Here is a 67,696-nt window from a genome sequence, read left to right on the forward strand (position 1 = left end):
CGGTAGGAGGAGGGCAAGCAACAGAGTGGATGGTCGGACAAGGACCACCTTAGACCGAACAGCGCAGGGCGATGGACGGGCAGGCGGTCACTGGTCAAGCAGAGAGAGAGAGAGAGAGCCGGGGGGGTGGGGGGTGGCGGGCTAGGGAGTAGGGCCTAGGGTCGTTGGTCAAGTAAAGGCCAGAGAGAGAGAGAGAGGCTAGGTCACTGGTCGGGTGGGACAAGCAGAGAGAGAGAGAGGCATAGAGCTAGGGTCACTGGTAGGGCGGGCAATTTTTTTTTCAAACAAAAGGGAAAGGGTAAAGTGATTTATGGTTTTTTTTTTAAACTTTTTATACCGTCTAACCGAGTCGATCCGAGTTCAGGCTATATATCGAACCGAGTCGAGTCCAGCTTGAACTCGGCTTGAACTCATATTCGATCTCTAAAAATTAGCTCGACTCGAATTGAACTCAGCTTCGAACTGAGTCGAATCGAGTTTTTCGAGCCGAGTCGAGTAGTTGACCGATCTAGCTCAATTCATGTATACCCCTACTTATATGTACTTCGATGAAGTTTGGAAAATTTTAACATACTTTGATAGATTTTAATGCACTTTGACAAACTCAGATGAACTTCGGTATACTTTGACAGACTTCACAGCACTTCGACAAACTTTGACAGACTTTAACGCACTTCGAGGGACCTCAACCTCCTTTAATAAACTTTGATAGACCTTAACATCCATTGACATATTTTAACGGACTTCGATGATGTAACGCCCTGAAAATTAGCACCCGAGTACAAATACCCCAATCTCGAGTTCCCGGATGTTAACCTAATGAGAATGCACATGTGACCTCATTCAAATTCACATTCATTCCGCACACGGATAATTAGAATAACGCAATTCACTTAGTGGATCCAAAGCAAGGTAGAGTTTATAAAAGATTTAAAAATATAGGGCTAAGTGTTCACAACCCCAAGTGTAGGGTTACAATATAGTAATAACTCGTGAGAACGAGGTCGAATCCACAGGGACTAAACTTGTACGTATTCTGAAAAGAACTAAAAATAGAACTAAAAGAAGATTTAAATCTGAATTTTGGAATAAAAGAGAGTAATTATGAATAATGTTTAAACTATCAATTAAATGTGAGAACTAGGGTGCCAAGGATCCACTTGTAGCTATTAAGATGCTACCTTACTTGATTCAATAAACACAATTGGAATTGGAGTCATATTCTATCTAATTGGAAGATAAAGTAATTTAAATCAAATCCGAACTTTTCATTGACCTAATTCTCAATTGAGGTGAATTGTGAAGATTGGAAGGGATTTCATCACCCTACCGTTCCCAGGAGACGATGGTGAACAATAGGATTTACCAATCTCACTATCTTAAAATAGGAAAAGAATATGTCCAAAGCTATCACAACATCTTTTGTAATTTGAGTCACAATAAATCATAGAAAATTAAAAATATTTCTTTAATATCAAACTAGAAATTAATGAAGTTCAATAAGTACAAGAATCAAAGTAAAATAAATATCCCAACACACTACAAGCTTCATCTCTTAGCCGTAGCTAAGAAGTTTAGCCAACCATAGACATGATTGAAACCAAATCTCTTAAATGAAACATGAAAAATAAACTAGGGAAAAAGAAAAACTCTTTAACAGCCGCTCCACCCTTGTGTTATGATCCTTGAGACAATTTCAAACCCTAAAAGATGCTTTGGAGCATCCTAGGGAGTCCTATTTATAGTTATAGAACTCCAACTTTTGCACCTAGTTAAAAAAATCTAGAAACCGCCTTAAATTTACGCACTCTCCGCAGTTTGCTAAATTAAACTTTACTCTGCGCAGTTTTTCAAAATATACTTTACTCTGCACGGTTAAAATAGACTCCGAGTTTCAAAATATGCTTTTTTAGGATAATTTCGGGAATATGTTTGTTTTGAGGACAATTTCAGGATTCCTTTTCTTCACTTCAAATCTTTGATTCTCTTCATTCCTCACTTGGTTTTCTTGGATCTTTGGCATGTGAATTCTTCATTAATGACTTCCAAATCTTCAAATCTTCATTTAGTAATCTTTTAAGTATAAATCTTTCTTTTAGCATCAATTTTACCTTAAGCTCTCAAAATCACCTCGCATATGAAAACATACATTGCATAATTAAATTGATTAAACACTATCATGTTTATAAAACCAAGGTATAAATAAGGAGAAATATGCAATATTTTACACTCAACACTAAGAGTCAAAAATATAATTTCAATAGTGATGATCGCCCAAAATGGGATTATACCAGCCACAATCCACATTATACATACTCAAAGACGGTTAAAGTGTAAAGCTTTCAGTTTACACCTAATTCTCCAAAACATAACGGCATTAGCACAACCCGATATAAACCTACCTGTCTGAGGTCTCACTAGTACCAGCATCAATGATACGCCTAGTTGGTATTTTAAAACATCGTCCCATGTGGAAGTGAGTAGCTAACTCAGTGGTTCTATTAGTTGTAAGTTACACATGTTATCAACCCAATCAGCGCAGGTAATGATAAAACAAGAAATTAAATATTTTCTAAATACTCTTGTTAAATACACATATGAAAATATGACATGAAACATGCTCTCACCATTCGACACTCCCTCAACACGCGACTCCAACCACCTGCTTCGCAAATGACAACATTTCTTCAGCATGCGACTTCAACGCCTGTTTCACCACATTCTAAATTAACGCGATGTAATCAATGATAATATTAGCCGAGTAATTATTAAGTTCAATTCATCCAGCATATTGGCGAAGCTACGATACCGACGTTATATCACGAGTCCTTATCCGGATCACGTAGCTCGTTGCCGCACGTAGTGACTCCTTACCAGTGTCCTTTGATCCAAATTTATGTGTCATCCGTTTATCTCACAAATCAATAATTTTAAAGGTACAGTATGACACCTAAATGTATGAGGATCAACCCGGTATGGGTTATACCCAAATCGAGTATGATCACTCAATACTGCTGACCAGCATGCTACCCCGACCGACTGAAATGCTATTTTTGAAGGAGGTACAGATTAAACGACTCACCCTAACCCACTCTCGGACCACGGCCTGGATAAACAGTGGCTGGGGCATTACAGAGGTGTTGGCTTATCACATAAAACCAAATCACCACAAGAAAATGGCTCGTTACCCAATTCCATTCACGCCCAAGTCATTCGAATGGTACTCCATCACGCAACCATCGATGAGATAATTTGATGGGGGACGTTCGAATAATGATTTCTCATCTTCATCAGTGTTCACTGGTCACTATAGGGAGGCTCGTCACCCCAGCATAGGCCAACAGCTCAGACACGGTGTCACATACCATCATGCCCAGCTCATGAGTCTTAATTGCTCACTGGTTACTACGAGGAGGCTCGTCACCCCAACATAGACCAATAACTCAGACACGGTATCTTATACCACCGTGTCCGGCTCATGAGTCTTAGTGGGATAGTATTGCACTAACGGTTATGAATGGACTCATCCATTGGGAATGGGATATCCTAGATTCGATTTAGTCTTATTATACATTATAAACATACATGATTAGTCAGCTAGTGGACCAATTTGATTGACATGGGAGAACCCCAGTGCGACCGGCATTGGGTGCAAGCATCCTGTGTAGTCTAACTACTGTTGATCATCCGTATTCAACTCGGGTCGATCGAACAAGCCTAGGGTGACCACCTTAACTTGGGCCACTCCTTTAGTTCGGAAGGTTAACTAAGTGACCCAACATTATAGAAATCCTAAGTATCACTATAGACTAAGCATTACATTACACAATTATAGCATGGGTTCTATTAGATAACCACTCAAGCATTTCATCGAACATGTGAGCATCCACATGGTACGGCATCCACTAAAGCATTAAGTCAAATATGTGGGCATGCTTAAAGTAATACAATCACTTAAACAATAGATCAAGTATGTGAACATCGACAAAGCAACACATTCTACCACTTAGATATTTCATCGGACATGTGAGCATCCATATCTAACCAATAACATATAATACAATCAAATATGAAATATGAACATGCTAGCTATTACAACCCATTCTGTACAAGATATCATTAACTGAGACCCTCCAAGGTCAATAAATGGAAATATATGCATAATAGTTCGCACCTTTAAGAAGGAATCTCCGATTTTGAGCTCATAGGGTTAGGTTTTTAGAGAAAATCATTGAAAGACTTAAACAAGTATATAAGTTTATGAGATTATGGATAAACAACTATTGAAACCTCAAATTATATTTGAGATTCAACACTTACCTCCAACCATTGCCGAGAAAGCTCTGACGATGACTCCGGCTACGGTGAGGTGGCTAGAGAGAGGATGAGAGGGTGGAGGTGCACCAACACTCCCACCCCAAGCTCTCTCTCTCTCTCTCTCTCTCTCTCTCTCTCTCTCTCTCTCTTCTCATTTCTCCTCTTTCTCTTCTCCCTTATTCTCTTGTTAAAATTCGTACTGGAGGAGGGGGTGCCCAAACAAGGCCCTTATATAGTGTCAAAAGTGGTGTAAATGGCCCTAGTGGCCCTTTATCCATTATATTAACCATAAGGGGGGTTGATTCCCACTTATAGGGTCTTTTTGGGGGCCCACTGGCTCATCCGCATCAAGGGAAACGTGACACACTATAGGATCTATGGTTTGTTAAAATCGATTGAGGTTTGTTAAAATCGAGCGGCAAATGAACACTTCGATTAACCGTGGAGGCCCCACTTACAATGGATGGTCGTCGATGATTGATCGGGGCCGATGCTATACGAATATGAGTAGGAAAATATCGTTAACTCATACCTCGAGTTTGATTGTAATCTAACAGTTGAAAATCCGCAACTTCGCAAAGGAGTGAAAAGTCTTTTTCACTTAAGTTTCAGGCTTCAACCTAGGTATTTTCGCATTTTAAGCACTCGACCTTTTACTCAAGTTGCGCAGTTTTGGGTACTATCTTGTTTCTCCACCTATGATGGACGTCAAGTCTAGCGATACAAACATTATTTTATAGTTTCGGAACTAGTGGCCCACTAACGAGTGGTTTAAAGCTTGTTCAGAAAATCAGGCATTTTTAGAATGAATTAGGTTTCAAAATTTCTTGTACGTAATTATTAGGGTTTAGATTAACTATGTTCATAGTGTGGCTTATTTATAATTAGCAAAATGATTGTTCGGTCTTAATAACCCTAAACCGTTAGTTTTTAGGATAAAGGAGTAACTGGATTGATTTGGTTTGTTAATTAAGATCTGACCCCTACTTGTCTCGGCTTTGGGTAAATCTTTATTTAGTTACGGTTGTCTCGATTAGTCAGTTATAAGTCAGTTAGATTTGGAGCCCACGTGAACAAATCCTGAAGTTAAGCTCAATGTTTAAGTGATCGGACGGATTCGTTGGTTTCTTACAGTTGATTGATCGGACTTGTGCAGTTCTTTACTGGTACTACCCGTGTATAGGCTTACTTCGAGCGTCAATGGCCAATAAGTGATAACGTAGGCTAGTCATTTCGAAGATTTTCAAGGATTTTTAGAAATTCAAAATAGCAAAAATCCAGCACATTACAGATGAACTTAACAGACTTTAATGCAATTTGTAGCATCCAGTCTATGAAAGTTTGTCAAAGACTATCAAATTTTGCTAAAGTTCATCAAAAGTACATCAAATTTATTAAGTGCTACAAATCTTATCGAAGTCTACCTAAGTTTGTTTAATTAAAAGGATATTGAAGATAAGCATGTCAATTTAGGTTGATATTGAAGTAGATCAATTGAACTCAGCCAATATTTAAGACATGGTTAAATGAGGCGTCAAAGATCAAAAGTTCATTTCGCTTATACTAAAATGATGAGTCCATATGAATTCATGATGAATCCTTCAAAACAAGGGACTCATAATGAAGATTGATAGTCTGATTATGCTGATGTTGAAAATAAATATTTTGTTTAATATAATATTAAAAGTGAATGTATTGGTTAAACCAATGTTTGTAATACAAGGCACTTGAGGAGAACACAAATGGCTACAAATGGAGTAAGAGTTTAAAACATACACCACAATTGGGATAGATGGATACCGACCATGCCACTCTAAAACTCACTTGGTACACATTCCTAAATGTATTGTTAATCTTTTATACCGGTCCCTTTGGACTGCATCTTTTATATCAGTGAAATTTTATAGTTCTTCTTTAAAATCCACCTAGTTGAACCACTTACTACATTATCAACCTAATCCAACCAATCTTCTTTCTTGTGGACTTAACAGGTTACATTCACATTCAATATCAACCTAATTGGATCAACTAGCATGAATTTGATGCACTTCAACTAACTTTGACCGGCTTTGATGGACTTCAGTGCACTTCAACTAACTTCGACACACTCGACAGACTTTAATGGGTTTCGACATACTTCAACTATTTTGAAGCACTTTAATGGCCATTAACAAACTTTGGCAAACTTTTACAAACTTTAATGATTTTGAAGCATTTAAGTTGGTCTATTTTATTGATGTATGTTCACATCTATTGAAGCATGTCAAAGTCTAAGAAGTTTATCGATGTTTATCTAAGTACGGCAATGTTTGCAAGGTCTATTGACTTCAATGGACTTCGACAAACTTAAACCAACTTTGATGCACCATAAAAAAAATTGACACTTCAACAAATTTTGATGGACTTCGATAAACTTTGATTGACATCTATAAACTTCAACGGACTTGATGCACTTCAACAGACTTCAAATTGTGTGGAGTTACTTTGAGTTGTCGAAGTGTCATAGCTCAAGTGGTAGACTAAGTGAAAGATACCTCGTTTCAACACTGAGGTCTTGGTATCGATCCCTAGTGGGGGTGGCTAACAATGAAATGTCAACTGACAGTGGATGTACAACAAACTAACAAAAAAGAAAAAAAAAAGTGCATTAAAGTCCATTGAAATATGTTGAAGTTCGTTAAAATTCGTCAAAGTATGTTAAAGAACATCAAAGTGTGTTAGAGTTTGACGAAGCCTGTTAAATTCCATCGAACTACATTGAAGTGTAACTAAAGATTATTCATTAGAGTGATACTGAAGATAAATAACATAATTATATTGATATTAGGGATCATTTGGCACCATGGATTTAGAGGGATTTGAGGGGATTTCAAATCCCTTGGTATGTTTGGCACCATAAAGTAACTAGGAGTTTCAAATCTCCTCAAATAGGGGATTTGAAATCTAAGGTAAAAGCTTAGATTACATTAAAAACCTTTTTAAGAGTTGCATGTGTAACATGTGTGTCACTAGACTACTAATCTATTGGGCACATCGCCCACTATAATTACTTTAATAAGTTAATATGCATAGTCTAAACATCCCAAAACAATTAGATTATCAATTGCATCACTATAATTACTTTAATAGGATAATATGCATCGTCCAAATATTGTCCATGTAAATCAACGGTTAAAAATCATTGGTTAGTCACTCGGATGTGAGACTATGCTTATGGCCCATCCAAGACTTGGAATTTCATCATTTTCGGGCAAAGCATATATTTCAACGGGCTTATTACAACCATTGTGTCAAACATTACATACCTACACTAATTAGAGATATTAAAGTTGATTTAGTAATTAAATTCAAACCCTCATAAATATACTAAGGGGATTCTGAATCAAAGGTGTCAAACACAATTGAAAGATTTCAAATCTAGGGGATTCTAAATCAACGCTCCGAAACAGGCACTTAAAGTGAAAATGTGAAATAGTTGAATTTGATTGATATTTAAGACAAAAAATTAAATAGACGGATATAAAAGACGAAAACTTTAGTTCTACTCATATTAAATATTATGAGAATTCAAAAGGACTCATAATGAAGATTAACAATTCAATTAGGCCAATGGTCAATATAAACATCCTTATTAGACTAATATTGAAGATAAACATATCAATTAGATTTTTTATATGACGAATAATTAGATTAAGTGCTAAGGAGAACATAAGTAGCTAGATATGATGAATAAAAACTCGAGAGAATTCGCTCCATTGGGATGAATGAACACTGATTGGACCATTCGAAAACTCATATGGGCCACATCTCATGCCGAGAAATTGCCAAGAACAAGACTCATCGCTATAATAGTAATCATCTCTTTTCTTAAAATATTATTTTAAATAAAAGGTCCACTAACCAGTTTTTCTTAATTGACCATTTGGGATCCATCAATTTAATGCTCATTATCATTCAATTAGTTCAATTTTTAGATAATTATACATCCACAAAATACATTTCAATTTGGACAGTTTGAATTGAAGTGCATGTGTGACAAGCATATGGTAGATGATACACCACAACTTAAAATTTTATGGTGGTTGATGGTCCAATTAAGCCAATGTTAAAGATAATCATCATGATAGGCTAATTTTAAACATAAGATTGAAATCATCTATCAAAAGGACCACATTATTACTCACCAAACCCATTCATCATGTATAACTTTTTTTCTTTTTTTCTCTCTCTTTTTTTTTTTACACATGCACACACACCCCCACACACTCACGTCGTAGTGGGATTACACCAACTATGGGTACTCGAACCCTTGACCAGGTGTTGAAACTCCTAAGAGTCTACCACCCAAGTAAGAGTATACCATCATGTATAACTCAATGAAATGAAATGAAGACACAAATGTCATCCAAATCAAAAACTTAGGAGAGCCAAACCACATATTTAAGAGCAACTTGACATTGTTTCCACTGGTGTGGCCCATTTAGGTTTCTCATTGAACTGATAATTAGCATGCATGGCAAAAATAAGGGTCATCACCTAATGAACGAAGTGAATTTCATATATATAACATGGTGGGCCCCAAAAGAGCTTGGGTGTTTTAGGCGTTGTGTAAAACATGTGTTATCGAGGAATGCATCCGATTTAAGAGAATAATAATCCCCTACAACACGTGTTTTAACAATGTTGACGTTGTAAAACACCCAGGCTCCATGGGCCCCACCATATTGTATATGTAACATCCACTTAGTATATTTGGTTTCCTACTTGATTCTAGGCTATGAGATTGTTTATACTTGGGTGATCATGACTAGATCGAATGATTCATAAGGGACGCAGATTACGTCCTACCACCACCCGGACGGGTAAGGTTCTGTGGGGCTCACCATGATGTAAGTGTTTTATACACGTCATTCATCGTTTTTCTCAGATCATTTTAAGTAGGGTTGTACATCAAGTTGAGGTGGGTCGAGATTGGCTTGACTCGTTCGTGCTCTCCTTGAGTTCCAGCTCAAGCTTACAATTGGAGCTTGGCTTGTTTGTCAAACTTTTCGAGTTGAGCTCGAGGCGAGCTAGTGGATCGAGTCGAGGCAAGCTTACCTCAAGTCGAGTCGAGTTAAGCCTACTCCCAAACCAGCACCTAACTTGCACCCGATTTAACCTAGCCACCTAACCCAACTCCCAAATCAAATATTAAATTAATAATTTTATTTTTATATATATAATATTAAATAAAGTCATAAAGGTACATTATTGTTGATGTTGAGAGAGAGAGAGAGAGAGAGAGACTGTGAAACTCGGGCCCGGCGAGTAAGGTAAGGAAGGGAAAGGGTAAGAAATGGACGGACAGGTAGAGTGGGGTTTAAGTTTTAACTTTTTTTAATATATATATATATATATATATATATATATATATATATATATATATATATATATATATATATATATATATATATATATATTCGAGTCGAGTCAAAATCCACTATGATTGAACTCGGCTTGTTTTCAAAACGAGTTGGGTTATATGAAGCTCAAGTCGCCTCGAGTCATCATTCAAGCGAGCTTGATCGAGCCGAGCTGAGCGAGCTTTTCAAGTTAGCTTGGCTCGTGCACAGCCCTAATTTTAAGGTATGAGCCACAAAATGAGGCGGGTACAAGGCTTAAGTGGACCACAAAGTGGGGATTGAACGTCCACCATTAAAAACTTATTAGGAGCTAGAGAAGTTTCGGATCAAGCTGATATTTGTTTTTTCAGTTCATGCACGTCTACATGACCTTATGAATAAGTTGGCTGGTAAAAAAAAACATCACGGTGGCCCTTAGAAAGGTTTCAATGGTGGGTGCCATTATCACTGCAGCTTCCTTTGGTGTGGTCCAATGGAGTTGTGGACCTGCTTCGTTTTTATGATCATACCTTAAAATGATCTGAGAAAAGCGATGAACGGCGTGGATAAAATACTTACATCACAGTGGGCCCCACAGAGCCCTGCCCCGATGGATTATCGGGCGAGGGTAGGACGCAATCCACATCCTTCATAAGGTACCACATGGCAGCGGTGTCACACGTGGTGTAGATGGATTTTAAGAAAAGGAGTTAGAAACATACACATTGGGAGTATTCTAACAAAAGTAACTATCTACAAAGAATCTCATCAAAGCAAGTTCTGTATAGACATTAAATTCTATAATCCTAAAAAAAAAACTCTACAAAAGTTCAAAAGTTCAGTAAAAGCCTAACACTTTAATTAGGTAAGTCCCACCAGAATAAGGAAAATTAAAATATCAACCGCATCCAAAACTTCAGTAACTTTACACTAGATGTCCTATACTTAACTTTTTCCTGTGGTGGGACTGCTTACCAGTCAACCTGATTTTTGATATGAAGTCACAGATTGACCTAGCACAAATGATGGACGGAGTGGATTTCACACTCACATCATGGTGGGCCATAGAGGTTTACCGGGCACAGACTCCTAAGGATGGTGTGCGTGGAACTTTGTTGGATAGTTACTGACTCTGACAGTAGCTGAGTCTTGCTGCTTGAAGTGACGTAAGAACGGCCTGTGGGCCCATTATGATGTATGTGTTGTATCCAAGCTGTCCATCCATTTCGAAAGATCTTTTTAGGGCATTAGCTAAATAACGAAAGATCTTTTTAGGGCATTAGCTAAATAACGAGGCAGATTCAATGTTCAAGTGGACCCCACCAGATAAAATAGGGACGCGGTTTGGCTAGTGCAAGCGGCTGGTGGTCGGTGCTCTGTGGGCCCTACCATGATGTATGTGTTTTATCCATGCGGTCCATTCTGTTATAGAGATCATTTTAGGGCTTAATACAAAAAAAGAGACAGATATAAAACTCACCTGAACCACACCACCGGAAAATAGTAGTGATTGAATGTCCACCATTAAAAACCTCCTAGGCCCACCATAATGTTTATTTGACATCCAACCTATTGATTAGGCCGTACCGACCTGGATGAAGGGTAAAAAGAAACATCAGCTTGTTTTTCAAAACTTTTGTGGCTCACAGTAAGTTTTTAATGATGGGCGTTCAATCAACACTGTGTAATGTGTAAGTCCACTTGAGATTTGGATCAACCACATTATTGGGCTCATATCATGAAATGATTTGGAAAAATAGACGGATGACATGGATGAAACACATACATCATGGTGGGTCCACATAGCACTCTCCACTAGCCATTGCTAAGTGTAAGGGTCACTGACTAATCCTTTCCAAAAATAGTGGGACAGTGACAGTTGAAACCTTTCTAAGTCCCACCATGATGTTTATTTGACATCCAACCTCTATATAAGTTAACACAGGTATTGAATAAGGTAAAAACTAAACATTAGCTTAATCGGACACTTCCATGGCCTAAAGAAGTTTTGAATGGTAGGCATTCAATCCCCACTATTTTCTATCACACGTACACTAAGCTTTTGATCTATCTTATTCTCTGACTCATGCCCTAAAATATTCTCTCCAAATAGAGTATTGAATACAACACACATATCACTGTAAGGCCTACAAAAGTTGGTGACGACGTCACTTCAATGGCAAGACTCGCTACGGTCTAGTTCAGTAGATAATCCCATCCTGCACTCCCCTTACAGGAATGGGATTGTCGGCCACTAACATTAGCACCCCTTGGTATTGGTCGGTACCAGGCCCCCAACATGATATACATGTTTTATTCACTTAATTCATCCACTTTATCAGTATATTTTAGTACGGAACCTTAAAATAAAATAGACCTTGTTGGCGGCTCAATTTGTTTTTAATTATACAGGTATACTAGAATTGATATAGGGACTCGATCCAAACTGATCAACCTTGACTTTGAAGTGCTAAAATAACTCATACAATGCTACATTTCATTTTCCTATTAGATTTTTTAGAATAATCAGAATTAGGGTACAACTTATCTAAATCTCAGGTGAACCACACAATAGGATAACGTGGTAATTTGAACACCCATCATTAAAAACTTTCTAAGACTGACTATAATATTTATTTACTATCCGGTAGATTAAGCCACACTGACGTGGATAAAAGAAAAACACAAATATCAACTTGATTCAAAAGTTTTGTGACTGCCTAGGAGTTTTCAAGGGTGGGTGTTCAATCACCACGGTTTCCTATGATGTGGTCCACCTGATATTTGGATTTGTCACATTTTTGAGCTCATTTCTAAAATGATAATGGAAAATGAATAGACGGGGTTGATAAAACAAATACATCATGGTGGGTCCACATAAGTTTTGGACACAAGCTCCCAAGCATACTGTCGGCAAGAGGTTTGCTGGAGGCTTGGACTGCCGACAGTAATGGGACCGTCGGCTACTACCATTAGGACTCAGTACTGACCTCCGACCATGATATTTGTGTTTTATTCTCTCTGTCCATTCAGATTAAAAGCTCATTTTAGCTAAGTAATTAAAAAATGAGGTAGATGTAAATCTAAGGTGGATCACACCACAGGAAATAGTGGTGATTAAATGACCACCATTAAAAACTTCCTAAGATGTACTGTAATGTTTATTAGGTCAAACATACCGAGGAAGGGAAAACACAAATATCAGCTTGATTCAAAACTTTTGTGGTGGCCAACAAGTTTTTAATAGTGTGTTCAATCACCACCATTTCCTGTGATGTAGTCCACCTGAGATTTAGATCTACCTTATTTTTTATTTTTTTTACCCGTTCCTAAATGAGTTGGGAAATGGATTGCCGGTTGAAGCACATACATCATGGTGGGCCCAATGAGCTTTTCCAGCACCAACTTGGGTGCTAGAAGGGTGACTATGGAATCCGAATCCACCCTCTTCACCGGGGAAACGGATTGGCTACTCCCCCTGCCACTAGCCCGGTGGCTAGTGGTCGATGCTTGGTGGACCTCATCATGATGTGTGTTTTTACCCACGCCGTTCATCCATTTTTAAAGATCATTTTAGGGCTTAAACCCAAAAATGAGAGGGATATAAATCTCAGGTGTAGCACACCACAGGAAAACAACAGTGATTGGATATCCCCCGTTAAAATCCTCCTGAAGATAACTGTACTGCTTATTTGAAATCCAATCTGTTTATTAGGTCATACATACCTAGGTGAAGGGAAAAAAAACAAAGATCAGCTTAATCCAGATCTTTTATGGCCCCAAAAAGTTTTTAATGGCTAAGGTTCAATCAACACTGTTTCCTTTAATGTGATCCATGTGAGGTTGGGAATAACTTATTTTTGGGCTCAGAACATAAAATTATCTAGAAAATTAGATGGATGGCATGGATGAAACACATACATCATGATGAGCCCACAGAGCACTGACCATTAGCCATTGGCCATGGCAGGGGGAGTAGCCAATCCGCTTCCCTTCACCGGGTAAGATACACGCCCTCCCATCTCAATCCAACCGTAGATAAGGGTTTTGTACGCGCAAAGCTTTGCATCGGAACCGGCTCTTTAAAGAGCCGATTTGGTGCGCCATGCCTCACCCAACATGATGCGACCCTGACAGTGGGGCCCACCTTGATATATATGTTGCATATCCACTCCGTCCAGACATTTTTTCAACTCATTTTACCATAACCCAAAATGAAAACAATTCAAATCTCACGTGGACCACACCACAGGAAAAAGTGGTGACTGAACTCTCAACATTAAAAACATCTTAGGACCCACCAAAATACCCACCGTGATGTTTGTCTGCCATCCAACCTGTTGATAAGGTCACACAGCTCTGGATGAACAGAAAAAAAAAATATCACCTTAATCCAAAACTTTTGTGGCCCACAAGAAGATTTTAATAGTCAACCGCTACTTTTCCCTGTGTTATGGTCCACTGAGATTTGGATCTACTCCATTTTTAGAGCTGGAAAAACGGATTGATGGCGTGGATACACAAAATATACATCAAGGTGGGCCCCACAAGGTTCAAAAATGCACCGTGTCCAAACCCCCCATCCTGGAACAATAGTCGGAATGTATCCAAGTGCACACGCATGTCAAGCAATGTTCCATCTGCATGCCACGACATGTGCCGGATCTGCACATGGATGCAAGAATCAAGGCCATCCATTACGTGTCCCATCACATGGACAAAATCAAGCCAATCAGCTCACTAGGCAGACCTGACCTGATTTTTGGGACAATACATCTATTTAGGGTCCATATGATTGACAGCTTAGATCTCATAAACATGCTGCTTAAATCTCATAAACACACGCAATGTTGGTGGGCACACGTGGCAACGTATAGGTAGAGCTGAACTCGAACCAAGTTCACCCGTTTAACTCGCTTGGTTTGGCTCGAAAAAACTTGGTCCAAATTAAGTTCTAGCCGAGTTGAATAAATTCTTATAGCTTAAAAAAAATTTCAAGCCGAGTTCAAGTTGACCCAAGCTCAATTTAGTTCAACTCAGACGAGGGCTCAAACCCAACTCAGTTCGATTGGGACTAACTTGGCTCAATAACATAAATACCCTAAAACTCCTAACCCCGTCTCATATCTCATTGTCCAAAACCCGGGCCCTAAATATAATGGTGGGCATTCAATCACCTTATATTTACTATTTTCTTCTTTTTTTTTATGTTTATTTTGTTAACAAATGCGGTCAAGCTATTATTAATGTAATAAAAGTTATTATCTTCAAAGTAAAAGGAGGTTGCGGATTGGATACTAACAAGGTTAGTAGCCGAATCGCTATTGAAGTGACGTCACCAAGCTCTGTGGACTCCACCATGATGCATGTGTTGTATCCATACTGTCCAACCATTTTTAGAGATCATTTTATGACATTACAAAGAGAATTAGATAGATCTAGAGTTCAAGTGGACCCACTACAAAAAACCGTGGGAGTAGTCACACCCACCGTTGAAACATTTATAGGGCTCACCATGATGTATTTTTGAGATCCAACCTATTCATAAGTTAACATAGAGATAGATGAAGTGAAAACAAAAATATCAGCTTGATCGGAAACTACTGTGGCCCCTAAGAAGTTTTGAACGGTAGATGTCACTGTCCCCACTATTTTGATCTGAAACATAAATATAAGCTAGATTTAAAACTGGCAGACTGAGTGGAGATACCGCGTTTCAACACTTGAGGTCTTGGTATCGATCCCTAGTGGGGGTGGGTAACATGGAGTGTGTGTACTGACATGGGTGTACTAACAATCTAACCCAAAAATAATAATAATAATAAATAAATAAATGAATATTAAAAAAAATGCAACCAAGTTATTATCGATTTTTCTGACATGCAAGTTATTATCGCAGTAATAAAAGTCATTGTCTTCAATACAAAAGGAACTCATTCGAAAACTAACCATTCCCTTCGTAAATCACCTAATATCTTCTCAATAGATGACTGAATAGTCAAGCCAATCTTCACCGATTAGGACCTAATTTGACCATTTTAGTACTTGGGATCATAAGGCATTCGGTTCGATTTAAGTTCAGTACAACTTCGGCACGCCCGACACATATATACTCATACACACGCAATTAAAATTAAGTGATGCAGGAGAGGACATGAGGTCGAGCACCGTCTTCCTCAAGATGATAACTATTCCAAATCCACGAAACTTCTCTAGACTCCTCAAAGAGACTTCTCAAATCTACGAGGAAAGAAAGCAGAAAATAGAAATAAATTTTAATAAATTCGAAATTGATTAATGAATGAATAAAAATGAGTTAACAACCCTTTAAATAGGGGTACCAAGCAATGGGAAAGAAATTAGAATCAAACTATAATTAAAACTTACTATAAATAGTAAAGTTACTATTTATAGATGGTCGTGATGTCTACTAGTGCGCAAGGTTTTTGGCCAAAATTAATAAATGTCCTATTTGGCTTCACCAAAATGCTCTCCTATTATTCTAAGATCCTTTCATGTTGGGCGCAACTCCTAAAGCCCGACAGATGAAGAGTTATAATCAAACTAAAACTTACTATTTATAATAAAAACGAAATTAAAACAGGGAAACGACCATTGATCCAGGGGTTTTTCGCAATTCCAGTTTGCACAACCCGGCATAGCAGGGTTGGTTGGCTAAAGTAACTCGTTTTACCCCAAAATCATATATTTTACGTCAGATAACCCATTCCGGATTGCGAGATACGCCCGATCTAAGGTCCGACAGTCTAGATCACTTATGTCGTCGACCAGGCCTTTTTTTATCCTTCTTGGCCATGAAACCGTCCGCGACCCGCTCTACATCATTAAGTCATTCATTACACGTGTGGCCACGTGTTTGAATTGAATCTTAACAGTGGATTGACGTGATTTTTGGGACAAAACATATATGAGCCTACATGATTGACAGCTTAAATGCCATAAACATCACTCTGCAACCTATATGTGCGATGCCTTGTACATTTACGTATGGGCGCAATGTAGTGCACACAATTTTATTGTAAGTAGGATACATGTGGGGCTCCCCAGCACATGGCATGGCACGTGACTAAATGTAGAAGGCCTAAATAATGGGATCCTTATTTATGTACTTCAAATCCCTAATTAATGGACATCTTTCCTTAAAACTGGAAACTGTGTCTTGAAATAATTGTAACTTACGTGTCCCATCACATGGACAAAATCAAGTTAATCAGCTCAGTAGGCAGAACTGACATGATTTTTGGGACAATACATCTATTTAGGATCCATATGATTGACAACTTAGATCTCATAAACAGGCAGCTAAAATCTCATAAACACACGCAATGTTGGTGGGCACACTTGGCAGCCTATACGTAGAGCTAGCTGAACTCGAACCAAGTTAACTCGTTTAACTCGCACGGTTTGACTCAAAATAACTCGGCCTAAATTAAGTTCGAGCAGAGTTGAATTAATTTTAATAACTTAAGAAAATTTCAAGCCGAGTTCAAGTTGATCCAAGCTCGATTCAGTTTAACTCGGACAAGGGCTCGAACCTGACTCAGCTCAATTCAGACCAAGTTGGCTCAATAATATAAATACCCTAATAATCCTAACCCGTCTCATCTCTCATTGTCCCAGGCCCTAAATATAATGGTGGGCATTCAATCACCTTATATTTACTGTTTTTTTTTTTTTTTTATGTTTATTTTGTTAACAAATGCAGTCAAGCTATTATTAATGTAATAAAAGTTATTATCTTCAAAGTAAAAAGAATTCAACCAAAAATTAACCCTTTCTTTCATAAATCACCTAATTCCTTGTTAATTAGTGACTGAGTAGTTAAGCAAATCTTCACAAATCTAGTCATAATTTTATTATTTCAAGACCTAGGGTCATAAGACATTTGGTTCAATTCGAGTCCAATATAATCCTAGCATGCCTGGCGCGTGCATACCCGTACATATACTACTAAAATCAGATAATTCACTACACGTGTGGTCATGTTTCCGAACTGAATACCAACAATAGATTGACCTAATTTTTGAAACCAACCATCTATACACCGGCATGATTAACAACTTAGATGTGATAAACATGCACAATGCTCGCTAACACACGTGGTGAACTGTATGTGTGACGCCTCATACTTTTACACATGGGTGCAATGAAGTGTACGCAAGTTTGTTGTATGTAGGATACAAGTGGGGCTCTTCTATGGACACGTAACTAAATGTAGACAACTCAAATGGTGGGACCATTGCTCATGTACTTTAAATCCTAATTAATGGACATCTTTCATTGAATCTGGAAACTACATGAATGTCTGGAAATAATTGTAGGTGTACTAAAATGATACGCGTACGTGAGAGGTAATTAACATCTACATTCTATCACATGTTCCACATTGGTAAATTAGTGCAATACAAACACATCCATCACAATGTCCCACCATGATAGATCATATGGCCGCCTAGAAGTTTTTAATGGTGGGTGTTCAATCACCACTGTTCCTGTGATGTGCCCACTATAATGTATTTGGTTTATATTCATACTGTCCATCCATTTTATCAGCTCATTATAGTTTATGAGATCAAAAGTGAAGTAGATCCAAGTCTTAGGTGGCCAACACCACAGGAAACTATGGTGATTAAACACTCACCATTAAAAACTTCTTAAGGCCACAAAAGTTATAAATCTAGTTAATATTTATGTTTTCCCTTCATTCATTTGTGTGACCTTGTCAACATGTTAGATGGAAAATAAACAATGCATTTGGCTTTGAGATGTTTTCAATGATGGACATTTAATCACATTATATTTCATGTTTTTTTAAACATTTATTTTGCTGACAAATCCAACCAAGTTATTATCACAATAATAAAAGTCACCGTCTTCAATGCAAAAGGAACTTATTCGAAAACTAACCACTTCCTTTGTAAATCAGCTGATATCTTTTCAAAAGATGGTTGAGTAGTCAAGTCAATCTTCACCGATTATGACTTAATTTGGCTATTTCAGTACTTAGGATCATAAGGCATTCGGTTCAATTTGAGTTCAGTACAACTTCAGCACGCCCGACATACATATTTACTCGTACACACGTAATTAAAATTAAGTCATTCATTACACGTGGCCACGTGTTCGAATTGAATCTTAACAGTGGATTGACGTGATTTTTGGGACAAAACATCTATAAGCCTACATGATTGGCAGCTTAAATGTGATAAACATCACTTTGCGACCTATATGTGCGATGCCTTGTACATTTACATATGGGTGCAATGTAGTGCACAGAATTTTATTGTAGGTAGGATACATGTGGGGCTTCCTGGCGCATTGCATGGCACATGACTAAATGTAGAAGGCCTAAATAATGGGATCCTTATTTATGTACTTGAAATCCCTAATTAATGGACATCTTTCGTTAAATCTGAAAACTATGTCTTGAAAAAATTGTAATTGACGTGCTTGTATAAGAGATAACATATGCATTACATCACATGTTCTACACGGGCACATTAGTGCAATACAAAGGCATTCATAATAGCTTTGCACTGGGCATTTTGAAAAATGATTAAGCTGGTCTATTCATTGTGTAAATCACAAGGTTCTAAATGGCATGAGAAGCTTGACCAAAAAAATTTCATTCATTCATGTTTTTACATACACCACTGCCGTTCTCCCGGTCGACTAATAGTATGGCATATACATGGGATATTGTGAGAGGCGTGCACACACACTCCACTGAGGTTGGTGGATCCATGGCTGTGAGGCCAACCTTGAAGTGTTTGGTTTATATCCACACCGTCCATTCATTTTTCCAGTTCATTTAAGTACATGAGCTTAAAAATGAAGCAGATCCAAATCTCAGGTGGACCACACCACAGGAAACAGTGGTGATTGAACACCCACTGTTAAAAACTACTCAGACGTGACATATTGTTTATTTTCCATCCAACCACAAACCTAGATGAAGGGAAAATGCAAATATCAGCTTGATATCAAACTTTTATCGCCACAAGATGTTTTTAACGGTGGCCGTTCAATTACCACTATTTCTTGTGGTGTTGTCCACCCAGGATTTGGATCTGTTTCATTTTTGGACTCATACCGTAAAATGAGCTGGAAATGGATAGACAGGTGAACATAAAACATATACATCATGGTAGGATCCACCTAATACCCTTGCAAAGTTGTGCCCATTGGGGTGTGTAGCTGGATGCTAAGCTTTTCACCAGTTTACCCACAAATCATGTGAGCTTTTTAGCAAACTCATCATATATGATGTGACTCTAAAATCTGAACAGCCCAAGTGAAAAAACACCTCATGAAACCCGCCCAATATTTACTTTGTCCAAAACATTAGTGAGGCATGAAAAATGAAAACGGTTTCCTCCCTTGATTTACATTTCTCTTTGCTATGGGCCATGTATAACTGGATGCTCAACTTTGCACCGGTTTACACACAAATCATGTGAACTTTTTTTAGGAACTCACCATATGCGATGTGACCCTAAAATCTAAAGATATGTGTGAAGAAAAACCTCTTGAAACCCCAGCCCAAATTTTACTCTGTTCAAAACATTACAAAAATGAAAACAGTTTCCTCCCTTAATTTACATTTCTCTTTATTATGCCCCACCAAAATTTTAGATTAAGGTGAAATTTGCCCAGTAAGGTTTCATGTGATTCCGCATCGCATGAAGAGTTCAAATTACACACTCATGACACACGTACAAAGGTGTGCACGTGCATATGGGTATTTATGCATGTGTGTGTATATATATTAATAACAAATTAAAAATATTTTTTCGACTCTTAATAGCAGGAGCTTTGTACGCCCATACAAGTAAACCAACAAACACACCACCATATATTACAATGTGGTACACGGGTGAAATATCCAAGCCATCCATCACGTGGACCTCACCGTTTAGATGCTAGTGCTGAAAGGTAAAGGTGGTCCACCAAGTTGTTGTGCCATGATATGAGAAATAAGTGGACGGCTAGAAAACTTTCTCCGATATTTTCACGACTGTACATTCGTTCAGTTAATTGCGGCCCACCTGACCAGTAGACCCATATGCAATCCACATCTTCGTACCCTTATGATGGATGAGTTGGATATTTCATTCGTCTGCTACTCTGGCATATATAGTGACGTGTCATTAACGGACTTGTACATGCGTGTGGGTTTAGCAAAGCTCTAACAAGGGTAGTTAGTGACAGTTTTACCCACGAAAATTAGTTCAAGGAGTAGCTCTTATGGCAGGACACGCAAAATATAAAGGGTATTTAGGTAATTTTAAAGAGGTGTACGTCACACGTGGAAAGTTGGATCACTGAAAAGAATTTGCCAGCTCCTGATGACCAAGGAGAAAGGTCTTGATCACCGCACGTGTGCACACCTCGTTGGCACGTGTGGGAGAGTAGGAGATGGGAATTTGAGAACCTTTCAATAATTTATCAGATTTAGATGAGGAGATTGATGGGTCCCACATCTCATTTGCTTAGGTGGCAATCAGGTGGTTGCTGTCAATGGGCTTGGCCCATGAGAAGCAAAATGACATTTTTGAGGATTATACCGAATCGACACGTTCCATATCTGGGCCCATTCCACCAAGGTGTAGCCCGTTTACAGACATAGGTGGTGGGCCTGAAGACGTGGATTGCCTACGACAGCGGAAGTTCCTGCTGTTGGAAGCTAGGTGGGGCCCACTGTGATGTTTCAGACAAATACACCCTGTCCAGTCGTTTTGCCAGCTCATATCAGGACGAAATACCAAAAGTGATGGTGAGCCAAAACTCACGTGGGCCACATGACAGGAATGGGGAGGAAAATGCATACCGTTGGAGCCTTTCCGTGGTCCACCAAACGTATTTAATGTACCATCCAAACCGTTCATAAGTTCATTCCCGCTGGGATGGTACAAAACTTCTGTGGCCTTGCGGATGTTTCAACGGTGGATATTCAATCCCCGCAGTGGATCAGCTTCACTTTTTTGTCTCGTATTCTAATCTGAGCTAGAAAAAACGGATGGATGGGGGTGGATTATTGCAAACATCACGGTGGGCCCCACCTAGTTTCTGATTAGCCACATTATAGAGAATATGATGTATTCCTGGAGAGAGATTAAAATGAGATGGGAGTGTTGGATATAGAGACCCCACCCAAGATATGAGGAGACTGCTTGGTAGGATTACACTGTTATTTTAAAATTAACTCTCGATCGACCGATGTGGAGAAACACTACAAACATGGAAGGGAAACGTGGCCTCCTGGTCCAATCTGACGGTCCAAATGGATTATAGGGCACCGGTGCGGATTGGATTCTCTTGTCGGTCACCATAGCCCACCTGAATCTACTAGATGGACCACGAGATAGTAGAGGTAGCAAAAATGTCTTGAAATAGTTAAAAAGTGCTGATGGAAATCAGATTCCTATAGGTCCAAAAAGTCCACTTGTCACACGAGAGAACTCATATCACCCAAAAAAACATAAGATTCTGCTGTGGACATTGGCAGGGATTGAGTTCCCAGTTCCCACCAACTCCCACTGGTATACTCTATAAAAGAGGAACTCATTTACTTTATTTCTTATGCTTGGTAACACTTAAATATACTTTCCTTCTTAAGAATTTCCGTTACACTGGAAGGCTGCCAGTTTAAAGAAAAGTTCACCGATATTTAGAGTAGGGAGGGATAGAATCAGGATGCTTGGTGTCATCTCTTTTCACATAGGGGTATCCAATTTTCTCTTTCTCACATCTCTATAAACTTGCATCAATGCCCCCACATGTAGCATTCAAGCATTTTATTTCTATTCTCTCTCTTTCTTATTTTTGTTTTTGCGATAGTTCACTCAAACTTCGATGTAGCTTCTTTTAGAACTTTTTAGATATTCAAAAATTTTAAATTTTCAAAAAATAAAAACCACACATTGTGCAATGAAAATGATGTTTAATCACTTTCTTTTCCGTTATCAAGTCTCTTACTTAAAATATTCAATTGCAAATCAATTAAGAGCCACTTGAGTCGAAAAATCTTGCAACTCTCAAATTCTTAAGCAATTTTACAGTCATATATTTTAGGCTTCATTTTACTAATAGCGACTACAAATTTACTGTAATATCATATTTGAGTGAATCTACACCCTCCTCGGCAAACACACCATCAAAAAGCTGACAAAGTGAGTGCGACGCCCGGGAATACGACTTCTGTGGTTCTTGGAATGTGGGGTCCATGATATGTGTTTTATATCTGCAACATTCGTCCGTTTTGCTAGATCATTTTTGCGTGTAAATCCGAAACTGAGGCAGATCCAAATCTCATGTGGACCACACAACAATAACCAGTGGTGATTAACCCATCATTAAAAACTCCCTAGGGCCTACCGTATGTTTATTTTCCATCCAACCTGTTGATAATAATATCACACGCATACTTGGATGAATGGAAACACAATATCAGCTTCATCCAAAAACTTTTGTGAAGCCCAAGCAGCTTTTTATGGCCCGAGTTCAATCACCAAAGTTTCCTGTGGTGTGGTCCACCTGAGACTTGGATGTGCGTCGTTTCTTAACTCATGCCCTAAAATGAGTTGGAAAAACTGACGGACAGAGTGGATGAAAACACATACATCACACTGGGCCCCACAGTCCCGGAACTGCCGATCTGGTTGTTCCCCGGGTCCACCCAAGCCGTGTCCTACATCAAGATTGTACACGTGTGAAAGCCCAACCCAGGTATACAACTCCACATGGCACGTGTGTGTTTACTCCACCCATAATGTAGGACCCAACATGTACATGCTAGCCCAAGATTCAGGCTGGAAAATTCAATCAGGTGGGGCACATGCGTAAGCTATTTTTAACCGTCCGTTGGTCATGTACATTATCGCCCATCTGGTTAGCAGATAACCTGACCAAATTAAGCTGACTAATAATGAAATATCATGATATTGATATTTAGTGGCTACCAAACACACCCTAAACAGGGATTGAGGTTAACGTTAACAATTATTGATTATAATGCTGCCAAAGTGGCGACGGACAGCTCATCAACATTAGACCTCCCAAATCAGGGGGCCCCATCTTGATTGGACATCTTAATCATCAGATTTCTACCATTGATTTTGGTTAGTACATTTGAATATTACAAATGCACTATCATATAAATACTGGGACCATGTGTGTATATGTGATTTGAAACACAAAATGCAGTGTGGCATCTAATTGTGACCTATGGGGTGTTTGGATACACAATCAAATTGATTTGCCATTACTAGTCTAATAGGCAGAAACTAGCAGATGTATTTATATGAGGGTACGGCCTGCAAATCGCTGCTGCGTTGCTTTCAAGTTGGACGCAGAAAGATTTAAAGGAATAAAGCCGTGGGTAGGTCACTTTCATGTTGGAACAAGAAATTATGTAAAATACAATTTCACAGATGCTTTTCATAGCTACCAAGAAATATCATTATCCCCTGTCCTTCTCTTCAATTCATCCCTTGTCGTTACTCTCTTTAATTGAAGAAAATGTTTGCAATCCTATTGGCTAGTAAATCCAAACGCAGTCTCTCTCTCAGTAAAATGGTGACAAATTCACATTATACAGTAGCCAAAGAAAATACACCCTAGTTTCTACAGATGTGAACCATGCATATAAACTGATCTCTGGGTCAGGGCATGTCCACAACAGGCCGCACCTGATGAATGGCCTAAGCCTCATGTATGTGCTGCACATTGCTGATCCCGGGCCACACTCCAGTGAGGCAGGTACACTACCAACCTGGCTGCTGAGTTGGGTGTAACTATCTCATTCATTTGCAGGAATATGGTGGAACCATCAGCCCTCTTGTGAGCATGGTGGCGCACAAGGGTGACAGAAAATGGTACAAAAATGCAGTGGAAACAGGAGAGAGAGAGAGAGAGAGAGAGAGAGAGAGAGAGAGAGAGAGAGAGAGATGGTTGTGATTGTGTGGTTTTTGAAAGGTTTGGGGCTGCAATAAGGCCCATGCAGAGAAAGAGAGATGGTTGTGATTGTGTGGTTTTTGAAAGGTTTGGGGCTGCAATAAGGCCCATTAGATGCATGGTCCCCATTGAGAACACCACCGGTGTTTTGGCATTTCCAGCTATACAGCTGATCATGCCTAACCTTACGTACATATATTCAAGAATGCCACCCATGCTTGTACTTTGTTCAGAGATATACGATAGGGGCCGGACGAACTGGAATGGTAGATCCATCTCTACAGTACATGTAGTGGGGTGATGAACAAATCGTGTACAGTGCATGGATAGTTCAACCATGTTCTGGTGCTTCCAGCTCTACAGCTGATCACGCCTACCTTACGGACATACATTTATAAGAATGCCACCCATGCTTGTACTTTGTTCAGAGATATAGTGGGGACCGGAAGAACTGGTATGGTAGATCCATTTCTCTACAGTACAAATAGCAGGGTGATGAACGAATCACATCTCCACATGCAGGGCCCTAGAATAAGATTGTTCATCTCAAAAATCACACCTATTAGACGATCCTATATGCCTGAATTGTGTGCATTACAGTGGTGGTGGAAAACAAAAACAGTGGGTAGAACTGTAGAAGAAAGTAATGGATAGGATTGTTTCATGAGTTTTATTTTTTATTTTTAAAACATGTCCTCATCTTGATGCCAGTATATAGGTGGAAACAATGAATACATCACCCTCCCACGTGCCCCCTAGAAGACGGCTCTACCATATTATGGTTCTTCCGGCTCTACCGTATCGTCTCAGTCTTTTGTTAGGCAGTGTTTTAAATAGCAAATAGCGTGTAGCATGGTGTTTCCTCTGAAGCGTGAGGCGTAAGCTACATAGTGTGTAGCGTACTTCTAGATTTTTAATCAAGATTGCACTTGGTTGAACCAATTTCATGATATTCTACACCAAATTGGACTGACAATGAAATTCAATAAAATTTCATGATATTTGGTGCAACCAAACACTACCTTAAGAAATAGGAGAGGGCAATGATTAAGTATAAACGTGAAGAAAGAGCAACAAAACTGATATAATACTGTTACTGATATTATTTTATGAAAAGATTAAATAATTTTAATTGAAAATAGAAAAATGTAACAAATCATTAAAAACATTAATTGATTTGTTGTAGTGAAAAATAATCTGTAATGTGAGATACATAGCATGCAGCGTATGCAACTTAACATTTAGCGAAGCCTATATGCGACTTGAGCTATTTTCGTGAGCTACATAGCGTTGCGTAAGCTATTTAAAACATATTTAGACAGAATGTGTACATTTCCTCTACTGTAATAAACTCTACCTCAATCAATCAAAAGGAGGAGAAGAATGTCACACACACATTCTAATGTCAAATAATAATAATAATAAGTAATAACTGAAAAATATTTTCAGCATGATGCAGACAGAGATCACACGATCCATACCATTGATCTTAATCGGTCGTGGCATGTCATTAATGTGGGTTTTCTTCTTTCCCCCGGGGAGATGTCTTCTTCATCGAAGCCAGTTTCATTGAACTTGGCACAACATCTGATATCCATCCTCTCAAACAGGTTGCTATCCCCCTGTATACAGAATTGACAAATCCAACTCATACGCAATCAGCCAAGAGGAAATAATTACTGAACGATTTTCCACCTGAGGATAAGCATAAAGCAACCCAGGGTCCTTAATATGTCAGTGGGACCATGGCCTGGTTAGCAGACCATTGATCTGATGCACCCCACCATAGATGAACCATATGCCAAAAGTTGCAGCTGGAAAATCCTTCCAATATTCAACCCTTTTTTTCCCAATGAGTGTGGACACTTGGTATATTTCTTTCTTAACCATCGATCTGTGGGTCATCAATCTTGAGGCTTTTTGGGCATAGTCGATACGTGGTGAGGTCCAACATATCAACAGTCAAGGATCATATAATTCCTTAAGCAACTAGACCTCTTCTAACTTCAACAGTAAGATCAAGCAGGAACAGATACATCACCTTTCTTTTAATCTTTGGAGACTCGAATGGCCAACCCAGTAGGGGTCTGAATTGTTTTCAGGTGACCGGAGCCGATTAGATCCCGAAGATGAAACCGCATGTCAAGAGGAGACAGTCGCAGGTGCTTCTTCTCCAAAGGCGCCATTAACATCTCTTTGTATTTCCTACGGTTTAGGAGAGACAGAAGCTCTTTTCTTCCCTGAATGGTCCGGTAAACATATCATGCCTTGAGAGCAGGAAAAATCACACTTACGACTGTGTTTTAGATGCACTAGTGAATTGAATTGCAAACATCTAGTTCAACCGAGAGCAAATGACATAAGTGGATGATGTTTCCTAGCATCCATAATCAATAAATTGTCCTCAATTTGTAGTTACACTTCTTTCAAGACCAGCTTGAAAGTAACCTAGTTGCAATTTGGGCTTCTTGGGGCCTGTCCAACCTTCTCCGGCTCTCCAAGAGACTGTGACTGCTCTTTGAGGCTGGTTCAGTTGCAGTTCATTGAGAAGCCCTTTAGAATCGAGGGAACTTTGAAAGAGATTATTAGCTGGGATTCTGGGAATCACTTCACTTGCTGACAGATTAAACACTTTATTTAACACAGCAGCGGATAGTGATTTTTCTGCAGCTTCTTCCTCAGCTATTTCTGGAGCCAATCGGGCCTTTTCTGTTTATTGGGAGGGGAGGGGGGCCTCGATTTGAATGCTAAGGAAAACATAATTTAGTTATTTTCACTTTATTAGGCTAATGTCCACAATTTAATTTGAGTAGCATCCAAACACACCCTAATGCACTAGCCATCCTATAGGCATCTTCACTCTTTAGTCTTGCTTAATTCCATCAGGCTGGAGATGCCTAATTAGTAATACTACAAGCGCAACTGGAATAATTATGGCTCCATGTGCAGCCACCACTGATACAAATAAATGATGAAAACAGTGATTATGGTATGGATAACAAAAAATATGCATGTTGAACAACTAGGAGCACCACACGCAACGAGAGAAAGTCTTCAACAAAATCCCAGCCACTCAACAGAACTTCCCTGCAACATTTGAGTTAAAGAATTACTCAGAACCATCAAGGTCCTTGTTTTTATTTTTTCCTTCTTTCTTTTTTTCCTTTTGAAGAGTAATCAATCCTTTTTTAAAGAAACAGCAAAATTAAAATACAATAATACTCTGACCCAGAGCAAAGCAAGGCCTAGGGCAGCCTAGCTCAGGCGCACGAAAAATACAATAACCGCATTACATGGGCCTAAACAATTTTTTTATCAAACGCCACAAGCGTTTGTCTAGACACTCCTTGTTTTGCATGTTCATCCTCCTCCTTGTTGGCGTGTCTGCCTGCGTGCAAGAATGATATCTGCTTTCCTCTGCATAAATTCCTCTTCTATCAAATCAGCCACTTTCCACAGACATATATCCAATGATGCCCACCCAGTTGCATTTCTAGGATCACCTTCCACTATAGCCGGAAGGAAGAACCTATACAGGAGCTTGACTGCTTGCAAGAGCACCGATGCCTCTGCATGGTTCGAGTCTTAAACTCCAATGGATAATGACGTGGTATGGACACCCTGGTGATCCCAAATACAACCTCCTATCCCAGCAAAACCGGATTCCCAAAAGAGCAGACATCAAAATTGGCTTTTAATAGCCCAGCTTTAGGATTCCATTGCACTACCACTTTCCATGTCTAGACAAACAGAGAGGATGGAATTTGACTAAGCATGACATTCACCTTGCACCATAGCTCGATCAACCATAATATCCGAAGCATCAAATTGGAAGCTTGATCTTTTCTTCCCATTAAACACTCGCTTATTCTTTTCGAGCCATATAACCCACAGCATGGTTTGACAGGCTATCTTCCAAAGATGCCTGCCATAGATGACCAGCCACTAACCAACTCAGATACAGCACTCAGTGCCAAATTTCTGCAACACCCAGGACCACACTTGCTAAGTAACTGGGCAATTAATGAAAAGGTGATCCACTGATTCCTCATTCTGCAATACATCACCACCTATTAGGCATAGTCATTCCCCTCTTTTCAAGATAATTAACTATCGGGGCCTTACACAGCAGACCACCCAGACAAATTGGTTTCTTATAAAAGGACATTCAGTTCTTGAGCAAAATGACGGGTGTTTGGTGCAACAGAAACTTAAGAGATTCTCCACTCATATCCCACATTCCAAGCCTCTAAAACCATGAGATTTAAGTCATCTTCCTTGTTATTCATCACTTGAAAGAGGATTTCAACCTTAATGAAGAAGATGAACTTAGTCTCCACTAGTGTTCGAGTTGTCGGTATCGCTACAAGTTTCGCTGCCGGAGATAAAGATATAATATCGTTATTGCCGATAACCGGAAATGCGGGGAAAAGGGGGGAAACATGGAGAAAATGGTGGAATTTTTCAGTGAAACTTCAGGACATGTCTAAATACACATATTTATATATTCAGGAATGAAAAAATTGCAAAAAGATTGCATTAAATTAGAAATTTCCATTTAATGGGGGCCAAAAGGCATGCATTGTCATAAGAAATGACTCAAATAGTAACCAAAATGAGTTTATATAATAAAAATGCAAGCTTACAACAATTAAGACATGCAAAAGTAAATGAATTTTAAAAAAATACACATTTCTGGCCATGTTTCATCCCCACATAGAGTGACGAGGTGGCTCGTAATCATTGTCCGAATCCTGTGGCAGTTGAGAGTAGTATTGTTGCCCAACATGTTGGCAGTACTGTTCCCAGGTCATCCTCTGCTCGTACCAATTGAGGAACTCTCTTATGTACCTCTGATAGTCATCCTCCCTAAACTATATGAGTATGCCTAGACATGGGAATTGAGTGACATACATCGACGGCATTTGCTGAGCAGGGGTGCTGAGGGAACAGATCAAGTCCAACCCCGACTCCTTGATAATATTGTTGTCAGTCATCTGGGTACTCCGAATATCCTCCTGTCAAAGGGTCATGACTCAAAGAACTATCTTCTGATTGCCTTTCGCAGGAAGTTCCTGCACTCGAAACTTAGGTGGGTCCCACCGTGATGTTTGTGAGAAATCAACCCCGTCCATCCGCTTTTTGAGCTCATTTTAGAGCGTGGAAGAAAAAATGAACCGGATCTAAGACTCAAATGTGCTGAAAACATGAGGATTGAACGTCCACAGTTGAAATATTTATAGGGCCACGGAAGTGTTGAATCAGGATAATATTTGTGTTTTCAGTTCATCCCAGTCGGAATGACATCATGAACAGTATGGATGGCATGTAAACATAACTGTCGACCCCAGGGAAGTTTCAACGGTTGGAATTTCCCTACCCACCTTTTCCTTTAATGCGGTCCACTTGAGTCATGGATCCTGCTCACTTTTTGTCTCAAGTCCTAAATTAAGCTCACAAAACGGATGAACGGGATAGATTTCTCACAAACATCAGGATGGGCCCCACTTAGGTTTCCAGCGCAGGAACGAAATCCACGTCCACCAATCCGCGCCCGTTTCAAGCAAGGCGTTCAATCCTCCACTGCTTTTTACAGTGTGGTCCACTTGATTTTTGGATCTGTCTTATTTTTTGGATCAAGACTTACGACGAGCTCACCAAGTTGAAGGACGGTTTGGATATAACTCATACCTCATGATGGGACCCACAGAAATTGGTGACGTCAACACACCAGTGTGTGGTACAGCAGCCAATCCGCTTCCGGTGAGTCCTGGATCTCACCGTATCTCGTACTACGCAAGGATTAAGGCGGAGGATCCGATGGCCACTGAGGGGCCACTGTGATGTATGAAATTTATCCATACCATCCATTCATTTCTTCATATTATTTTAGAACATTATCCAAAAAATATGTAAGATCTAAATCTCAAATGGGCCACACGGTGGTAATTAAATTACTATCGTTGAAAAATTCTTAGGGACCACGGAAGTTTTAAATCAAGATTATATTTATTTTTTCACTCCATCCAGGTGTATATGACCATATCAAGGGGTTGGATGTAAAATAAACAATACAGTGGGCCCTAGGAAGGTTTCAATGGTGGGTGTCCTTAGCATCGTTGCTTCCTATGGTGTGGTCCACTTAATCTTTGGATATGCTTCAATTTTGGGCTCAACCCCTTAAATTAGATGGAAAAACAGATGAATGGCGTACATAGACCACATACATTCAAGGTGGGCCCAACTAAGTTTAGTCAGTACGATAGGAGCGCACTGAGTAAGTCAGCGCGAAATCCGATTTCGCAAAAACGGACGGGGTGACATCACCATGTGTTGTATCCATACCGTCCAACCATCTGGAGAGATCGTTTTATGGCATAAGAAAAAGAAGTAGATAGATCTAAAGTTAAAGTGGACCCACCACAGAAAACCGTGGGAGCAATCACACTCACCATTGAAACATGTATAGGGTCCACCATGATGTATTTTTCAGATCCAACCTATTCATAAGTTAACATAGAGAGATATGAAATCAAATATATATATATATCAGCTTGATTGGAAACTTCTGTAGCCCCTAAGAAGTTTTGAACAGTGGATGTCACTGTACTCACTGTTTTCTATGGTGAGGTCCACTTCAACTTTAGATCTATCTCATTTTTTTTCTCATGGCATAAAACGATCTCTCCAAATTAATGGACGGTATGGATACAACACATGCATATAAACATCAAAATGGTGCCCAGGGAGGTTTCAACGGTGGAAAAATCTCTCCAATTTTCATCCTGTATGGCCACATTGAGTTTTGGATCCACGTGATTTTTGGTCTCATCCCCTAAAAGATCTGAAAAAATAGATGAACGAGTTGGATTTTTAATAAACATCATGGTGGGCCCTATGTAGCAATAACTTCATGTGGAAGGCTTAATCAGGAATTCCAGATTGCCTACTGAGTTATTGAGTGAGCCTCAATACGCTCTTATCGTACTGAGTAAACTCATTTGGGCCCACCTTGAATGTATGTGGTCTATCCACGCCGTCCATCCGTTTTTCCATCTAATTTAAGGGGTTGAGCCCAAAATTGATGCATATCCAAAGATTAAGTAGATCATACCACTGTAAACAGTGGGGATAATGATTTCCACCGTTGAAACCTTTCTAGGCCCCACAGTGATGTTTATTTTTCATCCAAACTGTTCGTAAGATCATACAAACATGGATGAAGGGAAAAAACAAATAGAAGCTTGATCCAAAACTTTTGTGGCCCTCCAAGTATTTTTCAACGGTAGACATTCAATTTAACTGTTTCTGGTGGTGTGGTCCATTTGAACATTGGATATGCCTCATTTTTTGGCTCAAGGCCTAAAATTATCTGCTAAAATGTATGGACAGAGTGGATAACATAAATAAATCACGGTGGACCTCACAAAGTTTACTAAGTTTCGCTCAGCGTATGAGTTACTTACTACGCAATACGCTACCTCAAACGGATTGGATACTCCCTGCGACTAACCAATGGCTAGTGGTCGGTGCTCTGTGGACCTCAAACATGATGTATGTGTATCATCTATGCCGTCAAATCCATTTTACAGATAATTTTATGGTAAGAACCCAAAACTGAAGTGGATCAAAATCTCAAGCGGACCACACAGCGTTGATTGAACTCTTACCATTAAAAACTTCCTGGGGCTACAACAGTTTTGGATCAAGCTGATATTTTTTTTTTCCCTTCATCTAGGTCCGTATGACCTAATCTACAGGCCGTATGACCTAATCTACAGGTTAGATGTCAAATAAACGTTACAATGGGCCTAAGAGGTTTTTAATGGTAAACGTTTAATCATTACCGTTTTCCCATGGTGTGGTCCACCTGAGATTCTGATCAATCTCATTTATGGGGAAAAATATTAAAATAACATGTAAAAAATGAATGGACGGTGTTAATAAAACACGTAGATCATGGTGGGGCCCACATAGCACTTACGACCAGCCAACTGCAGCGTCGCTAGCGAAAGCGCATCACGTGCGCTGGTCACGCACTCCCACTACCATTAAAATCATAGGGGAAGGTTTTTCTTTTATAAAAAAAAAAAAAAAAAACCTAAAATCTCGTCGAAGAGAAATTGCCGCCGAAGAAAGGGGGGTTTTTGAAGGAAGGTTGTTGCCGAAGAAATGGCAATTTTCTTACCTGTAAATCCGAACGGAATGCGCTGTTGATCAAGGCGTTCTTCCGCTGTTGATCGAGGCATTCTTCCGAGCTCCGACTTCCGATCAACAAGTATGAGATCTTCCCAGTTCCGATATTTTTTTCAATTTTTTGAAAGAGGGGTTTTTTTGCCTACTTATCAGATTTATGGGTTGTTGGCTACAGTTTTCCTGTGATAGGTATCGCGGTTGGTAGCTACAATGCGATAATATCGACATTTCGGCGATAATCCATGATTTTCGCCGATATCACCGATATCTCGCCGATAATCCGAAGAGAAATGAATAAATGGGGTTTCAGTGTCGCCGGCGATAATATCGATTTCTCGTCAACAACGTGACCACTGGTCTCCACCTTGTTCTAGAGATTAAACAAACCAATAGTCAAATACTTGTCTAAACCCTCTAGAACACCCATCTAGGTAAATCCCTTAGGAAATTACAACATTCACATATGTTGTAAGAGATTCAACTAACTTCTCATCACCTTGGTCACCTCAATGGAGCATTGCATGCAAGGTATTTGATCTTGTAGCTGAAGCATTGGCAAAGCATCGGCATCAACGATCAGGGGAGCAAAATGGGAGTTGATTGAAGCACGGGACAACATCGATCAAGCAACCCGAGAAGGCGCTACAAAAGGGGCTCAATCCGACAAGTTGTCAAATTGTAAGAGTCCACACGCTCCTTCCTTATATAAGATTGAATGTAGAGTTTGTAACCCGAATTCACGTAGGTTCTTGTGTAGGACTGTATTGCCAACAACACGGGTGAGTACATGTGTAAGTCTTTGTGTAGGCCACCGACACTGGCGTGTACGTGGTAAGTCCTTACATAGGCCACCAACACAGATGAGTACGTGGGTAAGTCCTTGTAGGCCTCCGGCGGGAGTGTACACTTATAAGGGTTAAAGGTAAACTTTATTTAAAACCTCTGATAGTGAAATCCAGTACACTCATGAGTTGAGTGTGTCCGTCAGGAATAGAGTAGGGAAACCAAACCACTATACATGCTTGTGTTTAGGATTATCATTTGAGCATTCGTTTAATTATGATTATGTGATTGATTAGTGAATTATTCATATGCATGATTAGATGAATGCTAGGAGTTAATAATTAGCACATCTCACACACACGTACACTATCATTAATAGACTAGTTACTTAGCATGTTGCATCTATTGTAGTTTATGTGATTAGACCCACTATTCGCTTGGAAGCCTTAGTGTTAAATTACTTAGTTTAAATTGACATATTAGTTTAAATACGCAATTGTGTGTTAATTAGCAAATTTTTTATTTGGTCCAAATCACCCCCCCTCTAAGACAACCTTTATTCTATAGCTCCACCAAGCTACCGCGCATAGCCATGGTATCCTATTCTGCGTGCAATTCCAAATACTTTTCCAAAAAGCTAACCAGTTGTGAACCCTTTCGATCACCCTATCCCAATGTTCGACATTGTTTCTTTTCAGCACAATACAGATACCAAAGTAATTGAGGTTCGCAACAACCACTCTACATCCTATATCCATTGCTATCTCCGAAATTAAAGCCCCATCCGGGTTAATACCAGAAATGATGCTCTTTGAAACGTTTACACTTGGCCCATATACAATTTAAAGCAGATAAGCATGTCTCTGAAATTCCTAGCTTCCTGGATCAAGTGATCCCCAAACAGCACAGTATCATCTGCGAATTGCACATGGCTCACATTTTCCCCCCACTTAAAGACGTCCCATTTATCAGCTCCAAATCAGAGGCTTTGTGGATGACATGGAAAGAGCCTCTCCCACCACTAGAGACAAACAGGGGAAAGGGGATCACCTTGCTTGAGTCTCCTTTTACTCTTGAAAAAGCCTTTTGGTGATTCATTCACCAATACCAAAAACCAAGGAGACATCCACGGGTCTTGAACCACTGCCTCCATCTGAGCCCAAACCCCATCCGGGGCCCAACACATTCATAAGCTTTTTCAATGTTCCATCAAGGTTCAATCAATGATAAAACGAAGATTCTAGTTCCAACACTGAGTGGAGAGGTCTGCATTAATTTAAGGAGGTTATTCATTTGTATGAATTTTGTTTTTAAGTGGTTGTTATCATATCAGTGTGTTTAGCCAGCAATAGCAGGCTGTGGGAATGAATTGCAATTTCCTTTCACCAGATGATAGTGGTAATCTCAGATTGAGGGAAACAGAACCATTTCCCTACAACCAAGAGTTCCTCCGTTGACAAGATAGTTTGTTTAGTGAAATTTGCTAATCCGGAATGGGCTACTCATGTAAAAGCAGCAAAGTCTGCTAATCTTCTTTCTTGGTTTTTTCTATAGCATCGCGTTGTATTATTTCCCCACCTTTCAGTGGGTCTTCTAATAAAATTTCAGTTGCCTCTCAAAAATAAATAAATAAACATAGCTAGATTAAGAGCTTAAGGCACATTATCATAGGAGAATGAATATGAATTGTTGGAATCTTTCAACTTAAAAGAGAAAGCATGTGAATTCTAGCAAATTTTGTCCATGGATTTAACAAACATTTTTTTTTCTTTATAAATGAATGAAACTTTTATGAAAAGAAACAAAAGGAGAATACAGATTTAACAACCAATTTGAAAATCATGGTATTCAAAAACGGTAACGGTTCTGGTGGGATGCGTCACGCGATACAGGGCTGTAATGTTTCTGGAAAAAAAAAAAGCCCGTAATGGTCCAATAAATTTTCCTTTAAAAAAATGACCATTACAAGGCTGTGACAGCTGTTACCAGATCATAACGGTTATTACAGCCCATACCATAACAGCCTTAAGGCTGGACGTTACGGCCACCATTATTCTATTGAATACCTTGTTGAAAATGCTAAACAAAGTCACAGGATCTAGAATGATAAAGGTAAAACGGTTGCCTGCGTGAGCAAATACCTGAGAAAGACCCTTGAGTACAAAGCCAATATTTGGGATTGCAAACCAGTACATGTTTGAATCAATCAACTGGCGCGTCTACAATAAGATCAGCAGAATGTTATAAGAAAGCAAGTGATTACAGAATAATGAGCATCCAACCACAGCCAAGTGAAATAAATATCATGCAAAATCACCATCATCATCTTAGCTTTTCTGTCCAACAAACATCAAACTTTCTCTTTTATCCAGGCTCTTGGAATCAGCCATAGCAGAGAATTTCATTAACACCATTCACGTGCCAACATGGTCCTGACCCCTAACCCAACTATTACAAGGATGAAAAGGGCGAGCAAGAAAGGTAAAGTGATGGAGGGTCAGTTGCTGAGCAAACTACTAAGCACGAATACACATAAATGTACCACCATCCAGTGAAAGGAGGATAGGACATGCTCAAGTAGCTGGCTGACAGAAAAGCTGAGAGCTCACCCCATGTTATAAACATTGCATAAACGATGCCTTATTTATTAAATAGAAAAAGTTTGATTTATTAAATAAGAAGTTAATAACCAAAGTACATTGCAAATAGGAGCAGCCATCTTAAACTTCCACAGCTTGAAATGGAAATGATGAGGACCCTTTCTTTTAGGCAGCAATAGTTTTATAACAAAGGAACAAATAAAATTAGAAAGGAAAGCTAAGACAAAGGCATGAGGAGTCAACGAGTGTCCCTTCATAAGACAGTCTTTAGCAACCAAACTCCGTAACCTCTCACGACAAAATGGCTAAGTTTGGTGATTCCTACATTTGCATTCGGCTGAATGGACAATGGCTGAAAAGGCCATTGTAATTAATTTGGCTCTTTGCTGATTGATCTCACTCACATTTGGAGCTGCTTTCATGAAGTTTTTCCATTCTGCTTTTACCTTTTCCAAATAAAACCAATTTCAAAGACCCAGTGGGAACTATTGAGATGGAGTGCAATGGGGAATTTGCATACTTCCAAATGAAGACTAAAAGAAACATCAATTTAAGAAGCAAGTTCTTACCTCGTTACCAAACCCCATATACATGACCAAATCATGGGGCTTCTTGAGTTCTCACATCACACATGATATCAAACAATCAAAAACTTTAAAAAGATAATAAATAAAAATAATAACATTGAAACAGGAGACAAACAATCACATGATTAAGCACATTAGAACAGAGATAATGCAAAAAGATAAGACAAATATAGTAATGAAATTAATGAAATGAAAAGGAAAAAGATCCCCTAGCAAGATGAAATGTGAAAACAACCCAACCTGCAGAAATTGACAACTATATCCACAATATGCAAGCCTTACTTATACGTGAATGACAAATTGTGAGACCTAATAACCAACCCAAAAAACTTATAAGGATATGAAGATTTACTCACAAGAAGACCAGCATTGATTAAGAGAGAAATATGATCATCTTTCACCTCACCACCTAATGATAAGAGTGCACACTGCAATGCAGCAAAGAGCACTAAAACTGTAAAAAGAAAAACAGGAACCAGTAAATGTTTTATTGTGTAAAAGAGGATAACATGCCGATTAATTTCCATACCTAAATTATAACGATTCATGTTAGGAAACTAATCCAGTTAGATATTTTTATCGATCTGGTCAATAGAATGTAGTAACAGTAAAAAGTAATCAACTATAGTTAAATTAATAGAAACATGCAGAATCTCATCAGGACCAAGCATGAAAACACACAATGATCCCTTTAAGATAGTAACCCTACATTAGCTTTCTATATCTATTGAAATAATCCAACCTAAGAATCGATATATCGAAGACAGGTCAATGAGCCCATCCAAAAAGATGCATTTTTTATTCTAAGCCATATCACCATTCAACCAACCACTGAGAGGAGAGAGGGAGAAGAGGGGGGTGGGTGGGTGGAGCGGGAGGAGAGAGAATCCACCCTTACTCCATCTTCGCGTTGAATCTCAACTTTAGCAATGCATAAACCACTAGAAGATTTATTTTTATTCACCATATTTTCTATTGGTTGACACATTTGAGAAATGTGTAAATTTGGTATGTGCACACTAAAGCCTGAGATTAGGACTGAAATTGAATGAAGAGGCAGAAAACTAGAAACTTAAAACTTTATTTCGATGCAAGTGCAGCTTAAGATGTCCCAGTTTTGATATACAAGGGGTTTTTTTTTCTGAAGTATAACCACAATTTTATTCTTCTTCTTCTATATCATCATCATCTAAGCCTTATTCGGTTAGCTACACAAAACCCATTTCCTCAATTAAAACCTAGGTCCCATAACTTCCATTTCTGGAAATACAGGGCTCCTACAAAGGTTGCTGCGTTCATCCGGATGGAGGGAGAAACAGGATTCCGGCGGTGGACAACCTGTGCAAAAAAGGTATGGTTCTGCAGCCCAATGTTTGTCTGCTGTGCATGAGGAGCACTGAATTGGTGAACCATATTCTCATTCACTGCCCGCTCACCAATCTGATTTGGAATTCTGTTCTGACCATTCTTCAAGTTTCCTGGGTTATGCCAGACTCCTTTCCCTCTCTATTGGCGTCTTGGCATGGTAGTGACATTCAAAAAGAGGGGAAAACAGCGTGGAAACTTGCGATCATGGCTGTTCCTTGGACTATTTGGGTGGAACGGAACCAGCGCTGCTTCAAGACAAGCATATTGACCGCTTCAATCAGTAGAGCCAAAACAATGTCTAAACGACTTGATGGCCTTCTGATTCACAAAGTTAGGATGGGCCTTCTTTTTTTCTTTCTTTCTTTCTTTCTTTTTTCTTCTTCTTTTTTTTTTTTTTTTCCTTTTTTTTTTTTTTTTTTTGAAAGAGAAGTTAGGTTGGGCTTTCTGAAAGCAAGAGGTAAAATCAGGCACCAACCTCACAGAGGCGGACTTGATACGGCAGCCCTTTTGCCAGAGGGGAGAACTCAGACTCAAGTCTGCTAATTTCACACTGCCTGGACTGACTTTTTTTCCTTTTGAAATACTGGACTGACACATAATCATCAGGAAAAGATAAAAAAAAAAGGGGTAAAAACCCGGTCAGCATACTTTGGAAATTGGAGGTGCATTTATGATGCTACAAGTTTAATCATCAGGTATTGCATGGGTGCAGTTGGATCAGCTGGCATGTAAAGGTAGAATACTCAAGAGTCATTGAAAATTTTGTGCTGACTCAAAGTTATTTTCTTCTTTTTTTTCCAAAGAATAGCTTTTGATCTCTTTTGATGTACTATGCATTTCACACATTCAGGGAGATTAATACTAGCAGAAATGGTGCATTTGAAGGGGATTAAGCTGTGTAATTTTGTTTTCTAAAGCTTCAAACTGTTGCAGTTTTTCCAGTTCTTTTCCAGCTTACTAATCAATTTTTTATTAACAACAAAACCAAATTCATACTTTTTATATACTTAATGAATCAAACATGCAATGGGAGCAATATATTCTGAATATCAAGGAAATTTGAGACCTGTATTAAAGGTGCATAAAAGGTCTATAAACTGATGATTATGAAATGTTAAGAATTGTTCCACCAATGGCCTTGTATTTCAAGGTTGATGTAACAAAAAAGATATACAGACAAGAACACCAATCACTCAATCCCCCACAAGTGATGTTTAAGAAACTCACCAATTCTTCATGTCCAATGCTCGTGTCCAACTTGGAGCCAATAACATGTGTTTTGAACCAGTCAAAAACTGAAATCTCATCATGGTATTTAGCCTCCATGCTTTTCACAGCTGTTCCTACCTAATAAAAATGAGTAAGGTGTTATAAACTACTGATTCCTAAAATACAATAGATAGATGTGCGGGTGTGTGTGCAAGCTGGGCTTGAACCCGAGACCTCGGTGTTGAAACACGCCCCATGTACCATTAGATTTTTTTGACAAAGAAAGAATTAGAATCCTGATTAGTACGATTAGTGCCTGGATGCACCCAATTCATGTGGAACACATGTATATCTAGCATCCAATCTTGGGTCTTTTTGTGGACCATTGCCCTATTCTTTCTTGACCATCTATTTGTTGGCAAGGGATCTTCCAATATGGGATATTTTTGGGGAATGCCTACCCACAATTGGACCCATCGTATCCATGATGTGGATTACTGAACCAAGAGCCACACTTGTAAGGGATCTACAGACTAGCAGATTGGGACATATTCACATCCTGATGCATCAGGACTACTTGAAAAATACATCTAATATAACAAAGTATGCCATATGTGTATATGCATGTAGATGTTTCTATTTGTGCTACAGGAAGGCAGGTAGCACGCAGACTACTGAAGTAATATTGTAGTTTGCAGCAGGGCCATGTGGACTTTAGCTGTTGATAAATCAAACAGCAATGTTCTCAGCAACCATACTTTGCCCATGGCCAATTTGTGGTGGGATTTGTCTCCTTGATGGTTCCTGTCATCCATACACATGACCCTACTTGTGAACTATGAATTCACTCTGGTAGTCCACAGACTACAAGCCCAAGCCTCATATATTAAGAGACACAAAGCTTGAAATTGTGCAAATAGAACCTTTACTTTGAAAACTTGAAACAGAGTAAAATAAGATAAAACTTAGAGCAAAGGTAGCCATTAACACATGAACATTGGGAATAAAAAAGATTTAGCATAAGCAATGAATTAACCTGGTTTAAATAGTCATCCATTAACATTATAGCATGATCGTCCTGTCCAGTATTTAGCTTAAATATGCGCAAAACCTTCTCCTTCCTCAAAGACTGCAGAGGGAAAACACCAAGAGTTGTCTATTAAAAGAGCATCAAGAAGTACCTGTCTACTGGCCTTTCAAAAAAAGTACTTGTCTACTGTGATTCAATTCTTCTTTCTCTTAATCAAAAAAATGTGTTACTCTTAAAAAATCAAAATCAAAATAGTTCTCTAGAGAATTAAAAATTCTTAGTGAGACACTAAATGCTCTCCAAAGATACAGAATCTAACAGAAGCTCTGATCCAGTTGTGTGTCTAAGTTTTTAACAACACTATTTGGACTTCATTTGCAGGTCAATGTCTTCCATATCAAAACAACACATTAAAATACTAAAGTTACATAAAATGCTTTAAACTTCCCAACATCTAACATGCAAAGGTTGGCGTGCCCATGTCAGTTTGGTTGTATGCAAATATCTGTCTGATCAGAGGCCTCAATGGCCATGACTTTTTTTAATTTTTCTATGAATAACTAGTAGGAACCCCTTATCTTTCAAAAAAAAAACTAGTAGGGACCCCTTGCCATTGATATCATACTATTTTAAAATGTGGATGTCAGGATGGCGGACAACTTGAGAAAAATGGTGAGATGCTTCAAGGTAGCATTGGGTCTAAGAGTCAACATATCCAAGAGCGAGCTTTTAGGTGTATGCTTGGCTAGAGAAGAGGTGAACACTTTGGCCAAGCCTTTCGGTTGCAAGGTGGGCACCTTCCCTTCCACATATTTTAGGATCCCGTTGTGCGTCGGTAAGCCGGCAAAACACTATGTGATAGGGTCATAGAAAGGATGAAAAGGAAATTGTCAAGATGGAAAAGCAAACATCTATCATTAGGGGCCAGACTAACACTGATAAAAGCTGCCTTGTCAAACCTTCCCCTATACTTCATGTCAATGTTTAAATGCCCATCATCAATGATAGACAAACTAGATAGGTTAAGAAGGAATTTCCTTCGGCAAGGAGTGGAGGTGAAACATAAATTCCACCTCTTATAATAGGAGAAGGTTTGCAAACAATATAGGGAAGGGGGTGCAAGCATGAGGAATTTGGAGCGAATGAATCAAGCCCTCCAAGCCCTCCCAGAGATGTGGTTATGGCATTTGGGACGGAGGAAGGAAGATTGTAGAAAAAAGTATTAGCAAGTAAATATGGGTATGTCATACAAGATGGGGGTTGGCGGGTGACCGAAACTTCACTTTATAGGGTGTCTGGCTTGTGGAAAGGAATATCTCCAGTGAGGATCAGGTTTGAGGCTGGAGTTTGCTTATTTTTGGGCATCAGGAAAAGAATTAAGTTTTGGAAGGATATATGGATTGGGGAAATGTTTGGTTTTAGAGACATTTACAACACCAGCTAGAGTGGCCTGGGATTTGAATGTGACCATGGACCAATGTTTTCACACGTTGGTGAATTGATGGTGTGGACTCCTTGCATAAGAAACCTTTCGGATGAGGAAGCGGTAGAGCTTATCATCTCTTAGAATGGCTTCATCGGCTAAAAAGATGAGCCCGTGTACCATGGACTCCATTGTGTAGTCATGGGAGAAATCAGGCCACTTCTCGGTTCGATCCTTCGACAAGGCTTTAGGGAGTCCAGCTTCGACTGAAGAATGTGGTGCATTGCCTTTCAAATGGTCCAGCAATGTTCCCCCTAAAGAGGCGGCATTCACATTGTTGGTGGGAAGTAACAAGATTCTTACTATTGAAAATCTTCAAAAGAGATTGGTACTTATTCATAATTGTTGCTTGATGTGCATGAGGAGGGCCGAATCGATGGATCACCTCTTTATCCATGGTTCTTTCACCCAACAGGTGTGGGAAAAGTTTATTCTTTACCTTGATTCTCTAGAGTGATGCCAGGCTCCAATGTAGGAGTTTTATTAGCTTGGACAGGGGGTGGCTCAGTGAAAAAGGAGATGATGGTTCAAAAGCTAAAGAAGACGGAGATTCTATGGGCTATTTGGGAGGAGAGAAACCGCATGTGTTTTCAACACATAAGGGGATCGGAGATGGATGTTTATAGGAGGGCCAAAATGAATGTGCTGAGGGGTTTCTAGTATAAAGGATTATGACCCAAACAAGTGGATAATCCTAAATGCGATGTAAATAGTTTGCTTTTGTTTGTTCTGCTTGTTGAGCCATGTGCTCTCTTTAATAAAATCTCATCAATTTCATTTTATTTTATTTTTTTTTAAAAAAAACACACTAGCAGGGACCTCGCAATGCGAGGTGCACATGGCTAGATGAATTATCAATCCAGTCTATCCATCTATTGTTGCCCAATAAGGTTGCCTTATGCTACAAAAGTTTAGGTTATTATTCAATCCTATCAATCAATTTCCTTCTGACCATTAAATGTTTTTTTTTTCCATTTTTTTAATATTGTTGCTTTAACAGTGATTGATCAAATAAATAGCCATGTATAATAGATGTAATCTTTTATACATGTACCATCCATGCCAGGGCCCAATAAATGAATGGACCCAATTGGCAGACAAAATACCACTTTCACTAAAGAATGTTGGTTCTATGATATCCCAATTCTTCCTATACATCAAATGCCCAATAGGTTTTTCCGGTAAGTGGTTATTCAGTGAACAGCCCCTTGTGTGAGGGAACAGAGTACGAGTTAGAGATCTGTTAGTACATCAACATTTTAGAGATCCAGGCCATTCATCAAGTAGGGGCACTATGAGCATGCCACACCGAAAATCAGGGTAGTAAACTCATCAAGTAAGCCATACATGTATGTTTAACTTTTAGCATTAGACTTTTTTCTAACCACCCATTTTTGTCATACAGTTTTGACCTGCCTGATTAGAGAACCAAACACTACTTTGGTCCATGGCATGCTCGCGATAAATCCCAACTGACAAATGGCCTGGACCTCTAAAGCATGTTCTATACAGCAAATCCCTTGTCAAAAGTGCTTTTCATTTAGGGTGTGTTTGGATTCATGGAATTCATGCAGAAATGGAAATCAATTCCCAATGAAAAGCAGCTGGGTTGTTTTTGGATCCATGGATTCCACAATGTAGTCATTACACTTATTCATGGTCAAAGTTCTATTGGACAAAAAATTAGGTGACAATTGTCTAATGAATATGAGGATTTCACTTGCTATCCAAACAACCCATAAATATGGAATCCCTTTTTAAACAGCATTCATGGAAATAATCATTAGATTATCATTTTTTTTCATATTTTTACCTTCTATTCCTACTATCCAAACACGCCCTAGGTATATTCATAGATGGTCATGACATTTTTATGGTAAGTACATTAACAAAATAATTTGAAACATATTTCAAGAACCACGCGATTTCCCATGTCCTATTTCCAGAGCTTTCCCCATCAGAACCAACATATGCTAGGCAGCTCCAGCTGTACATGAGATACATTCCACGAAAATCTGAAAGCTTCTAAGATTTTGAATTTCACAATGATGAGAAAAGATTAAGGAGAGAAATTCAATATGCCATGTCTGCAATCAGCACCACTACTTGAAGAAATAACTGCACTGACTTCACATTAAGCCAATAAAATAACCCAAAATATTTGGCAACAAGTCCACAATTGACATCATTCACCCATCAGAACTCACAGTAAAACACATTAAGATGAATGTACGATCATCTTAAATTCCTCCTCTCCCAAATGAACCATAAAATGTCAAATTTTTTTCAAGATTCCAGCATTCAAAGCAACAGAGCCAATCAGGAAATCAGTACTTTTTATATCCAAGTTCGATTTGGCTAGGTCAATGAGAAACTTGCCTATTTTTCCATGAACTTGGAATCTGGGCTTGCTACTCAAAAGCCCAGCACACTGATTCAACTGAACTAACATGCAAGTAAAGCAGTGAGTTTTTTAAGATGCATGTTTCAATTTCAATTTCTTCAAAAAAATAGCACAGTACCAAACCTCCAATTCTCTGTCCACCTGTGTCCTGTCCTGAACACTGCTGTACAGCTGCGAGCGTAGAACAAAAGGCTGGATTGAAACCTGAAATATGCATGCACAAGAAAATTTTCAGATCACGGTCAAATTCCTATAACTGAGTAAAGTCCCATAAACTGTAGAAGAAGGTAAGTAGGGATTCATGCAACAGTTCAGGAGGACTTTCAATGCTGCAAACGGGTTTCAGTTTAGCACATCATACAAGAGATGAGGACAATAAATCTGAAAAGAGACTTTCCAGAGATAGACGGCCAGTAACATGGTGTGTGGTAAAGGCCGTTACGTAAATGTAACGGTGGCACCTGTTACACGTTATGGGGTTCTAACAGCCGTTATGGAAAAAAAATGACCTATAACCGCCATTAACGACCGTCATGCCCCCCTGTAAAGGCCGTAACAGCACCGTAATGGTCTGTTATAGGGCAAATATGGGTTTTTTTTTTTTTTTTGGCTATGTTATGGGGCAGATACATGTTTTCGGATTTTTTTTTCAATAAAAAAAGGAGATTAACAGCCATTACGGTGGCCATAACAACCATTACAACCCGTATCATCAAGGTAACGGTGGTGGCCGTTATGGCCACCGTTACCATTACGGAATACCTTGGCCAGTATTCCTTGTGCACACACGTGTCCCTACACAGATGCATAAGCACATATATGTGAGCGCGCAAGTACAAACCAAAAATGGGGTTGTAAATGGGTGAGAAGACCTGATAGGGTACCCAAACCCGACCCATCTAGACCCAATATAGACCCGACCAATTTGTTAAATGGTACGGATCTTGGTCCAGGAACAGAGAGTTGCTAAACGAGTTTGGATCTGGTTTCCTTTATATTAGGCCCGACCTGAATCCAGACACGGACCCATCCAAACCCAGTAATGCAGGGGCATTTTCACACCGGGCTCGAGTGGGGTTGCCTGTGGGATGCAAGGGCACACTCGGGGTGGGCGGGGCCCATGAAGGGGGACTTGTATTCGAGACTCCTCACCGAGAGTGATTAATGCGCATTTCACACCGCGCTCGAGTGGGGTAGCTTGTGGGATGCGGGGACACACTCGGGGTGAGCAACCCGTGTGAGCCGGTACCCATGTAATTTGGGGCCCACGAGGGGGGTTTAGCCGAGGTCCTAACCCATGAGATGTGGAGCCTAGGCTATGAGATAAAGAGATTAATTTGTCATACTCTAATAGTTTAAGCTTTTAGAGCAAGTGGTTAATTGTCCTACATCAAATTAGTATCAGAGCGGGAGGTCTCGCGTTCAAGACTCCTCACCGGGGGTGATTAATGCAGGGGCATTTTCACACCGGGTTCGAGTGAGGTCGTCTGTGGGATGCAGGGGCACACTCGAGGTAGGCGGGGCCCACGGGGGGAGGTCTCGTGTTCAAGACTCCTCACTGGGGGTGATTAATGCGCATTTCACACCGGGCTCGAGTGGGCAACTGTGTGAGGTGGTACCCATATGATTTGGGGCCCACAAGGGGGGTTCGGCCGAGGTCCTAACCCATGAGATGTAGGGTCTGCGCTACGAGATAAAGGGATTAATTCATCATACTCTAACAATTCGAGCTTTTAGAACAAGTGGTTAATTGTCCTGCATCACCCAGTTTTAATCCCGGTAAAAATGCTTGCATTCCACACTTTCTATGTAGTCAAATTTTAAAGGAGTTTTCAATATCTTCGATTTGGGTTCTTGCTATCCAAATGCCCCTTCAGCTTTTTCATTCGAAAAATGACTACCTTTCGCAGTCCGTCATCCAGCTAACCATTCTTCTTTGACCAAAGTTGAGGTTGTAAATGCTCACATCACATGCAAGTTTAAGTATCCAACGTTCTCACTCTCCAGAGTATTACACATGCATGTGTTTCAGACCATTCATCTGACAGACCCACAACAGATTGGACATACCTTAAAAATCACAATTTATCGTGTGATTCTATAGTCCAGTGGAGGCAAATGGCAAACTACTCCAGTAGTCCGCTACAGTCACCCTAGTAGTGTGACTTTATGGTATAAGGCTTCTTTTTTTCCAATATCAAACATATCTGAAAACATCCAAATCGAAGACATTCAAACAAAATAGTACATGAAATTCTTAGAGAACATTTTTTGCAGTCCAGAATTTTTTTAATAGGGATGCAGATTCTGTGAACTTTAGGACCATATGCTTTGACATAAGTCCCGTACAAATATTTAACATTGGACAGTCCAGATCTTGTATATGTGTGTTTTATGACTAACTTAGATTCAAATGTTTAACAATGGATACTTCCTAGAAGGATCTGCTATGTTTCTTTTGTTTCATTAGTGGGCAGCTGTTATTTTGAGCTTTGATTTTAGAAGAGGGCAAGAAATACAAAAGTCCCTGTTTGGATTTGTTAATATAATTATTTTGAGTTTTTTTTGTTCTCACACTTTTTAAACCATAAAGCGAACCTGCTCGATTTGCATTTTTGTTATTAAGAGACGTTGCTAAATTTAATTTTTATAATTAATTTTGATATAAAATCAAGGTGACCCAAACCCGTTAGACCCAACCAAACATGTTAGACCCGTTTATAAGTAGGTTTGGTTCAAGGTCTGGATATCCCTTAACCAGACCCATTAGACCCAACCCATTTATAAATGGGTCTAGGTGGATCTCCCTCTACCAGACCCAGACCCATTTATAAATGGGTCTGATGGGGTTGACTCAGACCCGACCTACACCCGCCCATTTAGTAAAAGGGCCTAGGTCTAAAATTTGAACCCAAACCCATTTAGTAAATGGGCGGGTCTAGTGTTGGCTAAACCCGACCATTTACAGCCCTAACCATAAACATGCAATTCAGCGCATGCAATATGCATGTGTAACAATTATACACAATGTATACATTCAGTTACCAGAACAGATGAGGAATAGTAGCTGTAAATAGATATTTATATACTATTTACATATATTTCACACACACACACACTATTATGTTCCTGTAAGATTGTGGTTCAGCAACACAATTGTAGAAAGTAGAAAAGGAGTCACCAGTAGCTTGCAGGAATTTCTCAAGGTAAGCAAGAAACCTAGAAAATTAAGAAAAGTTTGACTCCAGATGATCTGCAAACTATGGATAGCGTAAGAGCCTTAGTGATCATGAAGGAAGGTATTAGACACCCTTCGTCACCCACAAGCGTCATCTCTACTTCATTGAGAAAGAAGTGAAATTCGTTTATGTAATTGAAAAGAAAGAAGGGAAACAGCAAATAAGACGAAAGAATGAATATGCAAGCTTCTTGGAGTAATTTGCTCCAACTCCTGTTTTGATCGTCTTGCATTCACAATGAAGGGTCTTGCCTGCCTTTCTTAAAACTCAAAAATGCAATGAAGAGTAAATCGCAAGATCGTGGATATCCTCTTCCTTGAGAGAGGTTACAAAGTTGTGCCTCGAAGCCCTAAGGCTGAGGCATATTTCCTGGCCTTCTCATGTTGGAGGAGCCCTAAGATCTCTACATATAAGCCCAAACGCCTTGAATTCTTCATCTTCAATCTCTAATTTGTTAGAATTCTTCTTCCACTCACAGGAATTTTAGCCAAGGACTAGGGAAGGTTATGAGAAACAGTTTCTTTGGAATTTGGCTTAAAATTCAATGGGACAAGACCCTTTTCTCTGAGAATTGAGATCTATAGAGATTTTGGATGGCAAAGCAGTAATTTAGACGAATCTTATGGATTGGCTAAGGGGTAAAGAATTTGTCGATGATGAACAAGTGGCATAAGGAGAGCTGTTAATCGAAAGGTTGAGTGGTAATTTGAAGGTGGGTGAAAGGTGCTTGAGATGGAGGGAAGGGTAGAGTGGATTCTAGAAGAATTTGAATTCAAACAAAGGAGATGATATCGTGATGCCACTTGCCTAGATTGCATGAATCAAAGAGTGGGATGGGAAATTCCTAAGCAAAGTTATAGTGGGATGCAAGAACTCTGGGCCTGAAAATAGCGATTTGCAGAAAAATTATGCAGGTGGCAGGATGTTGCATGAGGTGGCATGTCTACAGTTCCACACCACAAAGTGAATTGATTTAAATTCAGCATGGATGGCATAATTTTTCAACAGAAACATTGCACAAACCTTTTCAATATTTGGAAACTGCGCATGCATTATCTGGAGGGCTATCATAGTATCACTGAATGTAAGGCTGTTCTCTGCAGTAATGGAAACACATTCATTACACTATGAAATTAAACAAAGTGAAACCATACCAAGTTCAGATGCAAAACCAGAAATGTTCTGAAAGCACTGTAAATGACACTAGCTCTCGAGAATTACATTTTATACATTGTTGGCAGATGGGAAGAAGGCATTAACATTTCAACCAAAAAATAACAAAGCATTAGTTACCCAATCCATATCCATGAAAAAAAAAAAATGATATAAAAATCCAAATGAAATCAAAAAAAAAAATTTTGAGGTGATGATTTTATTTGGCAGCAGCTAAAAGGGAAGGGGAAAAAAAAAGCAACAGAAAAGAGACAAAGGACTACACTAAGCTAGAAATAGAGCCAACAAGCTCAAACACCAGGCCTCCACATCGGCAGCGCACTCCCTGATGAAATTAGAAACCTTACAAAGAAACCCACTTAGAAGACTGCTTATTCTGAAAACATCGATTATTCCTCTCACTCCAAACCAGCCACAATACTGCAAGTAACAATAGTTTCCATCTTTTCTTCCCAAGGCCCCCCCCCCCCCAAAAAAAAAAAGAGGAACCTTAACATGATCTGAAATGACCAGTGATAGAATCGGAAAACACCCAAGAGACATCTGCTTGTGAAGCATGGCATACCAAATTACATAGGTAAACTTGCAATGAAGAAGGAGATGATTGAATTGGCGACTGCAAGACAAAGGAGGCAAACATTAGGGAGTTAGAGATCATAATCCATTTGTAAAATAAATTTACTGATGCAAGACAACTAACCACTTGCTCTAAAAGCTCGAACTGATAGAGCATGACAATCAATCCCTTCATCTCATAGCCTAGGCCCCAGATCCCATGGGTTAGGACCTCGGCCGAACCCCTCTCATGGGACCCGCTTCACATGGGTTCCGCTTCGCAAGAGCCACCCGCCTCACATGAGTGGAGCCGGCCTCACACGGGCCGCCCACCCCGAGTATGCCCCTACATCCCATAGGCCATCCCACTCGAGCCCAGTGTGAAAATGCCCCTACATTAATCACCCCCGGTGAGGAGTCGAACACGAGACCTCCCGCTCTGATACCAATTTGATGCAAGACAACTAACCAATTACTCTAAAAGCTTAAACTGATAGAGCATGGCGAATCAATCCCTTTATCTCATAGCCCAGGTCCCACATCCCATGGGCCCCACTTCACACGAGCCACCCGCCTCACACGAGCCGCCCACCCCAAGTGTGCCCCTGCATACCACAGGCCACCCCACTTGAGCCCGGTATGAAAATGCTCATGCATTATTTAGTCAAAGAATAAGGTTGGTTCTCCCGAAGGTGTTCGCATTTCCAAAGTGCATTTATTGCCAGTAGGCAAATCCTCGACAGCGCCCCGATTGCGCATGAATGTTTGGATTTGTGCCTCAAGGAGGGAAGGCAAGTTGTAACTTGTAATCTACAAATTGGACCTTGAAAAGGCTCATGATCATGTGGACATCCTTTTTGCATTGCACACTAGCTCATATGAGTTTTGGGGTTAAGCAGAGGAATTGGATACAGTATTGTATCTCTTCTGCTAAATTCTCTATGCCGATCAACAATACTCTATTTGGTTTTTTTAAATCTTCTCGAGGCCTCCGTCAAGGTGATCCTCTTTCTCCCTTCCTGTTTGCCGTAGTGGTTGAAGCCCTACGTAAGATGTTATCTAAAGGCTTGGTCAACTGAGGGTCTTTTTGAAGGTTTTCATGTTGCAAAATTGCCCCAAGTGATTAATAATCTTTAGTTTGCATATGATACCCTCTTATTTTACGAGGCTTCTGAGCCTATGATGGTCAATTTGGTAATCGTTATTAGTTGGTTCGAAGTTGTGTCTGGCCTTAACAATAATCTCGCTAAAGTGAGCTTCTAGGTACTAATCTCTCTCAAAATGAGGAGTTCAACTTAGCTTATGTTTTTGGGTGTAAGGCAGGCTCCTTCCCATCTACCCATCTGGGCCGTTGTGCTTGAGTAAGCATGCCTTTGCACCTTTGGGACAAAGTGGTGGAGAGAATGAAGAGGAAGGTGTCTTCTTAGAAAAGCATCTCCCTTGGCGGTAAGATTACCCTCATTAAATCTTCCCTATTCAATCTCCCCTTTTTATTTCTTGTCTTTATTCAGTGTCCCAAGTCAATGTTGGCACAAATTGATTGGTTAAGGATTTCCTACAGCAAGGGGGTGCTTCCACCAAAAAAATTCATTGAATTGGAAAGAGGTTTGTCGGCCTATCGAAAGGGGGGGGGGGGGAGTATTAGGCGCCTCAAGGTGGCTAACTCGGCCCTACTGGGCAAATGAGTTTGGCATTTTAGTGTGGACCATATTCATTGTTGCAAAGTGTGGCTCCTCCCCTATGGGCTAGTGGATTGGGGAATCGTCCTTATGTTAAACCTCCTTTTTGTAGAAGTCCGTGACTTGTCTTGCTCCGTTATTAGTGTAGGGCCTGAGTTTCGCTATTAGGGAGGGGTCTAAAGTTAGGTTCTAGGAGGATGTTTGGCATGGAGATTCACCACTTATAACGTCCTTTCCTACCCTAGACAATCTTTATCCGCTGGTTGATATATTTGTTGCTAGTTGTGTTTCAATCCAAGATTCTAGGGGAGTGTGGCTTACCCCTTGAGCCGGAATCTAAATGATCTAAAATTCAATGATCTAGTGACCTTTTTGTCTTGTTTGCAGAGGATCTCTCCTGCTCCGGGTGTAAAGGACTCGTTCGTGTGGCGCTTCAACAAGTTTGTTGCCTTCTCGATGCGATTGTTATACCCGATGTCGTCCCAGATTGAACCCGAAAGCATCAATAGTCATATGGCCTTATTTTAGTCTTATGGAGCTCCTCTGAAAATAGCTACCTTTGTGTGGCTTACTGGGAGGAATAGGATTCTTACAATTGACAATTTGCACAAAAGATCCTTTATGATGACCAATGCATGTCCGCTCTGTCTGAACGCCAAGGAGTCTATCAACCATCTGTACATCCATTGTTCCTTCTTCCAAGTGGTGTGGTCCAGAATTCTCCGATCTGCATATGTGAGTTGGGTGATGCCTTACTCAGTCGAAGGTTTGTTCCATTTCTATCATCGAGGGCGGGTCTCTTGGAGCTTCCGAATGGAGGATTGCATTGCTAACTATCTTGTGGTCTATTTGGACTGAAAGGAATAACCGTTGCTTCTATAATCTGAGTGGTTTGGTTGTTGGGGTTAGAAACCGGGTGGCTTTATATTAAGGAGTGGGCACCCTGAGTTTGTATGTAGGGGTTCGGTTGTGGTTGGTTGGGCCCTCCTGTTTTGTTTTTATGGTTTGTTTTCTTTTTCTTTTTCTTTTCTTTTTCTTTTTCTTTTCTTTTTCATTTATCTAGCTTGGTTTTTTTTTTTTGCCCTTCAACATTAATACTATTGCATCCTCTTTCCAAAAAAAAAAAATATCGGCAGAGGAAGCCTTGAAATAACATCATGGTACAACCTCGACATCAAAGCCCAAATGAGTTGTTCAGTTTGGCCAAATCAAAATCCCATATCCAAAATCAAATTACAAAAGAAAAATGAGTAGGCAAGTCATTGGTGGAGTAAGTGAACACTTCTATAGAAATGAAATGAGAGCAAGACCTGTGGAGTGTAGGGTGTAGGGTCCATGCTTCTCATCAAATGGTCCCACTACAGTACATACTCTGGCCTGGAATTCAAGCTATTCCACTCCAAGTGGGTTGCACATGCAAGTCAAATGCCGACTACTGGCTTCTAACCACCCATTGCTTTCATACAAATGATTGTGGGAAAGAACCAAACAATCCACTAGCCAAGTGCCGCTGATCACCAAAAACCCCCCCTCAAATCTTCTTCCAAATTAAATAAATACCAAAACTCATAATGCTTTACACATACAAGCATATCCATGTGTAAGTTTAAAACAAAATAAACCCTAACAAAAATAGAAAATTACCACAATGCCCTTCAATCCCATCCACAACTCACTCAAATAGGATCGGAGTTGCATGATCTTCAGCTCGTTTGAAAGCTAACTCGCTAGGTTATCAAATAGGACCAATTTCGTGATTGACATCGTCTAGTACTCCAAAAGTGGCCCGCCAAGAAAGCAACTAGGAAACTTATTAAACACTCAATCTAACCCTAAAAACTAATTAAAGCAAATAAATCCTGAAAATAGAATGACCATTTGATTGATCCCATGAGACCCACAGTACAAGCTGACTGTTTCTTATCGAATTTATCATCAGACCATTGATCCAGTGCAGACCATCAATCAAGACAATCTGAACTGTTAGATAGATCAGATATTTGATCAACCAGCTTATCTGGCCGTTTGGTTGCATCAACCATATTACAATACGGATTGCTCGGCACTCATCTACCTCCAAGAAGTTGGCCACACCATGAAGACAGAAGATTACCTAGCGACCGTGAAAGTTTACTTTTGATCGCGTCAGCAGCCACCGCTTTTCTTTACAGTGTACACGCACAGTGAGTGGATCAGCTCAATCATCCATGCGAGGTGACCTTCAGGTGTGCCACGCAACTTTTTGAAGCATTGGATATCATGCACACATGCAATCTTGGCACTGATGAGGTAAGTGGATCAAATGCTAGTGCCCCACTCCTCGCGTGTGTGGTCGTGTGCGTGTTGTACTTGTACGTGGGATTTCGGAATGTGACCGAGTATACGTTTTTGCTTTTTTCCAAAAGATGTGACCGAGTATACGTTTTTGCTTTTTTGCCGAAAGATGTGACCGAGTATACATTATGCTGTAATCTTCAGATAAATGTAGAATTTATACAGACTTAAACGAATTTTGAGAGCGGAATGGTAAAAAATTCACCTAATGATGGTAGGGTTTGGACTTCTCCGAAATTCTCCTCTTCGATCTCTTCTTCTCGTTCTCTTTTTCTACCGATAGCTCGAGAAATCTTCTCCATAGTCGTTCCTCTGAGAGAACGTGATAGGATCGATATTCGACAGCGAATAGAAGAAGAAGAAAAACTAACTGCTCTCCGATCAAACCCTAGATTTCGCCGCACCTGGAAGGAGGAGGATATTTCTAACATGCGGCTGGTGCGTAATATACGCGCCTCGTTTGCTGCTGTCACAAGGGGACTTTCCCACGCTTTTAGCGCGTGAAGACGATCTGCAGGATCGGGTCTCGTGTTTTTATGCGGGCGCGCTCCGGTGGTATCGATACCACCGTAGCTTACGGTGCAACCGAACAGTTCTGGGGCCCAGTTGATTCATGCATAAAATCCAATACGTCCATCACATGCTTTAGCGTACATTAATCGTACATCATGACTCCATGAGGTGGCCCACCAAATGGGATGCAAGTTGGGAGGGAACGCCGACTCTTGATTTGTATGGAGGGTCCACCATGTTATTTATTTGAAATATATGCCATGCCGTAGCTTCATCTGCCCTGAATGAAGGATCCGACCAAAGTAGATACAGTTTTTAATTCGAGTGGCCCACGTGCAGGTTGCCCTACCCTACATGGGAAAGCCAATACAAGAGTGACATGTAGCATTTCATTAGACATACTAAGTGGATGAAATTATCTTCTTACGGTTTTAAAAGCTCAGTCCCAATAAAAGATTATGGAAGAAAACCTTGGGTGAAAAAGAAAATTTGAGATAGACAGCTTAGAGGCACCTACGAGTAAAACCTTCGTAAAAAGTAACCTAATAAAATAAAATTTTATAAAAGATAAGAATTTTAAAAAACTTTTTGACTACTATACTTGTTCCAGTAATGGAATAAGGATATAAATTAATGAGCTACAATATAACTCAATAAATAGTAGAAGAATGTGCTAGAGAAACAACCCCAATCAAAATTCTAATCAAGCCAACAAAACAAATAAACTTATTTTATCAATTTATACTTTATCTTAGCTTATCCTATGAGTAGCGGTAATTCTTATCCATAATCTTTAGTTGTAATCCAAGTCTACCCGTATATGCTGGATTTGTTATTTAATCCAATATCAAGCAGTTTTTTAAATATATGCATTCTTTTAGTTGCTCCTAGTGATCGATTATAAATTTTATTTTTTGTTTTATGTGCATTGGTATTTTGAAAGTCCTCTTTTGTGGAAGGCACAAGATTACTCATATTCGGAAGAATAACTTCACCCTTCAATTATCGTCTAATCGTTATCAAAATCTGCAAGTAACTAAATAAGAGACCGATCTTTTCATAATCTGGTCATATACTGTGAACATTGGGAGATCGGCGCCCACGGTGATTTTGTTATTTCTCTAGTCTGATGATGGGGGTTATCAAACTTATTTAGATTATTGATGCAAAGTAGACTTCGAGTCGCCATTAGCCACTTAACTCCAAATCCCGCAGTTGGCTAGAACCTGCAAAATATGTAAAGTTAGAGAATCCGAATATTCTCTTACTTTAAATTGACTCCTGATATGCGGTTCAAGATTTTGAGTAAGGGATCTCGGTTACAAAGATGGAAGGTGTTAAGCACCCTCTCTACCTGTATGAATGTACAGTCTCTGCTTCGTGTGATAAAATAATCTTAAGGGATGAAATGATAAGATAGATAGGACTAAGCAGAATCGAATTTCTGATATGGCAAGGTCCGGGAATTCGGCAAACCACAGAGTATACGTCTGAAGAGTGTTTGTAGGGATTTTAAAATAGATAATGATGATGGTGGAATATGGACTGGGGCGCCATGAGTTTATGATGTGACATGATCTAGGGTTCTGGCAAGTCACAAAGCATACATTCACTGGTAGTCTAGAAGAGCAAAGGGGTTGAGAAGGGAAGTGATAATGCAATTTGATGGATTATGAATGCTGGTAATGGTTATATGATCTTTGGCTTGTGCTTGAAAAGACTTGGATTTTTGAGACGCTATGACCGGGTTTAGCTCGAGCAGATGTATGAAGCTAAGGATGGGTGAAGAGGCTAGAAAGATAGGAATTTGAAGGTTCAAGCTCTCCTCACTCTCACGTGCTTACTCTCTCTCTCTTTCTCTCTAGTGATCTTGGTCATCTTCCTTCCTGCCCTCTCTGAAATGAGGATAAGTGAAGGCTATTTATAATCTTTTGAGATGGAATTTTGGTAATTCTAAGAGCTTTGGAGGGTGAATAATGTTGCGGCGACTTTAGATTAGTTGGGGGGAGGTTAATGCCACATGGTGCTTTCTTATTGATCTTTGGGCTTTGTAGGATAGTAAATAAGGTAGGTTTTTGAGTTAATAGTATGGGAAAGTTGACTCTGGGAGGGAGGAACAACTGTGTGCTTAGAGGGCACATTTGTCGAGGCAGGGTGGTAATCTGATTACCGCCCGGCCACCGTTGACTCCGAACTCCAGCTAGTGGGCTCTATTTTGGGCTCTGGGTATGACTTTTTAGGCCTTTTGGGCTTCTTGGCTTTTTGGGCTTTCTGGGTAACCTAAGTTGAGGTTTGGGGTAAAATGTGGGGTCTTGGTTCTATTCCTAAGGATCATTCATGCCTTGTCAAGCTACTAGCCTGGGTGGGGTGTCTACATATATGTTCATATTGGACGTATCTGCTTGTTATAGCTCTTGGGGTCAAAGTTAATCAGTTTGGATTGAGTCGCTATATCGATTCTGGCATGCCTGAATAATTGAAAACAAACCGAGCAGCCAACATTTGTTGGCACACCTAGTGGGACTCCAAATTACTTGGTTGACTCAAGTATATTTGACAGATTTAATCATTTGGAATCATGAGTTGAAGGGTGGTTGTAATATTTCAACAATCGTTGTTGTGGTTAACGAGCCTCCTACTCAAAAGGAGGAGGTGCAAGTCTAGCAAGTGCCTGAGCAAGAAGATCCACCACCTAATCCAGTTCTTGTTCCTCCAAATCCAAACAGACAATCGACATATGGAGTTGAACCTCTTTAGATTATGTCACTAGGGATGATTGATATGTGAAGGGGGATTCAGCACATCACTAGGGGTGTGCATCGAGTCGAACTGAGTTAAGCTGGCCTCATCTCACTCGGCTCGGCCATTGGCTGACCTCAGCTTTAACTCAGCTCGGCTCGGTCCTCAAGCCTGACTAGCCAACTCGGCTCGGTTCGGTCAACAGCTCCGGCCGAGTTTGAGCCAAGATCGAGCCGAGTTTGCCATTGAGGCATTTCCACAAATATCTGGACTATACCTTCAAAATCCCTCTGTATGTGAAATAGAAGCAATGGTTTTACGGGTATTTTATCAAACACTTTCCAAGCAACATAAAAACTAAGAAAAATCAGGAAAAAAGAGTATTTGTTTCATGTACATACCTTTCTTGCCACCAGCCACACTTTGTTGAGTCATTTTATCAAACACTTGGTGAGCAACATCAATGGCAAAGTAACCAAGTCACCGAATTGGTTCGATCCAAGTTCGATTCGAGCTGGATTTGATCCGAGTCGAGTCGAGTCGAGGCCTGCTCGAACTCATTTTCGAGCTTAAAAAAATCAGCTCGACTTGGCTCGAACTCAATATCGAACTGAGTCGAATCAAACTTTTTCTAGTCAAGTCGAGCGAGCTAACTGAGCTAGCTTGGTTCGTGTACACCCCAACACATCGCAAAACTATCATGAGTTTAGACAGAATACTTGTGAGTTCAGGCTAAGGCTTTTCAATAAGCAAATGGTCGGCCACACGGAGAGCATGAATCGGTTGGTAGCTTTGTTCGCTGAAAGAGCATGTGCTGCACCTCAGCATCAGGCCGATGCAATTTCCGTTAAAATTAGGCCACCTATACCACCATTTCAGTCAATATTACAGATACTTCCATTATAGCGAAATATACCACATGTCCATATCACTGATCCAATACAGGGTGTGCGAAATTCACCGATACCGGTAGATTTCAGACGTCGTAAGCGTATTATTGTTCACAGCATATGAAATTCCTGAACGTGAAAATAAGAACTTAGTACATAAAGCCGAGAATTAAGGGATGCTTGTGGGCGTCCATTGCCTATAAATCAATTGTATAATGGAAAACAATGTCAGGATGGTCATGAAGTACCTCCAGTTGTTGCAGAACAATACTGGTAGTATGATTAAATTGTTCAATTGGTTCAGGAAGTACGAGGCCAAGTTTTTTGCTGAACTACTATTATAGTTTATCATAAGCCATATCCTGATTAGATCGACCAGGAATATCCATGCATTGTCGAGGAATTATCGACCTAACTTTGCGTTGTTTATAGGTGATAGGGGCCAATCGGCCGTATAACACATAGGTCGATCTACCATACGATTTAGAGAATTGGCCAATAATTACTATTACAGAGTACAGTTTTTCGGTCATTCACTCGTTGGGGTAGCCTTTACTCAGTATTACAACTTGCTATCGAATTTCGTACAAAACTGACAAGAAATAAAATAAAATTTTCATGCTCAGTTATTTTATAAGAACAAAGAAAATTTCACGGTTGATGTTGCTCATGTTTTACAATATTACCAAGGGAACCGGTCGAGAATTATATTACTCGATTTAAAAAAAAAAAAAACCGATGCAAGGTAGTTACGATCTAGGTGGAATTCATATAGTTGGCTCACGATGGACTGGAATTCATGTTTCGAAAGAAATTTATCGGAACAAAAATCATAGGTCATTATGATTTGACCAATAAGGTGTCTTGATGTGAAGCCTTGCTTCAAGAATCAACGAGGCAAAGGAATTCATCGGCATGGTCATATTATAATGACCATAATTATGATGTTGTATTAGCTAAAATAGTGATAAACAACCATTCATATGTTTAGCTTTAGTTATAACAAGGATAATGACAACTTGTAATAAAAAAGTTCAGATATCTTACACATTTAATATTTCTCATGCTTATGAAAAAATTTATATTATATTAACTAGCAAATTTATCAAATTTCCAATTAATTACAAGATTCCAACAGTCGAATAACTGGGAAAAAAAATAGTATAAATGTAATATAACTCTGTCACATTCCACTAGCAAATGTATTGTTTTCAGGAATTTATTTATGATAATATCGATATAAGGGTTGCTAAATTTCATTAAAAAAAGAAAAAAGAAAAAAGAAGCAGTACTAATCAATACCGATCCATTTCCATCTAGCATAGAGATCAATATGACCACCATCAATCCTCAAATGATGGGTTCAGTCGTGACAAATGATTGATCTCATAGTTCAAATGAATCAGCTCAGGGAGCAAAACTGCATGAGAAGCGTAAGGCTCGAAACAGCAATCGACTAGACCAAGGCATATTCAGGTGCAACAATGTCAAAATATCAACAACTTTGTGATAAGTGCGTGATGGCGACTCAGATAAATGAGAAATCTTATCAACTGAAGTATCTAGTAAGACAATTGACCAATCATAATCCTAATGAAGTAAATGTCTTATATTCTTAGACGAATAAATATTTCAACGATTACTCTCGGACTTTTCAAGGGCAGAAGATGGTTAAAACCCAGCTTGTCATAGAAGGTGTTTGGAAAATATTAAATCATCCAATATTTTCAGTGATGCTCGAGGAGATAACCCATACTCAAAAGCGACATTGGCAAAACAACATGCAGCAAGGAGAAGATAGTTAGTTGTTGCTTTGGACCAATCCCATGAGTATTGGCCAACTCGACCAAGGTTGGTAATGCCAGAGTTAGAAGGAGAACAACATATATTAGCCGATATGAAAGAACCGACCTGTATGAAAATCCTAGTTATGATAAAACAATCATGAACATTGAAGGATTGACTGAATACCTCATTGATGAGGAGTTCTCGGATGATATTTTGATTGAAGAGTTTCTTGCTGAAGCAAGAGAGTTATAATATTCTTTTAAACTAAACAAAGGAAGCATAGTCAAAGTTGCACATGAAGTAAATACTCAACTAAATTTATAGACAATTGGGGGGCAATGTGCGAATTCAGTCATACAATTTGGCTAATTGCCACAAATTACATTGGATTGTAATATGGTGTTGGCTTTGCCATTAAGTTTATAGGCTAAACCATCTCAGCCAAGCATAATGAAAGGAGACGTGGAACAATTAGGCCTACCAACTCCAAGGAGGAAGCCAAAAAAGTGTCAACCATGATGGTCGAACCAGCGTCCCCTTCTAAAAAAATCTTTATTAAAAGACCGACTCTTACAATGACTCAACATTTGAAGCCATTGTATATTTCCGTTCACTCGGAAGTACGTCCGACCACTCGGGTTATGGTCGATAATGGAGTTGTTGTTAATATTACACCAATCAAAATAATGGTTAAACTCGAGAAATACTCAAGATGACCTTACCCCAACAGAAGTCATAATGAGTAATTCCACTGGAGAAATAATACAGATGCATAGTGTTTTACTAGCTGAATTAATGGTGGGAACTAAGAGTGTCTTAGTTGCTTTCTTTGTAGTCAATACTTCATCAAATTACAATGCTTTGCCTGGACACAATTGAATTCATTCATTCTCATGGAGCCCATCATCACTGCACCAATTCGTAAGTTTCTGGAATCAAGATGGAGTATAAACTAAATTTGGCTAATAATAAACCATTTATAGACATGTCTAATGCATTTGAGACTTAATTCAATGGAAATAAGATCAGACCCATACAATTTACCAAGTGAGACAATAATGGTTAACCAACCGGTATTGATGGTAGACTTCACCCTAATAATATCGTACAAGATAGTGCTACCATGATTCGATTGAACCAGGAGTCATCGAAGGCCATAAATCTCTTCCGTGCGATTACAAGATGCACAGTTGAAGAAATTCCATGATAAAATAATCATCGGTCAATTTTCGAGTTTACAGCCATAGTACAAAGCTTGAGGAGAATTTATGAAACCAATAAAATGAGTATTTTGTTAATATGGGTAACGTAGCTGTATTGGCTCGTCGGGAAGCTAAAGATGGTGTTGAAATGAATGATTTGAAGATATCTTTAGAGAAAATTTGGAAGATTCTCGGGTTCAAGTTCAAGATCCTCTGATATAAATTAAATTTTGGAACAAAACAACATCCTAAACCTATTTTTATAAGTGGATTGATAGATTCCCAAACACAGGTCAAACTCCTTAATTTACTTACAGAGTTTGTCGATTGATTTGCTTTAAATTATTGTAACACCCCGAAAATTGGCACCATAGTACATAGACCCCGATCCCGAGTTTCCTGGTATTAACCAAATAAAACGCACATGTGACCTCGTTCATATTCACACTTATTTTTCACACGAGTAATTGGAGTTGCGCAATTCAAATTAGCAAACCCAAAGTGAGGTAGAGACAATAAAGATAAATAAATATGGGGCTAACAGTAACAATACAATTAAAATATGATGTCCGCCCAAATGAGGATTATACAAGACACAATATACAAACCAAAAATGATTAAAGTGCAAGTTTTTAATTTGGTCCGATCATCTAAAACACAACGTCGATGGTGCAAGCCACTCTAAGCCTATCCGTCTAAAATCTCGATAGTACCTGCATCAATAAGATTGTGTGGTTAGTGTTTTAAAACACCATCCTAGAGTGGAAGTGAATGATCAAATCAGTGGTTCCATTAACATTAAGTTACACAAGCTATTAAATCTACATGCACAATTAATGAAAAACAATTTCAGCATATAGTCCCTAAATACTTTGTTAATGCACATGCATGCTATTGTGATATAATGCATGCCTCATCATTTAACACTATCTCAAGTGACACCATCTATGCATTCGCACATGACTAACACTCCCTCAATGCGACCTCGATTGCTGAGTTACCAACATATGCTATCGCAATGCTATGAATGTTCATGTTAGCCGAGTATTTAATTTAGTCCGTTCATCTAGTAATATTGGGAAGCTAAAACACCTCCATTTAATCAATGACCTTATCCAGATCACTTGCCCCCAGGGCGGCCGTAGCAGCTCTGAGCCTGCGATCCATGATTCAAATTTAGGTATCACCCATTTGTCTCACAGATCAATAATTTCAAATGCATGATACCCAAAGGTATGGGGATTAACTTGGCATGAGTCGTCACCCAAATACCGAGTATGATCACTCGTTTCGAGGTGCGGGCATGTCACATAACCAAATCACTAGAAGTAAAATGACTCGTCACTTAATTTCATTCATGCTCGGGTCATTCAAACAGTACTCTGGCATGGAACCATCGGCTGGGTAATTTGACGAGGGCTATTCGAATAAGGACTTATCACCCCCTGTGCTCTCTTGTTACTACGGGGAGGCTCGTCACCCCAATATAGGCCGACAGCACGGACATAATATCTCATACCACCATGCTCGACTCCCGAGACCTGGGGATTGCGTCACTAATGGTTAATAGTATGCCTCTCAAAGGTATGGGGTGCTTCAGATTTAGGCTGGCGTGATCATTCATGGTGAACACACATGGTTGGTCGGCTGTTAGGCTAATTCGGTTGACTCGAAAAAACTCTGGCATAACTGGCATTGAGTGCAAGCATCCCGTGTAGTTCGACTACTGCCGGTTATCCGTACTCAGCCCGGATCAATCAGATTAGTCTAGGGTGGCCAACCCAAACAGGGCCGCCCTCAAGGATCTGCAATTTGCCAGCCAATCCGACAATCTAAGTAGTCTCGGTCAATCAACCACGCTAATAAATTGACTAACGTGACTACATGGAGGGATGTAAATGGTAATTCAGAGAATTCCACTTTATTGGGCATTTTATCGAACATATAAGTGGCATTACAAGCTAATAATTTATGGTGAGCGAGTGGGCATACGTGTGCGCTGGTTAGCAAGCATTCATTTACGCAATATCTCAATCATCAATCGGTACTGATCAACACACATACATCCATGCGCAACCAATAGTAACTAGCATTGGTTAGCATACATCCGTCTATGCACTACACAATCATATATCGACACTAATTATCATGCATGGGCCCATACATTACCCAAATCAATAATCAACATTGGTTAGCATGCACTCGTCTATGCAATACGCATTCATAAATCAACACTAACTATCATGCATTCATCTATTCACTATACAAACCATTAATTGTGGCACGAGTTTGATAATTGGCAACCTAAGGATAATGGTTCGCACTTATAAGTGATTTGTCGATTCTTAGTATCGCCCCTAGGGTTAGGATCCGTTGATTAGCATGTCGGTGCCCTCTCTCTTGTTGTCCGGTTGTTTCCTTTCGGGGACCTACTTTCGAAGGAGAAAAATATTCATATGATAGTTCTATGTATAGGCATAAAAAACCAAAATTCAGTTCTCATTAATCATGTATGCACGAGTATTTGTGAAGGCCCACACATGAGTGCTTGGGAGTGACGTGCATAAAAACTGTGCAGAAATGACCTTTAGCCCTTTTTTAGACTTGTCTCGGGATCAGGTGGGGCCACCTTTTTTCATGCCATTAGATTCCTTTGGTAACCCTATGTGTGGCCTTCAAAATCTAAATAGTTGCGGTTCACTGGATTTGCGCATATGAGTTTTGGCATAAGGTTAAACATGGGCATTTCAAATTTTCTGTGTAAGAGTTTCTGCACAACTATGCCTGGTCCTATTTGAGATCCACTCCCCAATTATATGGGTCCAGTACTTTCGAAGGAAAAAAGGAATTTAGTAGAGTTATATGTGCACTTCAAAACCCACAAGGTAACACGACTTAATCATGCATACACAATTTTTGGTGAAGACTCAAACTTAGGTGCTTGAAAGAAATGTGCAGGAAACAGTGCAGAATTAGTTTTGGCCCGATTTTAAGTATGTCTCATGATTACAAGGGACCACCTTTCAATGTGCCGTGAGGTGACCTTGGTAGTATTATATATGTACTTCAAAAAATATAAACTGGGACCAACTGGTTGTGCACACATAATATTTGGTATAGGACCAAACATAGGTATTTTAATTTTTTGCACAACTGTGCCTTGTCCCTTTTTCGGATCCACTCCCTAATCACGTGGGGTCTTATTTGGCCCAAGTAAAATATAATTTATCTATTCAATGGTATAGCTTAAAGGTTTCAAGTGGTGACCTACTCATATCTTGTGCGTGGGGTTCATTACAGAGGCCCAAAGTTGGTACAAAACACAAAAATAATTAGACAGTTTTCAGCAATGGGGTCTGTCACAACTTAGGGCCCAATTCCTTAAGGATGATTCCAGACAAAAAGGTGGGACATCCCATCTCACTGATAAAAGAATTAAACATCCCCTACAGTGGTACCCTTAACTATAGAGCGTGAGGCCCACTACAAGGTATTAAAGAGGCCTACATACAATACAATTAAGCACTTAGAAAATTTTCAGCAAACAAATTGTGCAAAGGAAATGAAATAAATCTAATGGAAAGTGGGGCCCACACAATAGCAAACAATAGATAAGAGACACAAAACAATATACATGGGTGTCCAGATTGGATGAACTAATAAAATGTATAAATCACAAGTGGTCCCACACCCAAGTGGGTCAATAAGAGGATGAATGTTATGTACATCATAAATCCAACATACATATTGAGTAACACATGAAATGTATTAATCAAATCTCTATGATCAGATCCTCTGTTGGAAAATCTCTTCCAATGAATGGTTTAGAACTAAGTCATTTATACCTTATATATGTTTCCAACCATATAGAGCCTTGGATTCATTTGGATCATACAAAACAATTCAAGGTTTATCCTTACGGAAGTATCTATCGGTCCAGAATTTCATAAAATTTATCATGAAAGAATCTGACCATAGGGACCATACATATGATTATTAATTATCTCAAGTAAGTTAAAAATAAATATCAAATATATTTGACCATTGGAATCACGGATATGGCCTACACAAGAATGGTCATTACAAGCCCTCAATTACATTTTCGTATAATTCCAAGATCTCAGTCGTCCAAACTCCGATCGAGGCTTATTATATGCGGTTGGCAAGATGCTTCGATTTTCTACGAATCCAATGGAATGCATATTTTTATTGTATTCAATAAAGGAAGTAAAAATGGTTTAGTTTTTGGCAAATTGGAATCTTGTATGTGCTGTTGGACAGCAGGCAAGTAAAGTTAATGCCGCTGATGATTGGACCATTGGATGGCTACAAAATTTGGCCCAAAGTTATCTCATATTGTGGTTCATATTATTCCCAAGTTTCAACTTCGATCATAGCATGATTGATTTTATATGATTTTTAGAAGTTGTTGTCCAGATATAAAAATGGGATTACAAGTGAAGGGTGCTGATACAATGTTCATCATGGTGGACCATACTGACGTGGGCCACCATGCTGACCATCATAGCCATTAATACATGCACTCATGGAGCTTCATATTAGTGGGCCTCACATGCATCAAGAAAGTATAAAAGGTGGAAAGAGGAGGATGGGGAGGATGGAAGGTGCGGTGTAGACTCACCTCAAATGGATGGATGACTTGATGATGATGCATGGTCCACTCCCTCTAGGTTGATGATGGGTCATAACTTGGCCCCACCATCTCCCACTCTCTCTTAAAATCTCAGATTTTTTCTGAGTATAGTAAAATGATGAGTGTAAGATAGCTCCTACTCTTATATAAGGAATTGGGGGTTAAAGTGGCAGGATGATGTGACAAGTTTATGGGATCTTATTAGTGCTAAAAGTGAGGTAGAAAATGGTATATGGTATGGGTGGTGAATGGATGAGGTGAATGGTACTAATCATGCATTAGCCAAGGTGGAAGAAATCTAGGCATGCATTGGCTAATGGATGCACAAGGGTTGTGGGTTGTGGGTGATGTATGGTGGATGATGAAATGGAGTGTTACAATTGGTGGTTTGAAGTGATGTGGTACAAAACAAGGCATGCATATATAGGATGAGGTGGATATGGGTTATGATTAGTTTCTAAGGCATGGGGAGATGGCTAATGATAGATTTTGGAGTAAACCTCATTTTTATCTTATGTGCATTATCTTATATGTGCTAACTCATTTTTTTGTCATGTAGTGATTATCCTATTTTGTGATAATTTTTATTTCTAGAATTTGGGCTTTAGGCCCACATGGGCCCAAGTCTAATGGGCCTAACACAATAAATGTTGCTCATGTTATAGGATACGTAATTTTGGCCGTGGATTCGATGGGTCGTATCTTACTAACGAAGCTTCGGATTGACGCATAGTTTTCGTCATAGCAACCGCAACGACGATGCGGTCTACACGACAGAGGCTTTGAAGGCATCCAGAATAAAATCACTTGGTCGGCCGGTTTTGGTGGATCTAAGGTCACTCATTTTGGTCCCAAACACGTGCGAATACACACACAGATATGCACTCATGTCAAAAAATCAAAGGTAATGGTCAAGGACGTCTAATTTTCAATTGGCAAACATCTAAGACGTTATAATTATTGTGAGTTGTTTGGACTAGATCGACATCCGGTCGAACACAGGTTACCCATGAAGGAAGGATATCAGGTACATAAGCAGCCGCCTAAGTGGATGACAACCTAGGTAACACAAAAAATCTATAAGCAAATCGAGCATATTTTAAAAACAGGCTTCATTGAACTCATTAAATATGCCGAATGAATTTCGAACATAGTATTGGTATAGAAAAAATAAAATGGTAAGCTAAAAGTGTGCATGGATTTCAGAATTTAAATCGAGCCACACTAAATGACGAGTATCTAGGGGTGCACATGAACCGAGCTACCTCAGTTAGCTCGCTCGACTCAACTCGAAAAAGCTTGATTTGACTTGGTTCGAGGTGATTTTTTTAGCTCGAAAATGAGTTCGAGCAGGCCCTAGCTCGACTCGACTCGGATCGAATCCAACTCGGACCGAACCAATTCGTGACTCGATTACTTTGTCATTGATGTTGCTCACCAATTGTTTGATAAAATGACCCAATGAAATGTGGCTGGTGGCAAGGAAGGTATGTACATGAAACAAATACCCTTTTTCTCTTTGTTTTTATTGGTTTTTATGTTATTTATGAGGTGTTTGATAAAATACCTGTAAAACCATTGCCTTTATTTGTAAAACAGTGAGATTTTGAAGTTGCAGTTCAGGTGTTTGTGGAAATGCCTTAATGGCGAACTCGGCTCGATCTTGGTTTGAACTCGGCCCGAGATGGCCCGAGCTACTGACCGAATCGAGCCGAGCCGAGTTCGAGTTGAGGTCAGCCAGTGGCCGAGCCGAGTCGAGCTGAGGCCAGCTCGACTCGGTTCGACTCAATGTACACCCCTGTGAGTATCCCATGCCTATGGGTGATCAGCTGATCGATCGGACAACTGGGCATCAAACAACATCCTTTATAGATAGCTAATTAGGATATAAACAAATAAATATTACAGTAAAGGATGTTCCAGAGACAACATTTAGATGTCCTGGTCCTTTAGGTATGTCTTGTTGGATTATAATGCCTCATGGGCTTAAGAATGTCAGAGCTACTTATTAGAGAGCTATGAATGCCATCTTCCATTATGCGATTGGTTAATTCATGAAAATCTATATCAACGATGTGGTGGTCAAATCAACCAGTGTAACCGATCATATCAATCATTTGAGATAATGTGGATTTATAAATTGAAAATAATCCCTCTTAAATGTGCTTTTGGTGTACCGATCATAAATTTTATATTATTTATAGTACATCAAAGAGAAATCGAGATCGATAACCTAAAGCACGAGCAATAGTAAGAGCTTAGTCGCAAAAAAGTCAAAATTAAGTTGCAAAAGTTTATTTGCAATGTTAACTTTATGCAGCGATTTATTTCTAATTGTGATGAAAAAATCAATGTGTTTTATTATTTATTAAAGGTAAATCAAGGGGATGAGTTTAAGTGAATAACATAGCATCAATTGGCTTTCAGCCGCATTAAAGATTATTTATCCAAGCCACCAGTGTTAATGCCACCAGTAAAAGGTCGACTGCTCAAGTTGTATATTTCAACTCCTGTACAGTCGACTGAAGCTTTGTTGGCCCAATATGACGCTGATTGAAAAGAACGAGCAGTCTATTATTTTAGTTAAATATTGTTA

The 67,696-nt window shown here is 39.4% G+C and overlaps 1 protein-coding gene across 3 annotated transcripts; it reads right to left on the reverse strand.

The window, feature by feature from the left end:
• Nucleotides 1-25,821: 25,821 nt before the first annotated feature.
• Nucleotides 25,822-53,829, reverse strand: LOC131240394 (uncharacterized). 3 transcript variants are annotated; one of them, XM_058238591.1, is made up of 9 exons: nt 53,520-53,823; nt 48,597-48,670; nt 44,458-44,538; nt 40,454-40,546; nt 39,436-39,555; nt 37,197-37,268; nt 35,795-35,872; nt 26,716-26,914; nt 25,822-26,296 (listed from the first exon to the last, which is right to left on the reverse strand). In XM_058238591.1, the coding sequence occupies exons 1-8, from the start codon at nt 53,743-53,745 to the stop codon at nt 26,723-26,725; spliced, it is 936 nt and encodes a 311-aa protein (XP_058094574.1). In that variant the 5' UTR covers nt 53,746-53,823; the 3' UTR covers nt 25,822-26,296; nt 26,716-26,722. The 3 variants fall into 3 exon arrangements, with proteins under 3 accessions (XP_058094574.1, XP_058094576.1, XP_058094577.1); XM_058238593.1 differs by lacking the exon at nt 48,597-48,670 and having other exon boundaries at nt 44,453-44,538; nt 53,520-53,825; XM_058238594.1 differs by lacking the exon at nt 25,822-26,296 and having other exon boundaries at nt 26,727-26,941; nt 53,520-53,829.
• Nucleotides 53,830-67,696: the final 13,867 nt, after the last annotated feature.

This window comes from Magnolia sinica, chromosome 3 (assembly GCF_029962835.1).
Source record: "Magnolia sinica isolate HGM2019 chromosome 3, MsV1, whole genome shotgun sequence".
NCBI lineage: Eukaryota > Viridiplantae > Streptophyta > Magnoliopsida > Magnoliales > Magnoliaceae > Magnolia > Magnolia sinica.

Coding starts and splice junctions, on each gene's coding strand:
- LOC131240394 (XM_058238591.1), bottom strand. CDS start 53,745: ATGTTAGAAATATCCTCCTCCTTCCAGGTGCGGCGAAATCTAGGGTTT. Junction 37,269..39,435: donor GCATTGGACATGAAGAATTG/GTGAGTTTCTTA, acceptor GCTGCATTGCAG/TGTGCACTCTTATCATTAGG. Junction 26,915..35,794: donor TACTCAAGGGTCTTTCTCAG/GTATTTGCTCAC, acceptor CGGACCATTCAG/GGAAGAAAAGAGCTTCTGTC.